General features: G+C 40.2%; 1 pseudogene; it reads right to left on the bottom strand.

The window, feature by feature from the left end:
• Window positions 1–15,057: 15,057 nt before the first annotated feature.
• LOC130023695 (reticulocalbin-1-like) lies at window positions 15,058–50,797 on the bottom strand (annotated as a pseudogene).
• Between the last annotated feature and the right edge of the window lie 2,619 nt (window positions 50,798–53,416).

Here is a 53,416-nt window from a genome sequence, read left to right as displayed (position 1 = left end):
AAAATTGAAACTGTAATCACAAGTCTTCCCAAAAACAAAAGCCAAAATCCAGATGGATTCACTAGGGAATTTTTCCAAACATTGAAAGAGGACCTATTGACAGTAATTCTCAAGCTCTTCCAGGAAATTGAAGACACAGACATCTCCCAAACAGTTTCTATAAACCTCATATCTCTCTAATACCAAAAGGAAACAAAGACACCACAAGAAAAGAAAACTTAGGCCCATATCCCTGATGAACATGGATGCGAAGATTCTCAATAAAATGCTAGCAGAGAGAATTCACCAAATCATCAAAAAGATCATACACCATTACCAAGTGAGGTTCATCCAGGAAATGCAAGGATGGTTTAACATTCGTAAATCAATCAACATAATACATCTTATAAACAAAAAAAAAAGCATATGATCATATCAATAGATGCAGAGAAAGCATTTGACAAGATCCAGCACCCGTTTATGATGAAAACCCTCACCAAAACATGTATAGAGGGGACTTTCCTCAATATAAAGTCATCTACCACAAGCCTACAGCAAGCATCATCCTCCATGGGGAAAAATTGAGAGCTTTCCTTCTAAGATCAGGGACTAGACAAGGATGCCCACTCTCTCCACTGCTGTTCAATATAGTACTGGAAGTATTGCAATAACAGTTAGGCAAGAAAAAGATATTAAGGGCATTCAGGCAAGAAAGGAATAAATCAAGCTCTCACTATTCTCAGATGATATGATACTATACATAGATAACCCTAAAAGCTTCAGCAAGAGAATCGGCCCCTCCTCTCCGGGTGGGTAGGGGGAGCCCAAGCCGGGAGCCACTCCTCCCCCCAGCGGTGCACCTTTTCCCAGTGAACTCCAGCGGGGAGACCCCCGCCCCAGGTCCAGCCCCGTGGGACTATCCACCATCCCTCCTCCATTCCAGGATCCTGGATGGGAATGACCTGGGATGGGCTAGGGGCGTGGCCACCACGAAGGGGCGTGGCCTCTCGAAGTGGGCGTGGCCTTCTCCTGGGCGGGAGGCCCCTCAGTTATATCTCCCACTCCCAGCACTCAGGACTTTAATCTCACAACTTGTCGCCTAATACCAACCAAAAATTTCTCACTACTTCTACTACAATACAACATCCCACTCGCCTACTCCATTTCTAACAAAAGATCTGTTTGAAATGAGCTATACAAGCTCAGTACTAAATAGCACCTCCTCCAAAGTTTCACTCAATGTCGGTTATAAAACAAAGAATAATGCCTGATTGAGAAGAAGGTCAGACTCAGAAAGGTAGAAGGGTGACTACCATCGACCACTCTTATCCAAAAATCCTTTCCCACCATAAGAGGGAGCAGTACCTGTGATTTCAGGGTTCCACCTCTAGGCAACCAAAACAACATGAAGAAACAGTGCAAATCTCCACCACAAGGAGAATACGAAGAAAAGAATCCCAAATCCTCAACTGAGGTTCTCCACAAGTATGCTCTCTTCGATAAAGAACTCCAGGATGAAATGTAGAGAGTGTTCAAGGATCTACTCAAAGAATCAATGCAAGAGATATACAGAAAACTAAAAGAAGAAATGAAAGAAACAATAGAACAGATATTCGAGAAAATACAGGAAGAAATGAGAGCAGAAATATAGAAGCTACAAAAGGAAGTCTCACAAAAAAAGGATTCAGAAGATGAAATTAAAAAGTCAGTAAGTGCCCTTAGGAATACGATAAGTGCAGCTGAAGAGAGGATCAGCAAGCTTGAAGATGAGCAACAGAAACCCCATAGAGAACAACAAGCGATAGGAAAAGACCTCAAAATGGCTCTAAGGAGAATCAGACACCTAGGGGATGATGCCAAGAGGAACATTAGAATCATTGGAGTACCAGGACAGGGAGACAACCCCAATGAAAAAGCTACAGTCAAAGAAATCATTGCTGAAAAGTTCCCAGAGTTAAGGAAGGCAGACATCCAGATCCAAGGAGCCAGAAGGGTACCAGCTAAAAGAGACCCCAGAAAAAACACTCCAAGGCATATCATAGTCAGAACGATGGATGCTGTGGACAGAGAAACAATAAGCAGCAAGGTCAAAGAAGGAAATTACATACAAAGGAGCACCCCTTAGATTCACAGCAGACCTATCAGAGGAAACCCTCCAAGCCCGAAAGCAATGGTGGGATATAGTGAAAAAACTCAAAGAAATGAACGCATCACCAAGAATACTCTATCCAGCTAAACTCTCACTCAAATTCAATGGAACGATACACCACTTTGTAGATAAATAACAGCTCAGGAACTTCATAGACTCAAAACCAAATCTAAAAGAAGGACTAAAGGGACTTCTGTAAGATAAGAAGGAAAACACGTATAAACACAACCAACTCCTACAGAAAGATGGCACAAAACCCCATGACAATAATCTACCTTAATGTCAATGGTCTAAATGCACCTTCCAAGAGACACAGAGTGGCAAAATGGATCCAGAAACTGAAACCAACATTCTGCTGTCTACAAGAAACTCATCTGAACAATCAGAGCAAACACAGACTCAAAGTTAAAGGATCAAAAACAGTCCTGCAAGCGAACAGCTCCCTCAAAAAAGCTGGGGTGGCCATACTAGTATCTGACAACATTAATTTCAGGCTGGAAAAGATTAGAAGGGACAGTGAAGGCCATTTTCTCTTCATCAAGGGATACGTACAACAGGAAGAAATCACATTCCTAAATGTATACGCACCTAATGAAGGAACAGCTACATACTTAAAACAACTGCTACAGATTTTAAGGATGAGATTGCTAGAAATGCAATAGTAGTTGGAGACTTCAACATCGCCTTATCACCTCTGGATAGATCAACAAGAACAAAACTCAGCAAGGAAACATTGGCTTTAAATGAAGAAATAGAAGGGAAAGGACTTATAGACATATACAGGGCTTTACACCCCCAAAAGAAAGAATACACATTCTTCTCCAGTGCGCATGGAACATTTTTCAAAATAGACTATGTGCTAGGCCCCAAGACATACCTTAATAGAATAAGAAAGATAGAAATAGTATCAAGAATCTTTTCAGACCATGATGCACTGAGGATAGAAGTTAATCACACACAGACACGGAGAACCAAATCAAGCACCTGGAAACTAAACAACTCACTGCTGAACAATGAGTGGATCAGGAAGTAAGCCAAGGACGAAATCAAAAGGTACCTGGAAACAAATGAGAATGAAGACACGAGCTACCAGAATTTATGGGATGCAGCTAAAGCTGTTTTAAGGGGAAAATTTACAGCACTGCAAGCATATCTCAGGACGGAAGAAAGGATGCACATAAGCAACTTGACTTCACAGCTCAAGGTCTTAGAAAAGGATCAACAGAAGGAGCCCAAATCGGGCAGAAGGAAAGAGATAATAAAACTTAGAGCAGAAGTCAATGACATGGAACCCAAAGAAACAATCCGAAAGATCAATGAAACTAAGAGCTGATTCTTTGAGAAAATAAACAAGATAGATAAACCACTAGCAACACTCACAAAGAAACAGAGAGATAAAACCCTAATAAACCGAATCAGAAATGAGAAGGGGGATACCACAATAAAACCAAAGAAATTCAAAAGATCATCAGAAACTACTTTGAAAGTCTGTATGCCAGAAAACAAGAGTACCTAGAAGAAATAGATAAATTCCTGGAATCCTATAATCTCCCAAAGCTGAATGAAAAAGATCTAGAGTACCTGAATAGACCTATTAACATCAAGGAAATTGAAACTGTAATCAAAAGTCTTCCCAAAAACAAAAGCCAAAATCCAAATGGATTCACTAGGGAATTTTTCCAAACATTGAAAGAGGACCTATTGACAGTAATTCTCAAGTTTTTCCAGGAAATTTAAAAAACAGAAACTCTCCTAAACAGTTTCTATGAATCCCATATCTCCCTAACACCAAAAGGAAACAAAGACACCACGAGAAAAGAAAACTACAGGCCGATATCCCTGATGAACACAGATGCGAAAATTCTCAACAAAATACTAGCAAATAGAATTCAACTACTCATCAAAAAGATCATACACCATGACCAAGTAGGATTCATCCCGGGGATGCAAGGCTGGTTTAACACTCGGAAATCAATCAACATAATCCACCATATCAAGAAAAGAAAAATAAAAATCATATGATCATATCAATAGATGCATAAAAAGCATTTGACAAGATCCAGCACCCATTTATGATAAAAACCCTAGCCAAAATGGGGATAGAGGGGACTTTCCTCAATATAGTTAAAGCCATCTATCACAAGCCTACAGCAAGCATCATCCTCAATGGGGAAAAACTGAGAGTTTCCTTCTAAGATCAGGAATGAGACAAGGATGCCCACTCTCTCCACTACTCTTCAGTATAGTACGGGAAGTACTTGCAATAGCGATTAGGCAAGAAACAGATATTAAGGGCATCCAGATAGGAAAGGAAGAAATCAAGCTCTCACTATTCGCAGATGATATGATACTATACTCAGAGAACCCTAAAACCTCTACCAAGAAACTCCTAGAAATGATAAACTTGTATAGTAAAGTTGCAGGCTATAAAATTAATACTCAAAAGTCCATGGCTTTCCTATACACAAATAGTGAGAGAGAAGAAAATGACATGAAGAAAACAATCCCATTCACAATTGTACACCAGAAAATCAACTACCTAGGAATTAGTATAACTAAGGAAGTAAAGGACCTGTACAAAGAAAACTACAAAACGCTACTTCTCGAAATAAAAGATGACGCGAAGAAATGGAAAAATATCCCCTACTCATGGATGGGGAGAATTAATATTGTGAAGATGGCAATACTTCCCAAAGCACTGTACAGATTCAATGTGATCCCTATTAGGATACCCATGACATTATTCAAAGAAATGGAGCAAACACTCCTGAAATTTATATGGAACAATAAGACCCCTCAAATAGCTAAAGCAATTCTTGGGAAAAAGAAAATGGGAGGAATTAACCTCCTGAACCTCAAACTCTATTACAAAGCAGTAATAATTAAAACAGAGGGGTACTGGAACAAAGGCAGAGCTACAGACCTATGGAACAGGGTTGAATATACTGACATCTCCCCTCAAACATATGATCATCTAATCTTTGATAAAGGGGCAGGAAATGCGAAGTGAAGTAAGGAAAGCCTTTTTTTTAAACAAATGGTGTTGGCAAAACTGGACGACTACAAGCAAAAAAATGGGCTTAGATCTCTGCCTAACATCATGTACAAAAGTAAGATCAAAATGGATCAAAGACCTCAACATCAGACCAGAATCCATAAGGTACATTGAAGAAAAAGTTGGCAAAACCCTCCATGACATTGACGCTGGCCTGGAGCGAGAGCACAGTGGGTAGGGTGTTTGCCTTACATGCAGCCAACATGGCTGACCTGAGTTTGATTCCTCTGCCCCTCTCAGAGAGCCCCGCAAGCTACCGAGAGTATCTTGCCCACACGGCAAGGCCTGGCAAGCTACTCGTGATGTATTCAATATGCCAAACACAGTAACAAGTCTCACAATGTTACTGGGCCTGCTCGAGCAAATGGATGAACAAGGGGAGGACCGTGACCGTGACTGTGACATTGACGCTAGTGGTATCTTCAAAGATGTCACGCCACTGACCAAGCAAGTGAAAACAGAGATAGACAAATGGGACTATCTTAAACTAAGAAGCTTCTGAACCTCCAAAGAAACAGTGACCAAAATACAAAGACAGTCTACAGAAACGGAAAGGATATTCTCCAAATACACATCCGACAAGGCGTTGATATCAAGGATATACAAAGTACTGGTTGAACTCCACAGGAAGAAAACATCCAAACCCATCAAAAAGTGGGGCAACGAATTGAACAGAGACTTTCTCAAAGAAGAAATCCAAATGGCTAAAAGGCACATGAGAATATGCTCTACATCATTAATCATCAGGGAGATGCAGATCAAAACAACAATGAGATATCATTTCATACCACAGAGACTGGCCCACATTCAAAAGAACAAAAGCAACCTGAGATGGCGCTGATGTGGCGAGAAAGGGACCCTCCTTCATTGCTAGTGGGAATGCCGACTGGTTCAACCCTTTTGGAAAACTGTATGGACGTCTCTCAAAAAATTAGAAATTGAGCTTCCATTTGACCCAGCAATACCACTCCGGAAATATACCCCGGGGAGGCCAAAAAGTATAGTCGAAGTGACATCTGCACTTGTTTGTTCATTGCAGCACTGTTTACAATAGCTAGAATATGGAAAAAACCTGTGTGCCCGAGAACAGATGACTGGTTAAAAAAACTTTGGTACATCTGCACAATGGAGTACTATGTAGCAGTTAGAAAAAATGAAGTCATGAAATTTACATACAAGTGGTACTACATGGAAAATATTATGCTAAGCGAAATGAGTCAGAAAGAGAGGGACAGACATAGATTGCATTCATCTGGGTAACATAAAGTAACAAAATAAGAGACTAACACCTGAGAACAGCTGTGATAAATGCCAGGTTATTCAATCTATGGCTTAGAGGCCAGCTGCACACTCCAGGGGTAAAGTCAGCTCAGATAGAGAAGGGAGCACCAAATAAAGGGTGCTGGGAAGATCTGCCCAGGATGGGAGATGCCTGCTGAAAGTAGTCTATGGACCGAACATGATTGCCACCCAATGTCTCTTCTGCAGACTACAGCACCCAAAAGGAGAGATAGAACAAAAGGGAGTGCCCTGACACAGAGGCAGGGTAGGATAGGGGTTGGGGGTGGGAGGGATACTGGGATTGGTGGGGGTGGAGAATGGGCACCGGTGGTGGGATGTGTACTCGATCATTGCATAACTGAAACCCAAGCACAACAACTTCTAAGTCTACAACTGTACCTCATGGTGTTTCACTAATAAAGAAAAGTAATAAAAAAAAAGCTTCAGCAAGAAACTCCTAAAAACAATAGACTTGTATAGTAAAGTGGCAGGCTATAAAATCAATACCCAAAAGTCCATGGATTTCCTATAAGCAAATAATGAGAAAGAAGAAAGTGACATGAAAAAAATCCCGTTCACAATTGTGCCCCAGAAAATCAAGTACCTACAAATCAACTTAACTAAGGAAGTAAAAGACCTGTACAAAGAAAACTACAAAACGCTACTTCAGGAAATAAAAAATAACAATACAAAGAAATGGAAAGATATCCCCTGCTCATGAATCAGGACTATTAATATTGTCAAAATGGCAATAATCCCCAAAGCATTGTACAAATTCAAGGCGATCACTATATTGATACCCATGACATTCCTCAAAAAAATGGAGCAAACACTCCTGAAACTCATATGGAACAATAGGCCCCCACAAATAGCTAAAGAAATTCTTGGGGGGGAAATGGGAGGAATCAACCTCCCTAACTTCAAACTGTACAACAAAGCAGTAATAATTAAAACAGCATGGTTCTGGAATAAAAGCAGATTAGCAGACCAATGCAACAGGGTTGAATATACTGACATATCCCCCCAAAAATATGATAATCTAATCTTTGATAAGGGTGCAAGAAATGTGAAGTGGAGCAAGAAAAACCTCTTTAACAAATTGTGCTGGCAAAACTGGATGGCTACATGCAAAAAAATGGGCTCAGATCTCCACCTAACACCATGTACAAAAATAAGATCAAAATGGATTAAAGACCTCAACATCAGACCGGAATCCATAAGTACATTGAAGACAAGGTTATAAAAAAACCTCCATGACATTGAAGCTAATGGTATCTTCAAAGATGACATGCCATTGGCCAAGCAAGTGAAAACAGAGATAGACAAATAGGACTATCTTACACTAAGAAGCTTCTGCACCTCAAAAGAAACAGTGACCAAAATACGAAGTCTACAGAATGGTAAAGGATATTCTTCCAACACCCATCCAACAAGGGGTTGATATCAAGGATATACAAAGTACTGGTTAAACTCCACAAGAAGAAAACATCCAACCCATCAAAAATGGGGTGATGAAATGAATAGAACCTTTCTCAAAGAAGAAATCCATATGGCAAAAAGGCACATGAGAAAATGCTCTACATCATTAATCATCAGGGAGATGCAGATCAAACAATGAGATATCATCTCACACTACAGAGAACGGCCCACGTCCAAAAGAACAAAAGCAACTGGTGTTGGTGCGATGTGTCAAGAAACGGACCCTCCTGCACTCCTGGTGGGAATGCCAACTGGTTCAGCCCTTTTGGAAAACAGTATGGACAATTCTCAAAAAATTAGAAATTGAGCTCCCATTTGGCTCAGCAATACCACTCCTGGGAATATATCCTGGAAAGGCAAAAAAAGTATAGTCAAAATGACATCTGCACTTCTATGTTCATTACTGCACTGTTCACAATTGCCAAAATCTGGAAAAAACACCGAATGTGGGAGAACAGATGACCGGTTCAAGAAACTTTGGCACATCTACACAATGTAATACTATGTAGCTGTTTGAAAAAGATGAAGTCATAAAATTTACATACAAGTGGTACTACATGGAAAGTATCATGTTAAAATAAATGAGTCAGAAAGAGAGGGACAGACATAGAAAGATTCCATTCATCTGGTGAATATAAAGTAACAAAATAGGAGACTAACACCCAAGAATAGCCAAGATAAGTACCAAGAGGTTTACTCCATGGCTTAGAGGCCAGCCGCACATGCTAGGGGAAAAGGCAACTCAGAGAAGGGAGCACCAAATAAAGGGTGTTGGGAGGATCCTCCGGATGAGAGATGCATGCTGAAAGTCGACTATAGACCAAACATGATTGCCACTCAATGCCTCTTTTGCAAACCACAGCACCCAAAAGGAGAGAGAGAACAAAATGGAATGCCCTGCCACAGAGTTGGGGTGGGATGGGGGGTTTTGGCAGGGGGGGTGGCGGGAGGGCTACTGGGATCATTGGTGGTGCAGAATGGGCACTGGTGGAGGGATGGGTACTTGGTCATTGTATAACTGAAACCCAAGCGCAAAAATTTGTAAGTCTACAACTCTACCTCATGGTGTTTTACTAATAAAAAAATTTTAAGTAAATAAATAATATAATAAAATTTATCATTTTATCAACCATTTGAATTATTAACTGTTAAAGTCAACCACTTTAAATGTCATCTGTTATTTAAAAAATTTTAAAGCAGTAGTATTAGCTTATTTCAAATACTCTTATGCCTAACATATGTCAGACAGTATGAAGGGAGGGAATATGAAGATAGAAAGCATATATGGTATTAGAGAATAGGTTCAACTTGAAATATTTGGTACCGTATATATTTTTAATAACATCATAATAGTACATAATATTGTAAATAATGATGAATTTCAAATATTCCTCTGATTATTATATTCCATAGTCAAAACTCAGATAGAAAAATTTACCAACAGATCCCCCCAAGGAGTTATATAATATAAAGCACAATCATGCTTTCTTTATTTCTTTTGTACTTCTATGAGTTTATCTTTATTCATTTACTTATTTTGAATTTAGGGCCACACCTTTTCAGGGCTTACTCCTGGCTCTGTGGTCAGATATCACTCCAGGTGGTGCTCAGGGAATCGTGCAGTGCTGAGGATCAAACCAAGATAGACCACATATAAGGCAAATGTTGAAACTCCTGTAATATTCTCTTACAGTCTCATCCTGGCTTCTTTTTTACTGGTGAATACACTAATCCTTGTATGGTTGTATGTACAGAAGCTTACAAAGCACACTAAGGGTATCCTTTTTTGAACATTGTTGACAAAGCTAACATCCCTCAGTTTGTGTTCTGTGGAGTTTGCCATCTATGATGTTAGAAAAAGGTCTATGTAGAATGATAACATTAGCCATATCATTTCAGCAGAAAGTGAGAGGAAAGATCTGAAACCATCAAGTACATAGGCCATAATCTTTTCAACACGATTCTCATTAATTTTTTGAGTACCCATCTCCAGAGGCAAAGAAAGCAAATGCAAAAATAAACAAGTGAGGACCACATCACCTCAAACTAAAAGCTCTGCACATCTTGAGAAATCATCATAACAAAGCAAACAGTTTCCAGAAAGAAGGAAGATATTTCTTACATACATACTCAGCAAGGGATTAATCATCAAAATCCACAACAATTTATACAACTGAACCCCACAAACACAATATCAAACAATCTGATTTGAATAAAGAGCAGAGGCTCTTAACAGAAACTGCTCCTAAGAAAACATGCAGATGGCCAACAGGCACATGGAAAATTTTTTATGACTTCCCATTAGGAAAATTTGAATATAAACCACATAAGATACTGTTTTACACCATTGAGAATGGCTTATGTTCAAAGAGATGAGAAACAAAATAAGTATAGTGGGTAAGGTAAGGTGCTTACCTAGCACAAGGCTGACTTCGGTTCTTGATACCTAACACCATATATGGTCCCCTAGCCCCTGCAAGGAGTGATCCCAGAGTGCAGAGCAAGGGGTTAGCCTGCAGCACAGCTGGATGTGGCTCAAAAATTAAAGCTAAAAAAGAGGAGAGGGGGTATGGTGCCGCCAGCAGGTCAATCTGTACCCGTGAGGCGAGTACATCAGCAGCCTGATGCCACCGTCAGACTTTCAGATACCCCAAAATTGCTGCTGTGCCTTTGGCCAGACCCCAAAAACTTGGGGCAAGATTTACCAAGAAAGTAAACGGCCAAAAGTTAGGTATGTGGGAGACACACCCACAAACCACCTCCGGTTCAGCTACATAATTGGAGGCATGGCCTCTCTGGTTCCTGATCGAACTGCTGGACAGCTATGATCCCAGAGGCTCAGAGACAAATCTGGGAACCCAAAGGCTTTTGGCGGAAATGCGTCCTGTTCCTGCAGTGGGTTACTGCCGCTGGGCCACTCGAGGTGGAAATTGGTTTCATGCCTTGGCCTGTTCCCCTTGACGGCCCAGTGACCGCCATCCTCCAGAGGCCACTGGACAATCAGGTTTGAGTCTGCAGTGACGAGACACGTGGGGCCTCACCAGATGGAGGTGGAGCTGGCCCTTTTCTCCCCATCCCAGTGAGACCCCAAGTCGTCGCCTACAGGCAGCCTCTCTGGCCCTTGATCAAGCTGATTAACAGCCATGGTTCCAGATACTCAGAACAGCCATGATCCCAGAGACTCAGAAACAAATCTCGAAGCCCAGCGGCTTTGGGCAGAAATGCATCTGGACCACATACAAAATGGCCGCCGCCTTTATTGGAAAGCCAGGTATAAGCTAGCGGTGACGTGGCAACTGCAGTGTCATGGGAAGGTAGGCAGTGCCGGCTTGTCCTTCACTCCCTACCGAGGTCATAAATTGCCCCCCACGAGCAGATTTCCGGCACGACCATGGCTCCAGAGGCAAAAGAGCTTAATCCAGAGCTCGGCAGCCTGTGGCAGAAAAGTGAATGGACCATGTGTTAAAGTATGGCGCCATACCTCCCCAGGAGGGAAAGGGTGTTGTTCCCTTATGCCTTCCCCGCCCCCCCACCCCCCAGCAGCAAGGTGGCCACTGCCTCATTGCTTATAGGAAAGCCAGGTACGAGCCGGCGGTGACGGGGCAACTGCAGTCTCATGGGAAGGGGGGCGGTACGGGTTCGTCCTTCATGCCCTACCGACATCAGGAGTTGCCCCCACGAGCAGCTCTCCAGCACAGCCATAACACCAGACACACAGAAACCAATGTCGTAATTATCTTGCTCTTTGCAGAAATCCAAAATCCGCACGGCCTCAATAGCAGCCACGCAACATTATATGATTCTCATAACCAGCTATAGAAGACAAAGTATTTCGCAATGCTATTCTAAACAATAATGGTGCATCTTTTGTCGAAATAATGAATGCAATCAATGTAGAAAAGAGTTAAGTAGAAATCATCTGCCTCACAGGCATTGGGAGGGGTGGGAGGGGGGTATATTGGAGTTCTTGGTAGTGAAAAATGAGTACTGGTGAAGGGAGAGGTATTTGATCATTGTATGACTGAGACTTAAACCTGAAATCTTTGTAACTTTTCCCACAGTGATTCAATAAATAAATATAAGAAGAAAAATAAATAAATAAAAGTACAAAAAAAAGTAAGGTGGAGTTCATGCCCAATTCAATCAACTAATCAGTGGCTGAATAAATAGCAGTACTCCTACATTAAAAAATGTAGGACTAGAGAAATGGTACATCAGAAAATGTGTTTGCTTTGCATGCAGCCAACCCAGATTCAATCCCCGGCATCCCATATGGTCCCCCAAGAACCCCCAGGAGTGATTCCTTAGCACAATGTCAGGAATAACCCCTGATCATCACTAGGTGTGCCCAGCCCACAAAAAAAGAAAAGAAAAGAAAAAGGAAATAAAACAAGTAGGTGAGGGCATGAAGAGAGGAAATCTTACATACTATCAGAGGAAATCATGTAATCTGATGTCTTTCTTATAAAAAATAATATGAACAATCCTTGGTTGGGTAAGGAAATACAAAATAATGTGATCCCGCCATTCCATCCTATGCTGATTACTCTATTAAAAACACATACAATAATTTGAGGAACATGTTCACTCACTGTAGCATATGTAGAATAGCCAAGAGTTCAAAATCACCTAAGTACTCAACAACAGATGAAAGATGAAGGCATAAAGAAAATTTTGTATATAAACATAATGAAGTACTGGTTAGCTATTATAAAGGTAAAATTATTTTATTTTGGATAACATGGATAAACTTAAATGTATGAACTTATATAAATGGGAGAAACCATGGAAAAGGACAAAGATCACATTAATTTAGTTATATGTCAAAGGTATATTATTATATGTGATAGATATGTTGAAGGTCTGATTCAATGCCCAGAACTGTATGATCCCCCAAACTCCATAAAGAGCAACCCCAGAGTATAGAGCAGGAGTGGACCAAAAGTACCACTGGTATGGCCAAAAATGAAAAAAAAATGTGTTTGCAAATTTTAAGTTCTTATTCTTATCTGTGGCAGAGCCTGGCAAGCTCCTTGTGGCGTATTCTATATGCCAAAAACAGTAACAATAAGTCTCACAATGGAGATGTTACTGGTGCCCACTCAAGCAAATTGATGAACAATGGGAGGACAGTGCTACAGTGCTATTATTTTCTGATAAAAATAATGATAAGTTTGAAGCAAATGACAAAGATGTATATTAGTTGTCAAAAGCAGAACAACTCTTGGCTTCTTAGCAGTATCTGATAAAATGTGTGACCCATTATAAATAGTCATCTTTCTTATTCATCAGATATTGTTGAGGACTTATCTAATCTCTCTTTAAATAAGTTTCTAAATTTTGTTCTATCTTTACTTGAAATGTATTATTTATCTGAAATTATAATGCTGTTATAATCAGACATAAATTTTTCCGGGCTCTCAAGTTATATTCTTGACAAAATGAGCAATAGTTGTTTCAATAAACTAAACAAGATGTAACAAATTGCTTTCAAGCTTTGCTGGACTTAAAGACCCTAGAACTAGTTATGGCTTGAAACTGGACATCAATGTAACAAATAAAAAACATTAAAGACTTTATGGAAGAGTTATCAAATGCTCTTTGAGAATAGATAACAACATATTCTAAGTCTATATATTTAAGTAGAGAAAACAAAAAAAATACCCAACACTGTGCTAGACCCATCACCCCCATGTGTTTACCCAAGCATCACTAGGAGTAATTCAGGAGTATAGAGCTAGGAGTAACCCCTAAGTACTGAGTGTATGGCCCAAAAACAAACTCAGCCAAAAAAAATACCCTAACATTTAACAGAGAGTAAACAGATATGCAATTATTAGCACTAAAAGTAGTAATAGAGAATATGAATATTGCTAAAACAATGAATAAAAGAAGATCAATAAGAGGAAAAATAAATTTTATAATTCTGTGTCATACTTCTAGTAACTGTATTAAGTTCCTTTTTTTAATTTTTAAATTTATCCTCTTCACATACAAAAAGTGTACAATCATATACATGGAAATACAACATATACAAACATGAAAATCCAGATGGTTTTGATTTGTTTGACACCTAATCAGTGTTTTTTGTAGGTTCTTACTCACTTTCTGCTTAGAAGATAGAATTTCAACACATTTAAACTTGTTTCAATCATTTCAGCCAATGGCTTGGAATATCTCTTGATCCTAATTCCTTAGGGCAAGTTTTTCCAGAACAGGTCTGAGGAGGGTTGTGGAGTTCCCAGGACCGGGATATGATGGACTCCATACCCTATTGGGCCATTTTTCCTACAATCCTACTTCCTCGTGTGATTATGATCATGAAGAAACAGATTGCATTTCTAGTCACTTTTTCAGAGCTCACACATATCTTTTTTATATATGAAGAAAATTTCTCATGTATAATCAAATGTTTACCATTTTCAAACAGTTTGTCATTCCTGAGACTCATCTTTTTCCTACTCTAAATTCCTTTTTATCCATGATATCTATCTTGATTGGTTTCTTTTTAAGTAGATTTTTATTTATTATTTTATTTTTTTTGTTTTTAGCAGAAAATGTGCAAATGCACAGTTTTGGATACCATGTATAGTAACAGCTCAGAGCACAAAGTCAAAAAATAAAGAAGCTGAAATTTTAAACTTATTCTGAAATAACTCTATGCTTATGATTCCACTGTTACCTAATCAGAAGGTTGCCTTGCCAACTAGACAAGTAGCAAAGGTAAAAATAAATAAATAAATAAATAAATAATGCAGTTAAAATACATAGCACCCCATGCTCCCCCAACCCCCATGTAACTTCTGAGTGACAGGGCTTTCCAGAACTTATTCTCCTTTAGTTCAAACTTAGTGAAAAGAGCTTAACAGTCAGGACTTTAACAATGCATCCCCATTTTGCCAAGATTTTAATAAATTTCAAGGAAAATTAATTGAAAGAAGAGCGATGGCTACTTTTTTCAGTAAATATTGAGTGAAAAACAAATTTAACCCCAATCTGAGTTTATAAACTTGTTTAGGGGGTGACCCAATGCTGTAAAGGAAACACGAATAACAACCATCCACAACAATGAAAGAAAATCCCATGCTAGTTACCAGCGTCATGGAGGTGTACGTCAAAGTTCATCGTGAATTTTTGTGAGCTTATCCCTGAAATTGGTCCCTTGGCTTTCTACAAATGTGGTCCAGTATCTCCTCATGGGTTACTTTTTCATCTTTGTCCATGTCTGATTGGTCCACCAGGTGCCTGGTCTCCGCCTGCTCCTGGTCAAAGTCCTGAGGGAGTATCCAGGAGCATCCAGTGACAAATCTCCTTCCTGGTCCAACTTCCCATCCTTGTTTAGATCTCATTAGATTGTTTATTATATATACTGTTCCCTTCCAACGACAATCGCAGGCCACTCTCCTTATGGGAATTTCCGCCACATACTCGACCTGACCCACAAACCCATCTTCATTCTTGTCTATGTCCTCCAGCCTTGCCTAAACTACAATTTCCTTCATATGCTCAAACTCTGTGGGTTGCAAAAAGGCAGTGAACTCCTCCTGAGGGGCAGTCCAGTCCCAGTTGAAGTCCGCAACCTTAAACCTTCTTTCATCACTCGCCAGCACCTTTTTTTAAAGGTGTGATGATTGGAACTATCTTCAAATTCTTTGTGATTTCCCAGGTAATAACCGTCCGTGGCTTGCTTGTATTCTTCCAAGGAAATTTTATCTTCTTTGCCTTATTCCTTCCAGACATGAGCAACGTCGTTATCATAGATATATCTTTTCGTCACCCTTTTGTTCGAGGGTTTTAGCTCCTCAGTGGTGACAAAGCCTTCTCCTTCGCTGTCGATTCGGTCAACAATCTTCCCTAGCCTCTCCTAGCTTCTCTTTGGAGGTGAGCTGGTCCTCGGTCTTGGAGTCCTAAGTCCTGGGGGTGTACTGGATGCTCTGACTGTCTTTCAACTGAGATCCCGAGGTCTGAACAAAGGTGGGAGGTTGGACCGCTGAAGGCTCTGGTTGTCCTTCATCTGAGATCCCGACATCTGAACAAGGATAGGAAGTTGGACCACTGGAAGCTTTTGTCTCTCCCAGCTCCGGGTTGGCCACATCCAAGCGCTCCGCACGCTCCCCGGACTTGGCCAGCAGCATCCCCAAGACTGGCTCCAGGTTGCAGCTGCTGCACTCCAAGGATGCGAGGAGAGCCTGGCCCACCGGGATGCTCCAGCGGGCTCAGAGCGCAGCAACGGGCGTGGACCAGGATGGACCCGGCAAGCACCTGAGCAGAGGAGCAGGCCTGGCTGCCAATGGGGAGGCTGCAGGCGGCCTGCGCTCTGCGCCCACTGGCCACTAGGCGGCCGGGAGGGGTTGGCTGCAGGACACGGCTGGCGAGGCCGAAACAGGTCAATCGTCCCCCAAACAATATTTAATGCATCTGTTTTGCAAAGGTTTCCAAGAGGTGAGTATTTGATTGACTCAGTCTACGCCTTTAGAAAAAGAATTCCAGGCTGTGGTCAGGGAAGGGGAACCCAAACAGTACTGAAAACTCAATTAGGAGTTAAGACCTTGGACATAAGAATCCAAAGAGAACTAATCAAAGAGAAGTCTCAGCACAAATCCTATAGAAAGTGCAGCTTCATGATGAGATTATCTCAGAAATCCAGTGAGGTTTTCTGTGGCGTGTGCAGCTAAAGTCTGGTTAGCAAAATGGGTGAAAGGAAGGTTTGAAAAGAACATAGAGACTGGGAGGTAGATCAAAGGGAGAGTGTCGGAATCTGAGCGATGGTACAGGAGGTAGAGAGTTTATCTTACAGGTGACAGAACAGAATTCAATCCCTAGTCAAGTAAACCCTGGGCACTGCAGCGTGTGGCCCGAAAACGAAAAAAATAAAAGATACAGAGTACATGCTTTGCATGACTTTGCAGAGTTCCCCTTCACCAGTATCACAAGAGTAAAAAAAATTAATGATATAGCACAGAGAGACATGTTTAAAGTGAAAGAACAGCACATGGCCCAAGAATACTTTGTGTTTCTATCAGTCATACTGGAAGACCTCAACAATCCTGTGTCTTTGGGTAAAGTCCACAGGAAGATCTTGTCTCCCTGCTTTATAATTAGACCTAACTACTCATTGTTGCTTTTCTATGTATTAATTCATTTTTACTGAAGAAATCACAAAAGCATTATATATAAGACCAAAAAAAAAAAAAAAGGCCCTCCCGTTGATCGTCGATTTGCTCGAGCGGGCCCAGTAACGTCTCCATTGGAGACTTTGTTGTTACTGTGTCTGGCATATCGAATACTCTCGGTAGCTTGCCGGGCTCTCCGAGAGGGGCGGAGGAATCGAACTCGGGTCGGCCATGTTGGCCGCTTGTAAGGCGAACACCCTACCCGCTGTGCTATCGCTCCAGCCCATAAGACCCAAATACTCCTCTAACAAAACTCAAGAATATTTATAGGATTATAAGAAGATTCATCATACAAATATGTCACAAAAATGGCCTAAAAGGAGAAATATCAAACTGACTCAAATTCATATAAAGGTTAAAATTATGAGAGGCATTAAAATTGTTATAATAACTATGTTCCATATGTTTAAAAGACCAATGAGGGCCAGAGAGATAGTATAGAAGGCAGGGCAATTGTCATGCATGCAGCCAACTGGAAATTGATACCCAGTACCACATAAAGTCCTCTAAGGATCACACAGAGTGATCCCTGAGTTCAGAGCCAAAAGTAAACTCTGAGCTCTGTTGAGTGCGCCCCAAACACTGAAATGAAAAAGAAAGAAGGGATAACTCCATGTTTAAAATATATAAAAGCAACATCCAAATATAACTTTTAGAGACAAAAATTATAATGTATATTATAAAAATGTGCAGTGTTAAAAGATGACCAAATATTACAGAATAAAATTTTAGTGAAAAATATAAAGTACATAATCAGTGATACTATGTACTATAAAGTTTTGAAAGATAATTTTTTTTGTTTTTTAATTGATCTTTTATTCACTATGAGGCACCATGATTTACATAGTTATTCATAGTTAAATTTCAGGAATACAACATTCCAACTTAAATTCTACCATCAGAATTGATTTCCTCCACCAAAGTCCCTAAAAATTCCCTCCTCCCACTCACTAGTCTCCTTCCTTTACAGGCTTATCTTTTTTTTTTTTTTTTGAAAAACCATGAGGTACAGTTATAGGCTTACAAATTTTGTGCTTGGGTTTCAGTTATACAATGATCAAGTGCCCATCCCTCCACCAGTGCCCGTCATCCATCCCCATGGGTCCCAGCATCCCCCCCTACCCTCATCCCCCCCCCCCGTCCCATCCTGCCTCTGTGGCAGGGTATTCTCCCTTGTTCTCTCTCTCTTCTTTTGGGTACTGTGTTTTGCAAGAGAAGCTTTGAATGGCAATCATGTTTGGTCTATCGACTACTTTTAGCATGCTTCTCCCACCCTGGGAGGACCCTCACAACACCCTTCATTTGGTACTCTCTTCTCTATCTGAGCTTCCTTTTCACCTAGAGCCTGTGGCTGGCCTTCCATTCATGGGGCAAAATTCCTGGTACTAATCTCAGCCATTCCTGGGTGTTACTCTCCCTTTTTGTTGCTTTATGTTCCCCAGATGAATGCAATCTTTCTGTGTCTATCCCGCTCTTTCTGACTCATTTCGCTTAACATGATACTTTCCATGTAGTACCACTTGTATGTAAATTTCATAACTTCATCTTTTCTAACAGCTACATAGTACTCCATTGTGTAAATGTACCAAAGTTTCTTTAACCAGTCATCTGTTCTTGGGCACTCAGGTTTTTTCCAGATTCTGGCTATTGTAAAGAGTGCTGCAATGAACAAACAATTGCAGATGTCACTTCGACTATACCTTTTTGCCTCTCTGGGATATATTCCCAGGAGTGCTATAGCTGGGTCAAATGGCAGATCAAATTCTAATTTTTTGAGAGTCGTCCATACTGTTTTCCAAAAGGGTTGGACCAGCCGGCATTCCCACCAGCAGTGAAGGAGGGTCCCTTCCTCGCCACATCCGCGCCAGCACCGGTTGCTTTTGTTCTTGTGGATGTGGGCCAGTCTCTGTGGTGTGAAATGATATCTCATTGTGGTTTTGATCTGCATCTCTCTGATGATTAGTGATGTAGAGCATTTTCTCATGTGCCTTTTTGCCATTCGAATTTCTTCTTTGCGAAAGTTTCTGTTCATTTCCTCACCCCATTTTTTGATGGGGTTGGGTGATTTCTTCTTGTGGAGTTTAACCAGTACCTTGTATATCCTTGATATCAACCCCTTGTCGGATGTGTACTTGGTGAATATCCTTTTTCATTCTGTAGGCTGTCTTTGTATTTTGGTCAATGTTTCTTTTGAGGTGCAGAAGCTTCTTAGTTTAAGATAGTCCCATTTGTCTATCTCTGTTTTCACTTGCTCGGCCAGTGGCGTGACATCTTTGAAGATACCATTAGCTTCAATATCATGGAGAGTTTTGCCGACTTTGTCTTCAATAAACATTATGGATTCTGGTCTGATGTTGAGGTCATAAATCCATCATCAAAATGGCAACACTTCCCAAAGCACTGTACAAATTCAATGCAATCCCTATAAGGATACCCATGACATTCTTCAAAGAAGTGGAGCAAACACTCCTGAAATTTATATGGAACAATAAGCCCCCACGAATAGCTAAAGCAATTCTTGGGAAAAAGAAAATGGGAGGAATCAACCTCCCTAACTTCAAACTCTACTACAAGGCAGTAATAATTAAAACAGCATGGTACTGGAGCAAAAGCAGAGCTGCAGACCAATGGAACAGAGTTGAATATACTGACATTTCCTCCCAAACATATAATCATCTAATTTTTGATAAGGGGGCAATAAAAGTGAAATGGAGCAGGGAAAGCCTCTTCAACAAACTGTGCTGGCAAAATTGGACGGCTACATGCAAAAAAGTGGGCTCAGATCTCTGCCTAACACCATGCACAAAAGTAAGTAAGATCAAAATGGATTTACAGGCTTATCTTTTAAGTTTGAGTATTGTAGTTTGAGTCTCAAGCTTACAGTATTGTTGGTTTTGTAATTTATATATCTTTATAGAGAGAGATACCACATACATGCATGTATATATATATATATATATATCCATAGATGTATACCACCAAGGTGCTTATGACTCCTATCCCTGCCCCTGTTACCTCCCATTCATCATTTCTTACTCTTCACCTCAGCTTCTTTCCTTTATGTCCCTTTCATTTCTATATTCAAGGTCAAGGGTAATCTGGATACCTCTCATTTGGAACCATGCTTTCACTTCTCCTGTTATTCTTCTTTATACCACAGATAAGTGAAATCATCAATTTTTTTTCCCCTGGCTCATTTCACTTAACTAAAAAATTTCTAGTTCCATCCAAGTAGTAACAATTTGCATGAGTTCATCCTTCCTTGAGGATGCACAAAATTTTATTGTCTGTATATAGTACACTTTCTCATTATCCAATCATCTGTTGTTGAGCACCTAGGTTGATTCTGTAATTCAGCGATTATGCTGAGTGCTGCAATGAATAGTGATGTGCAAATGTTCTTATAAACAAATGTTTTCTTGGGGATAAGAACCAAGACATGCAATGTCTGGGTCATAATGGTAATACTCTTTTTACTTCTCTGAGAAACCTCCATACTGTTTTCCATAGAGGTTGAACCAAGTAAATTTCCCCTCATGAGTGGATGAGAGTCACCTTTGGTAAAGTTTCAAGTATCTAAGTATACATTTTTGGAGTCCCCACAGAGTTTGAAGGTGCCGAACAAAAATATGAAATAATTATAACCAAAATGTTCCAAATCTATAAACCTACAAATTCTAGTTCAATGAACTTTCCAAAGACAGGAAACATAAAGAAAAATCATGGGGCTGGAGCAATAGCACAGTGGGTAGGGCGTTTGCCTTGCACGCTGCCAACCCGGGTTCTATTGCCAGCATCCCTTACGGTCCCCCAAGCACCACCAGGAGTAATTCCTGAGTGCAGAGCCTGAAGTAACCCCTGAGCATCGCTGGGTGTGACCCAAAAAGAAAAATAAAAGAAAGAAAGAAAAATCACATTAACATCAATATAAATAAAATTGCTCAAATCAGTGATAAAGGGAGAAAAATCTTGAACTGGAAAGTTAGTACAGTGGGTCAGACACTTGCATGCAGGGAACTCAAGTTCAATTCCCTGCATATAGTCTCTTGAACATCACCAGGAGTGATCGCTGAGAACAGTTAGTTCTGGCCACAGAGAGAGAGAGAGAGAGAGAGAGAGAGAGAGAGAGAGAGAGAGAGAGAGAACAACAGAGAGTGGCAGAGAGAGAGAGAGTGAAAGTGATACAGCAAGAGAGAGCGAGTGACCAAATCTTCAAATCAGAAAAAAATGCACAGAGGAACAAATACATTTCTAGTGAAACAATTACATTAGATTTCTAGTGGAAAGTAATTCACATGAGAAGACAATGGGGCAATACCTATAAAGTACTGACAAAAAAATCAACTGGTAATTCTAGGCCCAGTTCAAATATCTTCCAAACTTGAACTTAAAATCAATTTCCGACATATTAAGTTCATACTAGACATATTAAATTCAAAGTATTCATAGCAATCATGCTATAGAAACTATCAAATAGTGGGAATTTGTCTCCGTGCATTTACATAAGAATGAGAGAAATATTTACTTTCTGTTCTAACACTCTCAGTATTAGTGGTTAAGTAAATACAGGTGTAAATAATTAAAACCCTTTATTTAAAGGTGCTTCTTTTTAACCTAACACTGCATTTTAAACAGTTTCAGGTAATGTGAAAAATAGCAATTAGAAAGAATTTGAAAAAGACAATTAAATTTAAATATAGCAAACTTGAATCTTATCCTCCATAACTTATCAACCTATTTTTGAATTTTTAATTGATATTGCAATCACATGCTTTATAATTATGTTAATGTCTGTCCTTTTGGTGCACAGCCAAAATCCCTTCACAGCTATTTTTCCGTCACTTTGAGACTGCCCCATTCCTAACCCCACACTCCAGAGTGCCACCCACTTGCTAAACTCTGTTTCTAAGGAATTGTTTTCATTATCCACTTTCAATATTCCCATTATTTCTTCCTTTTTCTTGTTTCACCACAAGAGTGAAATCATTTGGCCTTTGTCTTCTTTCACCACGTGAGTGGGATCATTTGGTGTTTGTCCTTCTCCCTGCCCTCCAGTTTCATCTAAATTGTACTGTCACTGTCACTGTCCTCTCGTTCATCAATTTGCTCGAGCGGGCCCAGTAAAGTCTCAATTTTGAGAATTGTTGTTGTTAATGTGTTTGACATATTGAATACATCATGGGTAGCTTGCCAGGCTCTGTCGTGAGGGTGAGATACTCTCAGTAGCTTGCCGGGCTCTCCGAGAGGGGTGGAGGAATCAAACCCGGCTCGGCCAGGCTGGCTGCACTCAAGGCAAACGCCCTACATACTAAAAGGCAAAATTGTATTTAGTCAATTTCAGCTTTTCTTATAACTGAGAAGTATCCACTGTGTACAGATACCATATTTCTTTATTTACTCATCTATTATTGGGCATTAATAAACTGTCCTCGCCTCCAGGGCCCCTTGGAGGGGAGCGGGTTGAGCTTTCCACCCCGCCCCAACCAGGGCTCTGGCAGCCAAAGACCTCCAGGACCAGCCACCACCATGCTGAGACCACTCACCGCACACATGAAGGTACTGGCAGAGGGACAAAGTCACGCGGGTTCTGGGACCGAGATCTCCAAGCCTACTCGGATTTGGGCCGGGCATCCTCCACACAGATCCTCCAAATTCCAGTAGGCAGGGGTCACACCCACCAACTGGCCCCCTGGCACCGTGTAATCCCGTCAACGGCCAAGACTCAGAGACTATAAAAACCAGCTCCCGGAACCGCGCGGCCGCATTCGCAGCCGCAAGACATCCCACTATAACATCTTATTATCTCATTCCTACTTTGGACAAACTGGCAGGCTACCGAATGTAGCCTGCCCACACGGCAGAGTCTGGCAAACTCCCTGTGGCGTACCCAATATGCCAAATACCAGTAACAATGATGGGTCTCATTCTCCTAAAGAGCCTTGAATATAATCTCAGGGCTAGGATGAAGGAGACGTTACTGGGGCCTGCTCGAGGCAATCGACGATTAACAGAATGATTTGTGATTGATTGATTGTGATTATTGGGCATCTGGATTTTTCATTATTTAGGCTTTACATTGTAATATATCATTACAATGAATAGAAGGTGTGCTTCTTTTCAATTTAATGTTTTTGCTATAGTTACGAACAAGTGGAATTTCTGGGTCATAAGGTAGTTCTATTTTTATTTTGATAAGTTTATGTATGATTTTTAATAGGTGCAAAACAAATTTATAATCTCACCAATGGGGAACAGAGTTTCTTTACTCACTATGTCCCCATTGGTGCTGCTTTTTCCATCTTATTGATAAAAGTCATCCTCACTAGTGTAACCTCGATGTTGTTTTCATTTGCATTTACTTTTCAATCAGTGATGATGAACAAGTTTTCATATTCCTGTTGATTACCTCTTTTCTCTTTTAGGAACATCGATTTAGTTCTTATCCCCCTATTTTTGATGGAACTGTTTTTGTTGTTATTGATGAGTTTTGTGTGTGCTCCTATGTATCTTGCAGGCTAGCCCCTTCATCAAATGTACAGTGTTTGAATGTTCGAATGTTTTCTTCCATTCAGTTCTGCGTCTTTATTTTATCATCATTTTTTTTGCATTGCAGAAAAAGATTTAATTTAGCTAGTTCATTTTTGCTTTGCTTTTCTTTACCAGTGAAGTTGAATCACTGAGGTGCCTCTAAAAACACCTCTGAAATCAAAATTGTGGAAGTTCTGCTTACATTATCCTTATGTATTTTATGAATCCTAGTCAAACATCAAGTGCTTTAATCTATTTTATGTATGATAGCAGATTTTTGTATGATACCAGGGATCCAATTTGACTTTTTGTTTGTGACGTACTAGCTCCCTTAAGTAGTTTCACTTTTTGTTTGTGACTAACTAGCTTCCTTAACTGATTTCCTTTACCATTAGTTGAAAAGACTTTCCTTCCTCTACTTAATACACCTAACTTCTGTCCATATATGTGAAGTTTAATTTCAATTTTATTCTAACGGTTTATAAGCCTGATCTAATTCTAGTAAGAAGTTTTTATTATTATTATAGCTTTAGGGTTATGTTTAGTCAAGAAATTACATGAATTGCATCTTTCTCTCCCAGAATTTTTTTCTCTTAGAATTGCTTTGACTATTCAAGGAACTTTAAAGTTACTAATAGTATTTTTTTGGCTTTTTTTTGGGGGGGGGGCGTTACACGCGGCGAGGCTCAGGGCTTACTCCTGGTTCTGTACTCAGGAATGACTCCTGGCGGTGCTCGGGGATCATACGGGATGCCAGGGATGGAACCCAAGTTGGCTGTGTGCAAGGCAAACGCCCTCTCCACTGTACTATTGCTCCGGCCCCAGTATTTTTTCTAGGTCTTTGGAGATTACGACTGGAATCAGCAAGGATTGCATTGAATTGAATAAAATTTTAAGCACCCTATAGTCATTTAAGGCATATTAATTCTTCTAGTCCATGACTGGAGCGATAGCACAGCGGGTAGGGCGTCTGCCTTGCATGCAGCCAACATGGCCGACCCGAGTTCGATTCCTCCGCCCCTCTTGGAGAGCCTGGCAAGCTACCGAGAGTATTCGATATGCCAGACACAGTAACAACAAAGTCTCCAATGGAGACGTTACTGGGCCCGTTCGAGCAAATCGATGATCAACAGGAGGGCCTTTACTTTACTTTACTTAGTCCATGACATGGAGACATGAACTATTTTCCAATTTCCTTATATGTTGATTTCTACATACTTAATGTTTTTGGAAACAATTGTAAATGGAATTTTGTTGTTGTCTAATCCAGTTTATTAGACTTTTCTCTTCTTTCATGAGAAAAGTAGCTTTTAATCTTGTTTAATCTATAAATAGAAGTTCTTCTATTCATTAAATGCATTCGTTATTTTTTATTACTTTACTGTTTATTTTGCTAATATATTTATTTCTACTCTAATTTTTACTATTTCTTTCCTTCTACATAGTGTTTCATTTGTTGTTCTTTTCAAGCTTTGCAAAATGTTAAATTAGGTTATATATTTGAGGTTTTTCTTATTTCCTGGTATAGGCCTGTATAGCTATGAATTTATCCCTTAGTATTACTTTTTTCTATATTCTATAGGTTTTGGTAGTTTGAAACTTTATTCTCATTCATTTCTAGGAATCATTAGTTTCTTTGATTTTCTCTTTTACTCAATAATATGTTCAATATTATATTGTTTAATTTCGAGTATGAGCTCTATCTTAAATAATATGCACTAGACGTACTCTATTTTGGAGAGTGGAGACCCTGTTCATATGTATTAATGTCAGCTTTCCCAATTCCTTATTTAGGGCTGTACTTTCTTTATTGATTTTCTAGCTCCCGTAAGTAGTTTCACTTTTTGCCTGTGACTAATTAGCTGGCTAGTCTTCCAGCGATAAGTAAAGTGTTAAAATAATCTACTACTATTTTGTTATAGTCCATGTGTCAACTCAAGTCAATAAATACTTTCTTTAAGAACATTCCTGTCCCTTGTTGTAAATTTCATAACTTCATCCTTTCCAACAGCTACATAGTACTCCATTGTGTAGATGTACCAAAGTTTCTTAATTGGATTTTTATATGATGTAAGTCTTCTTGAGGAATTGCCCCTTAGTCTGTTCATAAAATTCATCTCCATTTTATATTATCTTTTCAGTTTACAGTCCATTTTGTTTTATATAAGTTTGTCCATCCTTGTCTTTTTTAGGGTATAATTATTTTCCAGTCTTTTATTATAAACTGTGTTTATCATGAAAATACAACTAGATTGGATTTTGTTCCTTGATTCATCCCACCTCTCTTATAACTGGGGAGTTCAACTCATTAACATTAGGGAAATTTCTGAGGTAAAGGAATTTGTTGTCATTCTCCTATGATTGTTAGGGAGCAGAATTCTCCACGTGTCCAGACACGTTGAGCACCCTGTCTGGGCAGACGTGGGGCTAAGGATGATGAGCACTCGGAGAAACACTCTCAGGAACAGCTGATGGCTGATCACCTTATTGCCACATTCACACATATTTTACAGAGGGTATCAGCTTACAAGGTCCAATCACATAAAGTTAGCATTACTGGCCTATCAGGTCTCCTATTCCGCTTTGCCCGGGTCCAATTCCAATCAAGGCCAGATGTCGCAGTTAGGATGACCTACTAAGTCTATGTGACAGTTTCTGTGTCTCGGGCGCATGTGACAAGGAGGTTGAGTGAGGGTCAAGGCCAAACTCTTCATACTGACACCCTGTTCTTGCCAACTTTGCCCAGATACTTCTTGTGACTCTTCACTTCTGGGTGATCTTGCAAAGTCAGGTCTTTTCTGCTTCAGTACCTATCACCATGCTCCACAGATGAGGATTTTGGATACTCTTTTTCAGTTTGGCTTATTTCTTCAGCTTTCCCTTACTTTCTCTGCTTGCACTTTGATCTCAGCCTTTTATACATTAACCCAATTCATTTTGCCTCTTCTTATTAGTTTGATCTAAGTATTTTTGCCTTCAAGCTACCATGTTATTTACCTCTAAACTTCTTTTTTTTATTTTAATTAGTGAAACACCATGAGGTACAGTTGTGGACTTACAAATTTTTGTGCTTGGGTTTCAGTTATACAATGATCCAGTACCTATCCCTCCACCAGTGACCATTCTCCATCATTTACTTTTTTTTTAAATTTTTGTTAGTGAAACACCATGAGGTACAGTTGTAGATTTACAATTTTTGTGTTTGGGTTTTAATTGTACAATGACCAAACATCCATCACTCCACCAGTGCCCATTTCCACCACCACGAGTCCCAGTATCCCTCGCACCCCCTATCCCCCCCGTCCCACCCTGCCTCTGTAGCAGGGCATTCCCTTTTGTTCTCTCTCTCTTATTGGGTGTTGTGGTTTGCAAAAGAGGCAATGGGTGACAATCATGTTTGGTTTATAGTGTACTTTTCAGCATGCTTCTCCCATCCTAGAAGGATCCTCCCAACACACTTTTTTTTGGTGCTCCTTTCTCTATCTGAGCTCCCTTTTCCCCCTAGAGTGTGTGGCTGGCCTCCAAGCTATAGAGAAAAACTGCTGGTACTAATCCCAGCCACTCTTGGGTGTTAGTCTCCTGTTTTGTTACTTTATGTTCCCCAGATGAATGCAATCTTTCTATGCCTGTCCCTCTCTTTCTGACTCATTTCGCTTAACATAATACTTTCCATGTAGTACCACTTGTATGTAAATTTCATGGCTTCATCTTTTCTAACAGCTACATAGTACTCCATTGTGTAGATGTACCAAAGTTTCTTTAACCAGTCATTTGTTCTCGGGCACTCAGGTTTTTTCCAGATTCTGGCTATTGTAAAGAGTGCTGCAATGAACAAACAAGTGCAGATGTCACTTCGACTATACTTTTTTGCCTCTCTGGGATATATTTCCAGGAGTGGTATTGCTGGGTCAAATGGGAGCTCAATTTCTAATTTTTTGAGAATCATCCATACTGTTTTTCAAAAGGGCTGAACCAGTCGGCATTCCCACCAGCAGTGAAGGAGGGTCCCTTTCCCACTACATCCGCGCCAGCACAGGTTGCTTTTGTTCTTTTGGATGTGGGCCAGTCTCTGTGGTGTGAAATGATATCTCACTGTGGTTTTGATCTGCATCTCCCTGATGATTAATGATGTGGAGCATTTTCTCATGTGCCTTTTAGTCATTTGGATTTTTTCTTTGAGGAAGTCTCTGTTCATTTTGTCGCCCCATTTTCTGTTGGGGTTGGATGTTTTCTTCTTGTGGAGGTCAACCAGTAATTTGTGTAGCCTTGATATCAACCCCTTGTCAGATGTGTATTCGGCGAATATCCTTTCCTGTTCTGTAGACTGTCTTTGTATTTTGGTCATTGTTTTTTTTGAGGTTCAGAAGCTTCTTAGTTTAAGATAGTCCCATTTATCTATCTCTATTTACCTCTAAACTTCCAAATAATTTTTTCTTTCAAATCTAACGCAAGTAAGTCTTGAATTCATTTTGGGAGTTCCCATTATTTCTTTTTCCCATTTTATGCTTTCTAGCTGGTAGGGCGTTTGCCTTGCATGTGGAATGATCCGGGTTCTATTCCTCCACCCCTCTCAGAGAGCCCAGCAAGTTACTAAGAGTATCTTGCCCACACAGCAAAGCCTGGCAAGCTACCAGTAAAGTATTTGATATGCCAAACACAGTAACAACAAGTCTCACAATGGAGTCGTTACTGGGTTCGCTGGAGAAAATTGATGAACAACGGGAGGAAAGTGCTACAGTGCTATGTATCTTTATGCTTTGAGTGGGGTTACCCTGACCTTTCGTCAACCATCTAGCATTTCATGCAGAATTGAATGATCTTAGCTGTGCTTACCTAAAAAAACGTCTTTATAACACCATCAAATCTGAGTAATAACATACCAAGATAGAAGATTCTTGGTTGGAGTTTGTTTTTTCTCAAGACTTTGAATGTATTGTACCATTACCTGATCTGAAGAGTTTCACCTAAGAAATCCAATCTGAGTCTTATGGGTGTTTACTTATTTCTGTTTTAGGAGGCCATACCTGCCAGTGTTCAGCTCTTACTCCTGTCTCTATATTCAAGAATCATTCCAGACAAGCTCAAGGGATCAAATATCGTACCAGAAATTAAATCTGAGTCAGCACATCCAAGCCTCTATACTGTCACTCTGACTCTCAGCAATGTATCTTTACTATTGAGTCTCTGTTTTATCTAGCCAATTTTAGGATCTATCTTTATCTTTGGTTCTTGTTATTTTAGTTAAAATGTTTCTTGATATTCTGCTGTTTAATTTAGTTTATTTGAAATAACTTCAGATTTCATGTACCAGGGTATGTTTCTTCCTCCTCAAATTGGAAAAATTCTCAGCTCTAGTTTCTTCCACCAGGCAATTACACCCTCCTCGTTACTCTTCTGGAACTTTGGTGGCACAAATCTTGGCCCTCTTAATGCTGTTTCATAAATATCTTATATTTTCTCCCTTTAATTATTTTTCTCTCCTTAATTGATGTTGTTTTTTAGCTTATCTTTGAGGCCACTGGTGAGAGTTACATCATCATTTTTTCTCTGAGCCAAACTATTGCATTTTTAGTTCAGCTGTGTACTCTTTAATATTTTCTGTTTGATATTTTTGATACCTTATTTTCTATTTTCTCTGAACTAATTTATTATTTTTCCATTATTTTTTTTTAAAAAATTGTTAACATCAGGGGTATGGTGCTGCCAACAGGTCAACCTGTACCTGCAGGGGCAAGTGTATCAGCAGCCTGAGGGCGCCTTCAGGCTTTCTGACATGTCAAAATTGCCACTGTGCCTTTGGTCTGACCCCCAACAACTTGGGACCAAGTTTACCAAGAAATTAAATGGCCAAAAGTTAGGTATGTGGGAATCATGCCCACAAACCACCTCCAGCTCAGCTATACAAGCTCATTTATTGACCTTATTTCCGAGACCCATAGCTAGAATAGGGAAAAACCTGAGTGCCCGAGAACAGATGACTGGTTAAAGAAACTTTGGTACATCTACACAATGGAGTACTATGTAGCAGTTAGAAAAAATGAAGTCATGAAATTTACATACAAGTGGTACTACATGGAAAATATCATGCTAAGCGAAATGAGTCAGAAAGAGAGGGACGGACATAGAAAGATTGCATTCATCTGGGTCACATAAAGTAACAAAATAAGAGACTAACACCCAAGAGCAGCTGTGATAAATACCAGGTTATTCACTCCATGGCTTAGAAGCCAGTCCCACACTGTAGGGGCAAAGGCAGCTCAGATAGAGAAGGGAGCACCAAATAAAGGGTGCTGGGAAGATCCGCCCAGGATGGGAGATGCATGCTGAAAGTAGTCTATAGACAGAACATGACTGCCACCCAATGTCTCTTCTGCAGACCACAGCACCCAAAAGGAGATATAGAACAAAAGGGAGTACCCTGCCACAGAGGCAGGGTGGGATAGGGGATGGGGGGGTGGGAGGAATACTGGGATTGATGGGGGTGGAGAATGGGCACTGGTGGTGAAATGGGTACTCGGTCATTGTATAACTGAAACCCAAGCACAACAACTTGTAAGTCTACAACTTTACCTCATGATGTTTCACTAATAAAAAAAAAATCTCGAAAAAGATCTAAAGTCACAGTTAATCTTAGACCTGCCTCATGGTTGAACAGACTGGGGTAAATCGGAGGGGATAGACTGGCCTGTGCCTGCCCAAGCAGAGCCCTCAGCAGTCGCTGTTTCCACAATCCATACCTTGGCCTGACTCCACCGTCTCAGGACGAACCTCACCAAGATATAATCTGCTGCAAATTTGGGTATGCAGGTTTTGTAACTGAAATCTCCAGGCTTTCAGAGAATTGGGGAGGGCAATTTCCCCCTGCTTCCCAAAATATATGGAATCACTGGCACTCACCCCCAATAACCAACTCCAACACTATCCTTTAAACTCTGTTACTGGCCTTGCTTTAGAGATCCATAAATCTCGAAAGATATCAAAAGTCAGAGACACAGCAGTGAGTTCCAGAAGACACCACAGAGCCGGATATCTCTCTGGACCCCATACCGAGCCAATTTCACTGAGCACCCCAGATAGAGCAGGTGTAGTCTCCCCACCTACTCCAGATGTAATCCCAGTGACCAAAAGCTTCCACAAGCAAGGCCCATGTATGTGGGTTCCAGGACTAAATCTCCATGCCGCATGGCAGCAGAGGTGCCAGGCTGTCCCTCCCTGGCTCCCTGCCTGCTCCTCAACCTGGCTGTCACACCCAAAATGTACCTCCAGGCACAATCTTAGCACACCAATATCCCTGGTCTAGAGACACACAATTGAATCCCAAAATGGATTAGTGCCCTACAGAAATGTCTCTGGAATCCAACCACCTACAATCTAGGATTACAGAAGCACAAGGCCGTGGCCATAATATTCAAAATGAACAAGGGACAATAAATGATCTAGCATCCCTGGAAAGCATGCTTGAATGGTGGTGGGAAAATTTGAGCAAAGCATAATGCCCAAAAGTAGAGAGATAGTATTAGGGAAATTGTCTGCCATGGAGACAGGGTGAGAACTGAGATGGGGGGGCGGATATACTAGGTGATGGAAAGTGTGCACTGGTATAGGAATGAGTGATCATTATACGGCTGAATCTTGAACATGAAAGCTTTGTAACTGTATCTCACAGTGATTCATTGAAAAAAATTGTTAGCATCAATATGATTGCTGCTTTTTCTGATAGGTTAGAAATTTCTGGGGGTTGTAATATATTGCTGGGCTTTTGTTTCCACACATATATGTGGTTGAATTCCTCCATTTCTTCAATATGACTAGTTTATATTTAAAAACAAAGGGTTGATATCTGAATATGAACTAGTCTGAGCAAAGATCAGGGTCTTACGCCCATCACATTTATCAGTGTCTGTGGTTCTGGGACTGTGTTGGCCTAGAAGTCTGATGAAAATTTGTGGTCATATATGACCTATAGTCACTACAATGCTGCCAGGAATTTAAGCGTAATGCTCCAGCTGTATCCCTGAGATCAAGTATATCAGTGCTGAGTTCTGAGTGGCTGTGTAGGTTTTATTCAGCTCAGAGAAGGGCCAAGATGAGAAAAAATTAGTAAGATTAAAGAGTTTCCTGTGTTTGTGAATAAAACACAGTCTTATGAGCATAAGTTTTTGAAGAGCTTCACCCAAAACACTAATCCAAGAGATTAGTAACCAGCTACAGAGGTTTCTCCAACAGAAGCAGAAACTGAATGTACAGTGGAAGAGTTGCTGTCCACCACTGAGAGAGGAAGTAGATATCACAAGAGGAGAGAGAGACAAACAGATAGATAGAAAATAGAAATTGAGTTTGGATCACTGCCCAGGTATAGGCATCAAGCAGGACCCATAGAACTGCAGCACTAAGCCTGAGTCTGAAGCCTGAGCCCTTCCAGCTCACAGAAAACTGAAGGAAATGAGAGATTTACATGGTGACACAGTAACCAATCCCACCATGACAGCCTGAGCGTAGATAAGAAAAAATTTTAAAACATGGGGTAGAAGCTGCAGTTCCAGCCCCTCCTGCCAATTTCTGGGGGAAAAACTGTGGAGCTCACTTGAAACTTTGGAGAGACACAAATTACAAACATTTCCCAGGGCTTGAACTAATCACTCACCATAGGACCCAGGAACACAGGTTCCCTGCAGGAAAGATCACAATAGAGGCATGCATTCCACCTTGAGCTGAGAAATAGGCCAGGTTTTATCTCCAATACAGGCACTAGCTCAGTGCTTACAAATAGTCCCAGGTTGCCAAAAATGTAAAAATAGGCAGGCACGAACTCACCATGCAGCTATGCATGATAAACATTCTTGTTTTAGTCCTCAAGACCTCAAGAACTGAGAAAAAGGCTGGAAACATACTGAAATTCAGGTTTATGCCTGAAGGCCTCTAGGTAGTTCTCAGTTTGCCCAGGGTGGAGTAAAGCAGTCTTTTCATTTCAACACAGGCACACATCTGATTGGCTACACACAGGAAGTTTACAAGGCCACGAAAATTGAAAAGGAAAGCAGGAGGACATCAGAGGTGGAGCATCCCAAGACAGACAGATGTTGCTTCACATAAATGCACCAGTCACCAATAAAGAAAAGAGAAAGAGCTATTAGCTGCCAATTGGGACTTTTCCACAGAGGTATTCAGGCAACATCAAATTCATCTTGACCTGAATTCTAGCCCCAACCAAGCTCTCAATAACTTGGCATATAGCTTCCCACAGTTATTAACAAGGACGATTTCACTGGCTCTGATCATTCAGGTCCTTCAAAGTTGGTGCAAGTTCCATGGCTACCAGAAATCAGTTGAGTAATAGGCACCAAGCTGACCTCTGAATGGGAAGACAGGATCACATCTCAGAGAATATTGGATTTTCATCCTTAACTGCCATCCAACACCACAAACAATGGAAAAATGAGGAAATTCAGACTTATCGACAGATAATACCCAAAGTTCAGGAAAATCCTCAACCATTTCAAATCTTTCTAAACAGCCTGAAGAAGATTATAGAACAACAATCTTTTTGATATTACAAGGAAAAAATTAGAATGACTGTATCTGGCAGTTACTACTGTGGTGTTAATGCTCATGAAGCTTGGACAGCAACTAGGGCTTCTGGTCAGGAGCACCGAAAGCATCTAAAACATCAACAGGAACAGATATTGAACAGCGTTCTTATATCTGCCAACACTTGGCAGTCTATTATCAAGCTCAAGCTCACATGAGGAGTTTTCTATGGTCCCAGCCTAAGTTTGAACAGCTCAAGTCTCTAATCAAATTTCAAGTGTTCAGACAAAGTCTGAGCATGACTATTTCTCAGTAAAGGTAGGTGTGTGGTTAGTTTTTCATCATCTCTGCAGAAAGCTTCCTTTGATTCTAGGTTTTCACTCCACTATTTAAGTCAGCAGGTGGGGTTTGGGAGGACAGGTTTTGTTTGACCTGATGAGGACAAATGTCACACAGCCCAATGCTGCTCTGCCTTCTGCTTGAAATGGGAAAATTTGCCCTCAGATTGTTATCTATTCTGAAAAGATTCAGTGTTCTCTGCGGGCTTGCTGGGGGCTGCTATGGGGTGATGGATATCTTGCTTACAATAGGTCTTGCTTCCAGCTCAGGTTCGTAGGAGTATAGTTTCAGGTCTGAGGAAGTGGGTTTTTGAGATCATCACTTCATTTCCTCTGGCCAAATTTCTGTGCCTCTATGGATTGTGTGAAAGCACTCCCTATCCCTGGGGACACACTCCTTAGCCATCAAATCAATCACAGCCACTTGTTCCACAACTGATAATCTCCTGGATGTGGTGACTAGTCTCTCTAGTCAATTTTATAAAGTGGTATACTGTCCAGAAATTAAGAGCAAAAGAGTAAACAGTCTTGGTGACTCCATGGCTCTGCTTATGTTCTTCTAGGCATGCCTAAGACACATGTACTAAAAGTTGATTTGTTCCCTGTACTTCTGTTCACATGCACTGTTCTCTGATATGGAATTACACGCCTGCACGTTTGTGCCACTGATCACTGCTACTTAGGTGAAGTTAGCAATCAGTCATCTTTGTTTTGCTTAACTATTATAGTTATAGTGCTCTTCATTGCACAGAGAATTGGGGGTACCTGCACTGTAAATAAAAGGCATTTTTTCAGTTTTTCTCCAATCCACCCAAGCCTTACCTGGCTGCAAGCTTGGGCCAAAGTGCCAACAAGGATTTCACACAGGAATCTGTGTTTAGGCAATCTTTTTTTTAGTGTTGTAGAAATGATCTCAGCTTGCTTCCCCTTTTCCTATCCATCTTAACCTTCATGTCTGTTAGCCCATTTTCATATTATTCCACGAGCTCTTAAATATTTTCTCTCATCTTTTTACCCCTTCCCATTTCATATCCCTTTCATTTTTCAATCCTCCCTAATTTTCCTGTACCATTTATTTGTTGTTTTTTACCACTTCTCCTTACTTATTGATATTGCTTTATAATTATGTATAAAATATATACTACTGAAAACGATGGGTTCTTTAAAGAAAGAAAGATATTTAAAGCTTATCTCCATTTTGAACTAAAAAGAACCTAAAATGAAAAAACTAAAACTGTGGGCATGAAATATGTACTTCAATAGGGATAGATAAGACAAAGAAAACCCATAGAAAGTAAAAGTTTTTTTCAAGAAGACAGCAAGAGGGTTCTTGAGAGATAATACAGGGGCTAAAATAAATACATCAAATGCAGCTAAACCCAGAGTGATCCCAGCACATATGATCCCTCTCCTCAAATACTGCTGGGTGCAGATCTGGAGGTTCCTGAGTACCTCCAAAGTACTCAGGGCCCTGTATGCTTCCAAGTACCATCAGGGTGGCCTCAGTGATCCTTTGTACCAGAAAATCTGAGAAGCAGCACAATTTAAGTCCCTTACATAAAATCTGTTGGTTTATAATCACCAGATTAGAGCCCCAGGCCCCCTACACAACTGGGCAGAGTCCCTCTTCCCATCAAAAGAAAGAAGACAGAAAAGCAGCCAAGAGGAAGGATGGTTAGAGGGAGGGAAAATCTTTAATTTGGAGGGAAAGTCTGTGGATTTGTTATTTATGGCAAAGATTAATTGCTGAGCATCACCTTTCATTTGAGCTATGAAACTTTGTGAACTAATTTATCTTCCCAATTTGGAACATTCATTTCTAGTCATTATGACTAGGCTACTTTACCTGTTTTCTTACATATTACAGTCAAATTACTTCACAGCATGTTAAAAAAAGTTTTATCAATATTAGTTCTTCTGAGTTATTCTTGCAATGATCTATGTTGTGCTCTAATGTTTTGCATATTATTAAGGACAGGAGTATTTATTTTACAAAACTATATATCTTTACAAGACATCAGTAAAATAGAAAAAGATGAATCACTATATGTCCTTTGCATCTGTCGCTGTCACTGTCCTCCTGTTGTTCATCGATTTGCTCAAGCGGGCACAAGTAAGGTCTCCATTGTGAGACTTGTTGTTACTGCTCTTGGCATATCGAATACAACACTGGGAGTTTGCCAGGCTTTGCCATGAGGGCGGGATACTCTCAGTAGCTTGCCAGGCTCTCCGAGAGGGGCAGAGGAATCAAACCCGTCAGCCACATGCAAGGCAAAAGCCCTAAGTCTTGAGACATGAGCAATAAAACTAGAGACCATGGGGAATGTGGAGGGACTTTGAAACACAGTCAGAGGGATTGGTACAGTAAATTTAAAAAATTTGATATTATTGTAAACAATGATACTGCAATTAAAAAAGAGATCTAAAGCTTCAAATACCTATTACATTTATAACTCACAATCACTATCACTATCACCCCGTTGTTCATCTATTTGCTCAAGCAGGCACCAGTAACATCTCCATTCATCCCTGTCATGTGCTAGTGTAGCCCGATGGCATATTGGGGGCTCTTTCAGGATCAGAGGAATAAGGACCATTGTAACATTGTTATTGTTTTTGTCATATTGAGTATGCCACAGGTAGCTTGCCAGGCTCTGCTGCACAGGCAGAATACTCTTGGTAGCTTACCGGGCTCTTCAAGAAGGATGGAGGCTTTTGGGGCAGCCTCTAATCACCTTTACATGTGTTCCCAGTCAGGCATATATGCGGACAGGATACTCTCAGTAGCCTGCCGGGTTCTCTGACAGTGAGAACTAGACAATAAGAGGTTGTTCAGCCACACACTTACAGGAGCTTGTTTTTATCCTCTCTGGATTTTGGTCATTGATGGGATCACATGGCAGTTGGTGGGTGTAACTGTCTAGCTACTGAAAGATGGGGGATCTGGGTGGAGGAGGCCCAGTCCCAAATCAAGCAGGCTTGGAGATCTCCATTTATAATTAAAATAAACAAAAGGTAACATTCTTCTAGGAAAAAATTCTCTCATGATCTTTGGTCTATTGATTTAAACCTTACAACAATTCATGGCAGGAATGCACAATTGATGAATTCATAGTACAACTAATTTCTTCTCTAAACTATGAGATTCCTGAACTTTGTGAAAAGTTCTTTAACAAAGCGTCATTTTAAAAATTAAGTTAAAAAATAAGCATAAGTAACCATTACAATCACAAACTGAATAAAATTTTCATATCAAGCATTAATATGCTTAAAAATCAGAATTATAAGAATTGCATCTGTGTAATCAGATGTAAAATAGCCATGAATATCATAATCAGTAGATTTTAGTTCCAGATAGCTCACAGTTATATTGTTAATGGATTATAGTATTGTGAGCTTTTACTTCACATGTACTTTGAAGAATTGAAATGTTGTATCATTGAAATAATAGCTATTACCAGGACACATGCAAAAAGAAAAATAAGTTTAATATTCTTTAAAAGGCAGAATACTGACTAGAAAAAGAATATGGAATCTAAGAATAAGCTTATAATAGTAGTATTGAATTGCAATGTACCAATAGTCCATTACTGTTTTATAAATAGATTATAAAAATTTTAATTACATTTATGACCCAGGAAAACTAGGTCCTTAATCTATTAATTATTGACTATGGTGCATTTTATAGTGAATCAATGTACCATGAGTTAGACAGTTTAAAAAATATCTTTCCTATTTTTATTAATTAAATGTAACTGATATTTTTTGTTTACCATTAAGTCATGGGCTGGAGCGATAGCACAGCAGGCAGGGTGATTGCCTTGCATGTGGGCAACCTGGGTTCGATTCCTCCGTCCCTCTCGGAGAGCCCAGCAAGCTACCGAGAGTATCCCGCCTGCACTGCAGAGCCTGGCAAGCTCCCCGTGGCATGTTCAATATGCCAAAAACAGTAATGACAAGTCTCACAATGGAGACATTACTGGTGCCCGCTAGAGCAAATCAATGAACAACAGGAAAACAGTGCTACCCTGCTACAATTAAAACATAAATTTTTCATTACAAGTTATTGAAAAGCATTTGTAGGAGAAACGAATGAAGGATCTTCTAACTAATAGAGCTTTGCAAGTTCTGACCTTCAAAACAAAAAATAACCTTAAATAACTCATCAGAATTGCAATCCTAGGAAATTTCTATGTTTCACAAATGAAACTGTTTTCTGCATTACAAAAAAAGCCAAAGCTAATAAATTGCAATGGCATGAGAAAATCACTGATGTGAACAGTAGGTTTTTATTAAACATTGAGTATGTCAGCTTCAAAATATGGTTTTTAATGTGGTTTTATGAAGCTCAAGTTTGAGTTAATAAACAGTCAGCATTCTAGTCAGTTTAGCATATTATTGTTTGTAAGAAAAGGCCACAGAGTGAAACAACTGGGATTTATTTCTCATAGTTTTGGAAGATGAGAATTTCAAAATCAAGGAGCTGGCCAATTAGGCCAAGGAGGACCTACATGACATGTAGTGATGTATTGTTCTGTCTTCTTGCTCTACTGCTGTTTGTGATAGGGAAGAAGAGTAATAGGGGTGTGTATTGTGGGGGAGGGATGCAGAAGAGAGGGAGAAAGAAAATTCACTGGCATCTCTCATTAAAAGAGCATTAATCCTATTATAAAGATCCTACCCTCTGACCTTAACTAAACCTAAGTTAGCTCCAAATGTCTGTCTCCAAATACCATTAAGTTGGGGATTAGACATCAAAAATTTATGGATATATCAAGGACACACTGCAATCCATATCAATTGTTATGAATATACTATAATTCTATGACTTCAACATTTTCCTTAATAGTATAAATCCTTGAGAGTTATTGAATTATCTCTTCCTTCAGTAATAACTTCCATTTCGTCCCATAATCATGGCTCTCATTTTTTATATTCATTCCTCCAAATATTTCAATAGTTATTATTAATTTATTGAATCATCATGAACTACAAAGCTATTCATGATTATCAGGCCACCAATCTCTTCACCAGTGTCCACTTCCCTCCACCAATGTCCTCAGTTTACCACCTCCTGCTCCCCAACCTGCTTCAACAGCAGGCACTTTTTCCTTCTTTCTTTTTCATTTTAGGCACTGTAGTTTGCAGTATCACTTTGCAATGTGACACTTTGCAACACTGTTACTAAAATATCACTTTACCTCCTCTCAGTTCTCATGCAAAGTGACCACCTCCCTTATCCTTGTCATAGTGGTCCCTTCCCTGTCCTAACCTCCCCAATCCCCAAACTATGGCAAGCTTTCTACAAAGGACAGTTTTGCATGCTGTTTCTACTATCTCTGGGCATTATTCTCCTAATATGTTTTCTTATATTCCACAAGTGAGTGTGATCAATCTGTGTTTCTCTCTCTACCTCTGAGTCATTTAACTCAACATGATACTCTCCAAATCAATTCATGTGTCAATAAATTTCATGACTTCATCTTTTCTAAATGCTCTGATTCATACTCCATTGTGTATATGTACCACAGCTTCTTATAGAGTTGTCTGTTCTTGGGCATTTCAAGTGTTTCCAGATTTTTACTACTTACTCACATTTTTACTACTTACTCACATTATTCTATGATGCAATAGTGATGCAATGATGCAATGAACATAGTGCATCAATGTGATAGTGATGCAATGAACATAGGAGTGCAGATATCTTTTCTCCTTTGAGTTTTTGGGCCCTTAGAGTATATTACCAGGAGTGGAATTGCTGGGTCATATGAAAGCTCAACATCCTAATTTTTTGAGAAATATCCATATTGTTTTTCCAAAAGGCTGAACCAGTCAACATTCTCACAAGCAGTGAATGAGAGTCCTTATTTCTGCCACATCCATACCAACATTGGTTGTCTTTGTTCTCTGTGTTGAATGCCAGTTTCTTTGATGTTAGTGATATCTCATTGTTGTTTTGATATGCATTTCCATGAGAATTAGTGACATAGAGCATTTTTTCATATGCTGTTTGGCCATTTGCATTTTTTCTTTGAGTAAATTTCTGTTCATCTCTTCTCTCCAATTTTTGATGGGGCTGTATTTTTTTTCTTGTAAAGTTCTACCAGTGCTTCATATATTTTGGAGAGTAACCCTTCATCAGGTTAGTAGTGGGAAAATAATATTTCTCCCAGTCGGTGGGCTGTCTTTGTATTCTGGTCTTCATTTTCTTTGATGTGCCCAAGAGTCTTAATTTAATATCCCATTTATCTTCATTTCCACTTGCTTCCTTAGTGGCATTTCATCCTTAAAGATGCCTCTAACTTCATAGAGAGATCTACCTATGTTTTCCACTATATGTTTTATGGATTCAGGTCTGATATTAATATCTTCAATTCATTTTTATTTGTTTTCCTGTATGGTGTTAGGAAGAGGCTTGAGTTTTTTGCAAGTATATGATCAGTTTTCCCAAAACCACTTGTTGAAGAGGGTTTCTCTATTCAACTTCAATTTTTTCTCCTTTATCAAGGATTAACTTAACATATACCTAAGGATCTGTCTCTCAATTTTCAATTCTATTCCATTGATCAGATGATTTTTTGTCCTAGTACTATGCTGCTTTAATAACTAATGCTTTGTATTAAATTTTGAAGTTGAGAAAAAGTGATATCTCCCATCTTCTTTTATCCGAAAGATTGCATTGGCTATTAGGAGGAGCTGGGGACAGGATGCCTATATTTACTCTTCCTATGAATTTCATACATGTTTGATTCTATTTATTTTTAAATGTCAGGGTATCCTTACAGAGACTGCACTTAATCTATATAAGTTTGGGGGAGTATTGTTATTTTGATGGTGTTAATCCTATCAATCCATGAGCCTGGGATGTTTATCCATTTCCTCATGTCTTATTTTTAAGTAGTTTTCTGTAGTGTTCTTTTTATAGATCTTTTACCTCTTCAGTTAAGCTGATTCCTAGGTAATTGACTTTTTGAGCACAATTGTGGATAGGATTGGTTTTAAATGTCTCTTCTATTTCATTATTTTCATATAGGAAAGTCATATGCTTTTTCGTGTTAATTTTGTTGCCTGCCACTTTCCTACACAAATCTATTGTTTCTAGGATCAATTTAGTAGAGTCCCTATGGTTTTCTAAATATACTATCATGTCACAAACAGTAAGAGCTTCACTTTTTCCTTTCCTATCTGAATGCCCTGAATATGAATGTCCTTTTTCTTGCCTAATTGCTATGGCAAGTATTTCCATTAATATATTGAACAGAAATTGTGAGAGTAGACAACCTCTTTTTGTGTCTGATCTTAGAGGGAAGGCTTTTAATTTTTCCCTACTGAGTATAATGTTTGTTGTGAATTTATGGTAAATGGCATTAACTATGTTGAGAAAATTTCCTTCATCTCCCATTTTATTGTGAGTATTTATCATGAATGTTTACTGAATCCTGTCAAATGCTTTTTGGCATCTATTGCTATGATCATATGATTTTTTTCTCATATTGTATTATATTGATTGAACTATGTTTTAGTCATAGTGTATGACCTTTTTGATGAGTAATTGGAACCAACTTGCTGGCATTTTGTTGAGGATATTTGCGCCTATGTTCATAGGGATATCAATCTGTAATTCTCTTTTTCTGTGATGTCTGTCTGCTTTTGATATCAGGGTAATGTTTGTTTCATTACTAGTTTCCTTTTGTCTTCTTACTGCTTCCTCAAGACTACATTACAGTAGCATTTCAAATGAACAGTAGACGAATTACTTATTAAGTACAGGAATATATATTAAATGAAGAAGGATCCACTAAATATCAAAATTTAGAAAATCTAATGGAAATTAAGTAGATGCAGATTCTAGAGATTAAATATAAACCAAGATTATCTTGAAAACTTAACAGGAATTAAAAAGTAGTAAAAGTCAAGCATTCAAAATTCCAGTGAGTCAACATTTAAAGTCATAATAAATATAGATTGAGAAGCAAAGAATTTTTCTGGCTACTTCTCAGCCCTCTGCTTTCTTTACCTTAAAAGCCTCTCCTTTAATAAGTATACTCTGCTCCCATTATTTTGATCATTGTCTTTAATATTAAAGGTAAAGGTAAAGGCCCTCCTGTTGTTCATCGAGCGGGCCCAGTAACGTCTCCATTGGAGATTTTGTTGTTATTGTGTTTGGCATATCGAATACATCACGGGTGGCTTGCCAGGCTCTGCCATGTGAGCAAGATACTCTTGGTAGCTTGCTGGGCTCTCCAAGAGGGGCGGAGGAATCGAACTCGGGTCGGCCATGTTGGCTGCGTGCAAGGCAAACGCCTTACCACTGTGCTATCGCTCCAGCGCCTTTAATATTATGACTTTTAAACATAGTTAGATTTCTAACGACTCATACCTTAATTCTCTCTACTTTGGTGTATATCTAAATGCATCAGCTTTCTTTCTAAATAAGTCTGTGATATATAAACTCCTATATTTCAGGGCAATGATACTGCACTTCTCAAAAGCATCCTAGAATTTTATCTTAAACAGTCAAATACACTATAACTTATTTAAATTTTTCTTATAATTGAGAAAAGTAATTCTCAGATCTGACTTCCTCTTTTTATTTACATGGGTATCAACCTCAGGAAGGCCTTAATTTTCTTACTTTCAGGATAACAGTAGAGTTTAGTGTTTGATGTCTCAACTTTGATCTCTCTTCCATTCCAGTCTGCACTGTACACCATATTAATCCTTAAAAGCATTTAATAATCTGAATTATTCCTCTACCCACGTACCCAATTATGCCCAGGATCTTGATTTTTAAGTTTCAGTCACTGTATTTCACAATGCAGAGTTTTTCATTTTCATTTTTCTATTCTATAAAAGTCTCAATGCCCAACACACATACATATGTATATATGTACATATACATGTATACATGTGTGTGTACATATATTCATATATATATATAACTATTCGTACTACCAGGTTCTTTCTGTGCTGCTACTTTAGCATAGATTTGTTTTACTCTAGCTTTCTTTAAAAAATAGAGATCCTTCAAGATTCTCTAGACTCAAGATAAGTCTATTCTTGAAAGCTTTCATTTCAAATAAAAATTATTAGAGTGGATCTTAAGTTATCACACTATCAAATGTGTATATTCTTTACCAAAGTAGTCTTTAATGTAAATTTTTGCAACATTTAGTGAATTAAAAAGTTATTGAAATTTTAATCTCTAGAAATAATTTCATGTTTAATATTATAAAATTGAGAAAATTATTTTATAAAATATTTTAGTAAGATGCTTTAATAGAAGATAAATAATTATTAAATATACAATTTTAAGAATGTCTGAGGGACTATTATTAACTGATAAACTGGTATTTTTTGTCATAAATGTATACATTATAAGAACATGATAGAAAGGACACTAAAACAATAGAAATTTCAGCTAAGAATGTATCCTATATTATACTACAGAGATACCGAAGGTGACTGACAGAGAAAACAGGTACAATATTTCATTTTTCCAAATAAATTTATTGTAAACAGGTGTTTTCCTGGTTTGGGCTTTTTTTGTTGTTTGTGTTTTGTGGGGTTTTTTGGTGTTCTTTGGGGAAGAAGCCCAGCACTTCACCGATGCAAGACATGCGCTCTCCTATTGAGTCACATCCACAGCTGTAAAAAAGCTTAAAGGATTACTATGATCCAGACTAGATTAGAACAGAGAAAATACCTGTAGGCAGAGAACCCAGTAAGGAGGTTGTCACCTTAGTGCCGGTAAGCAATGAGGGGTGTGTGAACAAAGGTGTTGAATGAAAAGAGAGATATGATCTTAAACAGTGACACACGGAAAAACAACAAATCTGATCAGCAACTGTGAGTGGGTTGATTAAAAGATAAGATGGAAGGAATGATGATGTTAGGTTCAGGAAGTTAGTAATGTTGAAAGAATTTGGAACACCAAAATGGGAATTGTTTGTAGAAAAGAATGGCTATGAAGTTTATAATACTGCATCTGAAGTAAAAAAGCAATATATGCAGACTGTCATGTACAAAGTTAAAAATAAAAGCATGGTACTCAAAACAAAGATGAGTGTTCAGCGTATAAAATTAGGACCAATTTTTATACATCTATCAATCATTATCAACATTGTCATCATTATTATTATTTATTTGCTACCATTTCATAACTAATTCCATGTCAGTAGACACTAAGAAACTTGGGGGAGAGAGGTGAAAGAATCCAGTGAAGTCTTGAATTGTTTTTATCAATATTTTAGGGTTCAGAGGTCATTGTCAAATTTGAGTTAAATTTGGATATCTTAACCCACACACTTACACTCATGCCTTATATTTTAAAAGTACCAGCAAATTTAGTAGAAAAGAAAGGTTGAAGCTGAATTGTAAACAATGTGTCTATCTCTGTCAATGTATGTACTCACTTGGGGAGTTTATATACCCAGAAGGCAGGAGGCTGCATCTTCTAATTATATCACTCACTGAAAAATGCAAACTCAGTATTTCTCAGTAATAAGAGAAACTGATCAAAAGCCCAACTTGAAAGTCTCTCTTGCCGTCTTCTTGAAATTATCTATATTTTCCCATCTTCAGCATTTGTTTTGAGAGAGGCTTTTCCTTTGTGCCCTCAGACCACAGGGTTCCATTCTCCCATCTTCCATTGTTTAGTTGCTCCCATCACCTGACTGAGGCAGGTTATCACTCCTAAAAGCCTCTTATCTCCTCTTCATTTGTTTTTTTTAATTAACCTAGTTTCCTTATCTGCTCTTTGAAAAATTTCTTTGTTTGTTGAAACTCTAATAATTTCTTTTGGGCAGAATGAGGACCAAGAAGATCCTATTTTGCTAAAAAGTCTGACTTAATTGTTCCTGGAAATCTGTTTAAGAGCATTTGGCTAAAACAGACAACACTATGTCCCCTCCTTCTACCCTGTAATGAGAGTTGCCATGTTGTCTTGCACAACAAACTCATGTTCTCGTCATCTGTGAATGAATATTATAATGCTTATGAATTTTGCTTCTATCACTGCTTAGAGAAATGCTATGGGAATTGATAAATTCAAATGATTAACTCCTTAAAGGGAACTACTATGCAAAATTACACGTCTACATAACTGTATATATGTACACAAGCATGTGTATTTATATATATGCATATGTTTACATAAATACTTATGTAAATCATATATGGATCTAACCCCTTAAATATTTTTGAGAACCTACTGCTACTAAAATCATAAAACATTAAGTAGGACCAAGGATATGGCTTGTAGGACTAGAGCACATGATTTACATTCTCTAGACCTTATTTTAACCCATGGCACTTCAAAGTCTCGGGGAATATCCCCGAAGCAACTGACCCAGAAGTAGTTCTTGAGCACTTCCAGGTGTGGTCCTTTAACCCAAAAATATATAACTTAATGAACCACTGAACAGTTGGGTAGAATTATTGATTTTTATAAACTCATGCAGTCTAGTTAATAAAAAGCATTTATGTGAATAACTAGTATAATTATAGAGCAGAGGATAATATTGTATCACCAGATGTGTCTTCCAGATTCTGATTAAAATTCCCCAGGCTTCTCACCATTCAGTGAGATACTCCTATATTAGGAGGTGATCGTACATCATTAATTACTGAGAACATTACCATCGACATTAATGACATTAAAAGGTGATCTAATATTAGTTTAGAGAAAAAAGTGTAAATCTGTACTGGTCCAGGCAAACCAACCTATGATTACTATTGTAAGCTGTATTGTGTTTTGCCAGTCCCTTGCCACCTGTCAGATTCATCTTAAATTCTCAGTGTCTCAGAATGGTACCTTATTTGAAGACAGGGTCTTCGAGGAGATAACTGAATTAAAATGAGGTTATTTTGATTGGCTGTATCACCATGTTACCAGTGTCTTGTTTAAAAAAGAAAATTCGAAGGCTCACACACATACAAGAAAAAGCCATGTAAGCATGAATTGGGCCATCTGTAAGATACACTAACACAGTTTCTTCCTTAGCCCTTTGAAGGAATCAAATATAACAATGTCTTGATTTTGGAGTCCTAGTCTACAGAACTAGGAAACAATAACTTTAATTTGTTTAAGCCACAGTTTGCGGTAGTTTCTTTAAAGCAGCCCTAGTAATCTAATACCATAACCTACTATAAATTTCTTTTCATTGTGGTTTGTTCTGTGAAATTTTGATTGTTTGCAACAAAAAGAACTTCACTTCAAGACCAGAAGGTCAATATGAACAAGGAAAGAGGGCATTGTGCAGACCATGCCAGGCTTGACATTCTAGGAAATAGGCATGCTTTCTGCTCACCCAAGAAAGAGGTTGATAATTAGTAATAGTGTGGTGCTCCAATCATCTTTTGTCTTTCTCAAGAATGTATCAAGGATTGAGTTTTAACTATTCCAATGATGCCTTCAGGGTGCAGAATCAATTGTGTTAAGATGGTTGTTGTTATTATTTAATTTGCTAGGTGATTATTCGATTCATCTTACTGCCTTCTCTCCCTACACTCCTTGCATAACCTGAGGGTGTCAGAAGAACTTCTCTGTGACTTTGGTCTAAGGCAGATGACTTGTTTTCGCCCCTCAAACCTTAAAATGACTGGTACAAAATGAGCTTGAAAACTGTGTAATGGCTATTGAACTTACTCTCTTGCATCTTATAACCATTACATGAAATGACTGTGATTGGAAAGATCACAATCATCCTGAACCACAGAAAACACACAATACAGTAGAACTGAAGTGAGACACCAAGTCCAGTTGGAGTCACAGAATACAGCAGAGCAAGTCAAATCTAAACCTGTGTCAGATGAACAGCAACCAACCCTCAATCCACAAAATAATAATAACTGCTGCTTTAATATTCTGGAAGTTACACAGTATTTTGTGACAAGTCTAAATTATTACATAGGACCATTAATTATATATAAATAATTTTTGTAAATATTTTTTCAGATACAGAGATCATATTTCTTCAACAATATTCTCATGAATATTATGAGGAAAAAAGCAAAAAATATTTTAATTGGAAAACTGTGGTAAATAATATTTATCTAAGTTATAAGTAACATATGTATTATAATTTTATTTTAAATCAAACACAAAATTTGATAGCAGTGAACCATGACATTCATTTTTCTTGTAGCTTCTATTTCTTTAACTATAAAATGAGGATTTCTAACTAGGTAAATCCTATGGTGACTTCCCAGCTCAGAAAAAAATCAATACCTTTTGCTTATTGAGAAAACTGACTTAGACATGTATTAACTCATGAAAGGAGAGCATAATCATAAAAGATATATACACAGTCTTGGGTTTCAAAAATGGGGTATGAATTTAGGTAGGGTTGTTATAAAAATAGAAACATTAAGTGAATGCTCAGGACATAAATTATGCAAGATCTATGCCAAGGGACAAAGGAATTGTGCCAACAAAAGTGATATACAGTGTCCTTGTTGCATGATATATTTTAATGCCAAGTGAAATACCTTATAGGACATCTTACTAGGATTGTTCTTATCTTATGAGGTTTAAAAATTATTTAATGTTAAAAACTTTCCTTTCCTATTCTGAGATTGTAAAGTGTAGAACCCTTCCAACTACTTTTAAGAATGACTGCATCCTTAATTCATTAATCATTAACCACATAATTATATTGTCTCTAAAATTAGATCTAAAATTAATTTTGCCTCGGAGGCAAGCAATCCAGCACAATCAGAAACTGTGACTCTACAACTCAGCGAACAGCCAATCATTTTTTTCAAAATCCAACATTCACTGTCATACAGTTACTTTCAGAGATTATGAAGACAAGGAGAACAAAATAATGAGCAATTTATATTAGATATCATTTTATAATGACAAGCCTTAGAGATGTAAAGCATCGTTTTGAAGAAAAGAAAACCAGCTTGAATTTAATTGCCTAGAAAAATGTGCATGTATTTCTTATTACCTTCCTTTGGAGATCAACAGAATAATCGTAATCAACAGGATTAAGTTCAATTCTGTTTTCAAAATGTTTCAAAGCATCCTGGAATTTTCCTTCCTGAGAGTTAAATTTTGCACACTACTGTTCTGTAGCTGCAAGAACCCCTTAAGAGAGAAGAAGCTTGCTAATTGCTAGCCTTTGCAGTGTGAGTACGAAAAGGAAAGTCTTTTAGCAAGATCTTTGTGTTCATTCTTTAATGTTGGTGTATGAAAAATAATTGAGATATAAAAAATAATATTTACACAACTCCACAAAAATGTATATATTAGATAAGTCCTTATTTCTCACAATTCTAATTTTCAAATTGTTAATTCTTAGTTCTAAAATTAAGGTGTATTTTACTTCTCTCTATACAGCCACAGTCAGGTTTTCTGAGCTTAATAAGAAAAACTTTTTGTAACTAAACCAAGTAAAAGTTTTATTTAAATTCGACCTGACATTGGATCTTCAAAGCAGGCTTACAGGAGCACTGGCAAAGCATTCTGTAGGAAAAGAGGTGTGGATGAATGTCTATAAATACATATCTAGGCTCTTTGAAATTAACTTGTAAAATTATTATATAGGAAATCCCCATGGATGACTAATACCTAAATTAAGTAAATATCATACACACCATCAGAATCGTAGAAGGAACAAGAGAGGAAAATGGCCAATTGACCTCGTTCACACTTCTGAGAAAGGCAACTAAAGACACTCATTAATCATTTTTAACCACAGAACAGTAATGAATGGATGATTATCTTTGTGCTTAAATTAATGAGAAAAATAAAAACCAGTGTGAAGTTCCTTTTCACATATAATTTCTCTACTGCAGATTTGGCAAAAATGTTGGGAGATGGGTACTATATTGATTTATACCATAATTTTAAAAAATTGAATTAGGTCTGAATAGTTATTATGAATTTATAAATAATTTAATTAATCCTCTGGTTACAAATATTCCATTTTCTCTATTTTATAAGAAAATAATTAGACACTTTAACTACCATTCATTTAGTTCTAAGAGGTTCAAGGGAATCAGTAGGGATAGATATGGAAGAAACAGAACTAAAACCTAGAAATAGAATAATTAAAAAATGAATAAATATGAGAAGTCTGAAAATAAACACATCTGAGATAGGCAAAAAATTCCAGAATCAGAGGGTATGGTGCTGCCAGCAGGTCAATCTGCACCTGTGAGGCGAGTGCATGAGTCGCCTGATGGTACCTTTAGACTTTCAGATACCCCAAAATTGCTGCTGTGCCTTTGGCCAGACCCCAAAAATTTGGGGCAAAGTTTACCAAGAAAGTAAACGGCCAAAATTAGGTATGTGGGAAACACACCCACAAACCACCTCCACCTCAGGTATATAACTGGAGCCATGGCCACTCTGGTTCCTGATTGAACTGCTTAATGGCCATTATCCCAGAGACTCAGAAACAAATCTCAATACCCAGCGGCTTTTGGCAGAAATGCGTCGGGTCCCTGCAGTAGGTTACCGGTGCTGGGCCAACCCAGGTGGGAAGAGGTTTCGTGTCTTGGCCTGTTCCCCCAGGCGGCCCAGTGGCCGCCATCCTTCAGAAACCACTGGACAGTCAGGTTTGGGCCCCTAGTGACGAGGCACGCAGGGTCTCACAGGATGGGGGTGGAGCCGGTCCTGTCCTCCCCACCCCAACGAGACCCCAAGTCATTGCCCAAGAATGGCCTCTCTGGCTCCTGATCCAGCTGCTTAATGGCCATGATCCCAGAAACTCAGAAACAAATCTCAAAACCCAGTGGCTTTTGGCAGAAATGCATCCGGACCCCACAGTATGTTACTGTCACCGGGCCACCCCAGGGAGGAAAGGGTATTGTCACTCCACCTGCTCTCCCTTGGCGGCTCGGTGGCCATCATCCTCCAGAGGTCATTGGAGAGTCAGACTTGGGCCCGCAGTGACAAAATTTGTTGGGCCTTATGGGATGGGGGGGGGGGGGGGGAGCCGGGCCTGTCCTTTCACCCCAATGATACCCCAAGTCATCGCCCATAAACGGCCTCTCTGGCTCCTGATCAAGCTGTTTAATGGCCTTAATCCTAGAGACTCAGAAACAAATCTCGAAACCCAGCGGCTTTTGGCAGAAATGCGTCCGGACCCCACAGTAGATTACTGTTGCTGGGCCACCCCAGGGGAGAAAGGGTGTTGTCCCTCCACCTGCTCCCTCTTGGCGGCTCAGTGGTCGTCATCCCCCAGAGGCCATTGGACAGTCAGGTCTGGGCCCGCAGTGATGAGACATTTGGGGCCTTACAGGATGGGGGTGGAGCCGGGTCTGGTCTCCCCATTCCAAGGAGACCCCAAGTCATGGCTCACAAACGGCCTCTCTGGCTCCTCATCAAGCTGCTCAACAGCCATGATCCTAGAGACTCAGGAGCAAATCTCGAAACCCAGTGGCTTTTGGCAGAAATCGCTCCAGATTTAAGGTTAAAATTTCAGAATTTCAAAATCACATGGTCCTACTGCAGCCACACAACATCATATGTTATTCATAACCAGCAATAGAACACAAATTGTCTATTGTTGCCTTTTCAAGCAGATCTGAGTGTTGGGGTAAAATCTCAAATAATAATGGTGGGTCTGGTGTCGAAATATTGAATGTGATCAAAGTAGAGAGAGAGTAATGTGGAAATCATCTGCCCCACAGGTAGGGGGAGGGTGTGGGATGGTGCTATACTGGGATTTTTGGTGGTGGAGAATGGGCACTGGTGAAGGTATGGGTGTTTCCTTGTATGACTGAGACTTAAACCCGAAAGCTTTGTAACTGCAGTCATGGTGATTCAACAAATAAAATTATAAAAAATGAAAAAAAGGTAAGGTGGAGTTCACGCACAATTCAATCAGCTAATTAGTGGCTGAATAAATAGCAGTACTCCTACATAAAAAAAAAAATTCCAAAATCAAACTTTATATAGTAGAGCAGAAACTACATTTTAAAATCAAATGCCACACACAAAAAAAGCCACACAAAAAAAATCCAGCCACACAAAAAAAAAAACCCAGGAAATGCAGAATTCACACTGGCGGGCCCAATCAGGGCCAGGGGGTACCGATCCCAGAAGGTCATTTCTCGCCTCCCTGCTGGTGCCATCTTACCACCCCAGGAAGTGCAGAATCTCAGCCAGTGGGTCCCAATCCTGCAAGTACGACACTCACCCTGCCCCCAGCACCATTTTGCAGCCCAGAATTGCAGAATCGTAGTCCGAGGACCCCGTTCCCAGAAGTCCGGCCCTTGCCCAGCCCCCAGCACTATCTTGCCAGCCCTTGAAGTGCAGAATCCAGGACATCGGCCCTGATCCTGGAAGTCCCACCCTCACTATACCACAGGCGCCATCTTTCTGCCCCTGGAAGGGCAGAATCCTGGCTGGTGGGCCCTGATCCTGGATGTCCGTCTCTCACCCCACTCTCGGCACCAACTTGCCATCCCCAAGTGCAGAATCCAGGTCGGGAGATTCTGATCCCAGTCGGGCATGGCAAGATGGCACCAGGGGCGGGGCAAGGGCAGGACATACAGGATTGGGGTCAGTGGACAAAATTCTGTACTTCCGGGGGTGGCAAGATGGCACCAGGGTTGGGGATAAGGCCGGACCTCCGGGATCAGGACCTGCCGGCCCGGATTCTGCACTTTTGGGGACGGAAAGATGAAGCCAGGGTCTGGGTGAAAGCCGGACTTCCGAGATTGGGGACCGCCAGCTGGGATACTGCACTTCTGGGGGTGGAAAGATGGTGCATGGAGCATGGCGAGGGCCGTAGTTCCAGGTCAGGGCCTGCCGGCCGGGATTCTGCACTTTTGGAGGTGGAAAGATGGCAAGGGGAACAGAGCAAGGGACGGACTTCCACAATCGTGGGTTGCAGGCCAGGATATTGCACTTCCGGGGGCGGGAAGATGGTGCCGGGGGCGGGCAATGGGCATATTTCCGGTATCAGGACCTCTTGTCCCGTATTCTGCATTTCGTAGGCGGCAAGATGGAACTAGGCACAGGGCAAGTGCCGAACTTCTGGGACTGGGACCCACTGTCATGGATTTTGCACTTTTGGGCCCAGCAAGATGCCGCTAGGGGCGGGACGAGTGCTGGACATCTGGAATAGGGACCCACTGGGCTGGATTCTGCACTTCCAGGGGCAGCATGATTGATTGCAATGGGGGTGATGGGAGGGCCGGACTTCCAGGATCAGGGCCTGCTGTCCCAGATTGGGCCCACCAGTGCAGATACTGCACTTTCAGGGGTGCAAGTTGGCGCTGGGGGCTGCAGGCTGAGATTCTGAACTTCATGGGGCAGAAAGATGGTGCAGGGGGCGGGGCAAGGTCAGTACTTCCGGGATCAAGGCCCATTGTCCCCAACTAGGCCCGCCAGCATGGATTCTGGACTTCCAGGGACAGCAAAATAGCGCCAGGGGCAAGGTGAAGGCTGGACTTCCGGGACCATGGCCCGCCGACCATGATTCTGTCCTTCTGAGGGTGGCAAGATGGCACCAGGAACAGAGCAAGGGCCAGACTTTCAGTATTGTGGTCTGATGGCCTGGACTCTGCACTTCCAGGGGTGGCAAGATGATGCGAGTGGTGGGGCAAGGGGCAGATATTCAGGATCCAGGCCCAAGGCCGGATTCTAAACTTCTGGGGGCAGAAAGATGGCGCCGAGGGCAGGGTGAGCACTGGACTTCTGAGATCAGGGCCTGCCAGCTGGGATACTGCACTTGGAGAGGGGAGGTGGAAAGATGATGCCTGGGGCGTAGCAAGGGCTGGACTTCCGGGATCAGGGCCCACCAGCTGGGATTCTGCAGTTGCAGGGACGGCAAGACGGCTCCAGGGCAAGGCGAAGACCAGAATTCCGGGATTGGAGACCCCCGCTCTGGAGTCTGCATTTCTGAGCGTAGCAAGATGGTGCTGGGGGCAGGGCGAGCACCTGACTTGCGGGATCAGGGCATGCCAGCCCGGATTCTGCACTTCAGAGAGTGGCAAGATGGCACCGAGTGCTGGGAGAGGACTTGGACTTTCATGATTGGAGTGGGCCTGCCGAGATTCTGGACTTTCAGGTGCAGAAAGATGGTCCTGGGGCTGGAGCGAGGTCTGGACTTCTGGGATCCGGACCCAATGGCCTGGAGTTTGCATTTCTGGGGCAGAGAATGGCGCTGGGGGTGGGGCTAGAGCCAGACTTCTGTAATCGCGGCCAACAGCTGGGATTCTGCACTTCTGTGGGTGGCAAGATTGTGCTGGGGCCGGGGTAAGGCCAGACTTTCGGGATTGAGGCCCACCGGCAGGGATTCTGCTGTTCCGGGGATAGCAAGATGGCACTGGAGCTGGGTGAGGGTCCGACTTCCGTGATGGGGGCCCGCCAGGCCGGATTCTGGACTTTCGGGGCCATCAAGATGGTCCCAGGAGCTGGACGAAGGCCAGACTTCCAGGAATGGGGCCCTTGCTCAGATTCTGCAATTCCGGGGGCAGCAGAATGGCACTGGGGTTGGGGCAAGTGCTGTACTTCCAGGATTGGGGTCTGCTTCCTGGGATTTTGAACTTTTGGGGACAGCAAGATGCCTCCAGGGGCGAGACGAGGTCTGGACATCCAGGATCGGGACCCATCAGCCGGGATTCTTCACTTATGGGGCATGCAAGATGGTGCCGGGGGTGGTGTGAGTGCCAGACTCCCAGGATCGGGGCCTGCCAGCCCAGATTCTGCAATTCCTGGGATGGCAAGATGGCACCTGGGGCGGGGCAAGGGTGGGACTTCTGAGATTGAGGCCCACTTGCCAGGATTCTGCACCTCTTGGTGGACCTAGATGGCACCGGGAAGAGGAGAGGGCTGGACTTACAGAAGTGGGGTCTGACAGTCATATCCAACCCGGATTCTGCACTTCTGGGGGCAGCAAGATGGCGCCAGGGAAGGGGCAAGGGCGGGATTCCTGGGATC

Source organism: Sorex fumeus, unplaced genomic scaffold, assembly GCF_029834395.1.
Source record: "Sorex fumeus unplaced genomic scaffold, SorFum_2.1 ptg000024l, whole genome shotgun sequence".
Taxonomy (NCBI): Eukaryota; Metazoa; Chordata; class Mammalia; order Eulipotyphla; family Soricidae; genus Sorex; species Sorex fumeus.
The sequence above is the reverse complement of the archived record's forward strand: the minus strand, read 5'-3'. Positions and strand labels throughout refer to the sequence as shown.